Source organism: Podarcis pityusensis, assembly GCF_964106645.2.
Source record: "Podarcis pityusensis genome assembly, chromosome: 4".
NCBI lineage: Eukaryota > Metazoa > Chordata > Lepidosauria > Squamata > Lacertidae > Podarcis > Podarcis pityusensis.
Genome location: NC_138027.1, coordinates 14,135,236 through 14,207,251, shown reverse-complemented (window position 1 = coordinate 14,207,251; position 72,016 = coordinate 14,135,236). Strand labels below are relative to the sequence as shown.

The 72,016-nt window shown below is 45.1% G+C and overlaps 1 protein-coding gene across 1 annotated transcript; it reads left to right on the top strand.

The window, feature by feature from the left end:
- The first annotated feature begins 12,304 nt into the window (after positions 1-12,304).
- RAB38 (RAB38, member RAS oncogene family) lies at positions 12,305-48,534 on the top strand. Its single transcript, XM_081002462.1, has 3 exons — positions 12,305-12,541; positions 27,473-27,753; positions 45,328-48,534. The coding sequence occupies exons 1-3, from the start codon at positions 12,334-12,336 to the stop codon at positions 45,478-45,480; spliced, it is 642 nt and encodes a 213-aa protein (XP_080858588.1). The 5' UTR covers positions 12,305-12,333; the 3' UTR covers positions 45,481-48,534.
- Positions 48,535-72,016: the final 23,482 nt, after the last annotated feature.

Below are 72,016 nucleotides of genomic sequence, written 5' to 3'. Positions count from 1 at the left end.
TTGCCATATAATATCTCCAAAAGCAGGCTGTAATATTTGCAAATCATTAATCAGCTTCCCTCGCCCCAGGCTCTCACACACATGCTCAGGCAATGAAATCAACATTTCATAGGAAGGAAAGCACCACATTTCTTCTTTTTAATCCCCCCGCCGTAGAGTTTTAACATCTTTGATTTAGCCTTCGAGCCAACACGCTGTAATTGTTTTCTCTCCGCAGCTGGCTGCCCTTTCTCACTATTACCGTTTGCTTTGAAATTTTTAAAAAATGAGCGTTTAAATCTCAAGGTTAGTGCATGTGCCCCGAGGAACGGAGCAAGGAATTCTAACTGATCATCTGCAAAATCCGCAACATCAGCAGCCATGTTTGGGAGACTTAGCCAAAGGAAATATCTGTGCTCTGTGTGTCTGTCGCAGCTATCAGAATTCTTATTCTTCTTGTTATTGCTGGGGGATGTGCTTTCCCCTAAACAAGCATAATCAAACTGCAAAAATGCATCAACACTGACACTTTCACAATGCGTTCTTACAAATTAGGAACGGGTACCATGTGAAACCTGTAACAGTACCAATTCTGCAGACTGAAATACTTCAGTGCGTATTTATGGGGTAAGGCGTTATATACTCAGTAACCCCTTGAACTTGACCCCATAGCAAATCAGCAACCTGGGCAGATTTCTGAGCCCAGGCGTTATATGATGGCAAGGCTTCACTCCTGTCAGCAATTCTGCTGCAGCATTCTGTACTCACTGCAGATTCTGTTTTTTTATAAAATATTTATTGAAATAAACATAGATTTAAAGAATTAAAAGAATTGAACCAGAAATTACACATAGAGAGAAAAAAAAACAGAAGCTAACAAGAAAAATACTAAAAAGGAGACCTAAAAAGGAGAATAAAAAGGGGGGAAAAGGATGATACAAAATACAAAAAACAGATAGCTAAAAAATAGGGGGGGGGGGAAATATTTTAAAAAAGAAAAAGTCCATTTTTCAATGTCTTTAGGCTCATTTACTTATTTCCTTGACCTCCTCACACCTCCCCTTTTTGTATTCCCATTTACAAAATCCTTTCAGCAAATCCTTACCCTCTTTCATTTATCTTTACTCTGTATCTTAACCTATTATAACTATATATTTTCATCCATATAACTACCAATATTTACATATTCTTATTAACCTTATTACCAAAACCACTTATTTTCAGTCCAACATCATTTTAACATTCATTAATTTTACAGTATTTCTGCAAATAGTCTTTAAACTTCTTCCAATCTTCTACCACCGACTCTTCTCCCTGGTCTCGGATTCTGCCAGTCATTTCCGCCAATTCCATATAGTCCATCACCTTCATCTGCCATTCTTCCAGAGTGGGTAAATCTTGTGTCTTCCAATACTTTGCAATAAGTATTCTTGCTGCTGTTGTAGCATACATAAAAAAAGTTCTATCCTTCTTTGGCACCAATTGGCCGACTATACCCAAGAGGAAGGCCTCTGGTTTCTTCAGGAAGGTAAATTTAAATACCTTTTTCATTTCATTATAGATCATCTCCCAGAACGCCTTGATCTTTGGGCACGTCCACCAAAGGTGAAAGAATGTACCTTCAGTTTCTTTACATTTCCAACATTTATTATTGGGCAAATGATAGATTTTTGCAAGCTTGACTGGTGTCATGTACCACCTATAAATCATTTTCATAATATTCTCTTTTAAGGCATTACATGCCGTAAATTTTATACCTGTGGTCCACAACTGTTCCCAGTCAGCAAACATGATGTTATGTCCAACGTCCTGTGCCCATTTAATCATAGCAGATTTAACCGTCTCGTCCTGAGTGTTCCATTTTAACAGCAAGTTATACATTCTTGAAAGTATCTTTGTTTTAGGATCTAACAGTTCTGTTTCCAACTTTGATTTTTCCACCTGGAAGCCAATTTTTTTGTCTAAATTATAAGCCTCTCTTATTTGATAATAGTGAAGCCAGTCTCGCAATTTATCTTTTAGTTTCTCAAAACTCTGCAGTTTCAATTTGTCTCCTTCCTGCTCCAAAATTTCCCAATATTTCGGCCACTTGGCCTCCATATTGAGCTTTTTCAGGGCCTTTGCCTCCATCGGTGACAACCACCTTGGGGTTTTGTTTTCAAGTAAGTCTTTATATCTTGTCCAGACATTAAACAATGCTTTCCTGACAATATGGTTTTTAAATGCTTTATGTGCTTTGACCTTGTCGTACCACAAGTATGCATGCCATCCAAAAACATTATTAAATCCTTCTAAATCCAAAATGTCTGTGTTCTCAAGAAGCAGCCAGTCTTTCAACCAACAGAAAGCTGCTGATTCATAATAAAGTTTGAAATCTGGCAGGGCAAATCCCGCTCTTTCTTTTTCATCAGTTAATATTTTAAATTTTATTCTGGGCTTCTTGCCCTGCCAGACAAATCTAGAAATGTCTCTCTGCCACTTCTTGAAACAATCCATTTTGTCTAGAATTTGTAATGATTGAAACAAAAACAGCATTCTCGGCAATACATTCATCTTTATAGCAGCAATTCGACCCAACAAGGAAAGCTTCAGATTTGACCATATTTCTAAATCCTTTTTCACATCCGACCAACATTTTTCATAATTGTCTTTGAATAAGTTCCCATTTTTAGCTGTCATATTAATCCCCAAGTATTTCACCTTTTTAACCACTGTTAAACCTGTCTCATTCTGAAACCTCTCTTTCTCAATAATTGTTAAGTTTTTCTCAAGGACTTTAGTTTTTAACTTATTCAACTTAAATCCTGCCACATGACCAAATTCTTGGATCAGTTCTAATACTCTTTTAGTACTAGATTCTGGCTCCTGTAACGTCAATACTAAATCATCTGCAAAAGCTTTCAATTTGTACTGTTTGGCTCCGACTTGTATACCTTTGATCAGACGGTCCCTTCTGATCATATTTAGCAGAACCTCCAGGACCGAAATAAAAAGTAATGGGGAAATTGGGCAGCCTTGTCGTGTTCCTTTCTCTATCTTGAATTCCTCTGTCACCACATTGTTAACTATTAGTTTAGCCTTTTGTTCTGAATAAATTGCACTTATACCATTTTCAAACTCTTGACCGACCCCCATCCCCTGAAGATTTTTCTTCATAAAGCTCCAAGAAATATTATCAAAGGCTTTCTCGGCATCCACAAAGATTAAAACTGCTTTGGTATTAATGTCCTCTTGCAACTTCTCCAAAATGTTAATTATATTCCTCGTATTGTCAGACAAGTGTCTGCCTGGGAGAAAGCCAGCTTGGTCCTTATGTATCTCTTCCCCTAATACTTTTTTTAGCCTTTTAGCCAAAATGTCAGCAAATATTTTGTAATCCACATTTAACAGGGATATGGGTCGGTAATTCTTAAGTTGTGTCTTTTCAGACTCAGTTTTTGGTATAAGTGTAATATATGCTTCTTTCCACGACTCTGGCACTTTTCCCCCCTCCAAAATTTCATTGCAAACCTCCTTTAATGGTTGAATTATCGAGTCCTTCAAAGTTCTATAGTATTTTGAGGTTAAACCATCCGGCCCTGGAGATTTTCCCAACTGCATATTCTGAATGGCACCTTCTACCTCCTGTTCCGTAATTTTGTAATTCAACATTGTCTTATTTTCTTGAGAGATTTTTTGCAATCCATTTGTTTTCAAAAACTGGTCTATATCAAACTCTTTCTGAGGCCCTTGTGTATATAACTGTTTAAAGTACCTCTGGAAACATTTTCTAATTTCCACTGGATTCTGGATGTTCTTTCCATCCACCTCCAAATTAGCAATAGTGTTTAGCTTTTGTCTTTTTTTCATCTGCCAAGCTAACAGTTTCCCACATTTATTAGCCGATTCAAAAGTCCTTTGTCTCATTTGTTTAATTTTCCATTAAGTTTCCTGATTCATCATCTTCATATATTGCACTTGATGTAACTTTATTTCTCTCAGAATCTCTTGTGAATTTGGTTTCACTCTCAGTTTCTTCTCGCCCTCTTTTATTTTTTTCCAAAAAATTTTCTTTTTTCTCATTTTGAGCTCTCTTCTTTAATGAATTCTGTTGAATCAGGAACCCCCTCATAACTGCTTTGCTTGCGTCCCAGATTACTCTTTTTTCAACGGTAGTGTTCAAGTTTATCTCAAAATAGTCTCTCAGGGTTTTTTGGGCCTTCTTGGTAACCTCTTGATCTCTAAACAAGGTGTCATTCATCCTCCATCTGAAGGAACCGGTTGGTGTTAGTTTCATCTCCATTTTCACGGCATTATGGTCGGAGCACGTCTTAGGGCAGATCTCTACTTTTCGAGTCTTAGGTGCCAGTCCTCTAGTTATCCAGATTTGGTCAATTCTTGTCCACGTCTTTTGGGCTTCAGAAAAGAAGGTTCCCTCTCTACCCAAGGGATTCCTAATTCTCCAAAGGTCAATCAAATCCATATTGTCAGTCAATTCAAAAAAAGTTTTTGGTAGTCTACCATCTTTAGTAACTACCTGTCTCTGCGACTTATCCATGTTTGTGGATACCACACCATTCATATCTCCCATCAAAATAATGTTACAGTCCATATAGTCCAGCAAAGTCTCATGCAACTTCTTATAGAATTCAGATTTCCCCTCATTCGGTGCATATACTCCTACTATCAGAAATTTTTCTCCTTGTGTTTGAATTTCAATTGCTACAAATCTTCCTTGGTCATCTTTAAAAACAAATTTCGGTGATAGGCTCTCTTTTGCATAAATAACTACTCCTCGCTTTTTAACCTTATCCGATGAAATAAATTCTTGGCCCAGTCTCTTATTAATCAATATTTTCCTGTGTAGCCTTATCACGTGTGTTTCCTGTAGGCAAATCAAGTCCAATTGTTCCTTTTTAATAAATAAAAAACTTTCTTCCTTTTCTCCGGGGAATTAAGTCCGTGAATATTCCAGCTTAATAGTTGCAGAGACATGGTGTATTTAAATTATTTTTCCTCCAGCTGCTCCCAATAACTCCTCTTGTTCTGACGGTGGTATCACTTTCTGTAACTTGTCCAGTCCCGAAGGTGGTGGTACTTTGTCTAATGTTCCTGGTCTTAAGGCTCTTGGCTCTTCTTCCACTCCTTTTTGCAGGTCTTCTTCGTAATCTCTCAGAAATTTTTCTTTCTCCTCCACTGATCTTATTTTAAACTTTTTACCTTTAAAGGTAAAAGATAGGCCTTGGGGGAATTCCCACCTAAAGATGGTTCTATTACCTTTCAACAGGGCCACCAAATCTCCGTAGTTAGACCTAAGGTCCAAAAGATATTTCGGAATATCCTTAAATATCTCCACTCTTGATTCTTGTATTTTCAAAGTATTCTGGTAGTGCAGGTTCAATATTTTATCTCTCTCCTCTTTTGATCGAAGGGTGATCAAACAGTCTCTCACCCTGTTCTTTCTCCCTCCTCTTCCAAGTCTGAAAGCATTTACTATCTTAAAATCTTGCTTATCATCCAGTTTCCAAAAGTCTGCAAATTCCTGTGTTAGAAAATCACTTAAGTTGTCTTTCTCAAGTTCAGGTACCGCCCTAATCCTCAGATTGGTCTGTTTTTCCTTCAATTCAATCATAGACAAAAGTGACTGGTGGGCCCCAAGCTGTAACTGGTGGTCTCCAAGCTGTTTACATATCGGTGTTATCTTTTCCTCCGCAGCCACTGCTTTTTCTTTTGCTTCCTCAGCTGTCTTTTGATTTAATGCAGATTCTTGCAGCAATTTTTCAATAGATTCTGTATTTGAATTTACCTTCTGCCCCAAATTGTTAATGCTTATAGTGTTCTGATCAATTTTATTTGTCGCTTCAGTAACTTGTTTACTTAATTTATCTAAGGTTTCATAAATTTTACTTAAAACTGAAGTAAATCCTTCTTCCGATGTCATACCTTTTACCCCCGCTTGTGCCGGGTCTTCCCCTTGTGGTACAGGAGGGCCAGATGCAGATGCTCTGCGCTGTTGCAATGCTGCGCTGGTCTGTTGGAGTCTAACCTTGCCCGATCTTGTTGTCTTTTCCTCCATAACACCTTATCTATGAGTCAAGGTCACTCCCACGATCAAGCTTGTTTTGCAGTGGAAAATTCCCTAGCTAGTTAAAAGTGGAAAATTCCCCAACCAATTGTAACAATTTCAGTGAGCCTCTAGGGGGACACAGTAACAGTCAGTAATAATGCAATAAAGTATCTTCCCAGCTCTTCAGGAGTCCCCCTACAGCAAAGTTAATAACAGTTTCAAGTCCAAAGTATCTCACATGCAGAGTTAGCTGTCAAAGAATTACATTGTCCATAAATAGTGCGGCTCTCAAAGTGACAGTTCTATTAGTCTTGGCAATCCGCTCCCAAGGATTGAGTGGTGGTTTTATATCCCTTTTTTGTCCTTCTTTTCCTTCCTCTTTTATTTTTTAACAGGCAGAAAATACTTTCCCTTCTTCCCTCCCCTCTCGATTCAGGGAGGGAGTTCTTTTTATTTGACGTTTGGGCTTGAATCTTTTAACGCACCTCTCCCGGTCTTAGCTTAGTCAGTCTTTGCTTTGATCTATATACAAAACGGAAGGTGGACTTCCTGTTTACACCTTACCGCTTTGGTGCCAAATTAAATCTTCTTTTTCCTTTAACTTCCAATCTTAAAGCTTGACCTACTCACGGGTTGTTGTTTAATAGCCGAATTGTCACAGGAAAAAAGGTCAGTGCTCTCCGGCAACAGCTGCTCGGCTTCACTCCACGGAAGTAGCGATCGACTCTCAGCACCACGTCAAACCCCCGTTTCGCTCCGGAGCCCCTCGCAGGGTTCCCTTGCAAATTGGGGGCAGGCTGAAGGTGCCCGCCGAGTCCCACGGTCACAGGCTTCACCCGCCTGTGGTTTTCGATGGGGTCCCCGCTTCGCCATAGTGGCAAGACCCGATTTCCAAGGAGCTATTCCCTCAAGACTAGAGGGAATCCGCCATTGCCGATGGCGCCGCCTCCGGAAGTCTCCACTGCAGATTCTGGATCAAGTGCAAGGGATGCCCCACATAGAGCACATTGCAGTAATCCAGCCCTGAAGTAGCCAATGCATGAAATACTGTGGCTGAGCTTTCCTGGGCCAGAAATGGTTTATTAAAGATGATATTGGCAGGTTTGGGTGTTAACCAACTCAGCCACACGGTGAGACCTCTGCCTAATCCAAGTTTCCTCAACCTCAGCCCTCCAGATGTTTTTGGCCTACAACTCCCATGATCCCTAGCTAGCAGGACCAGTGGTCAGGGATGATGGAAATTGTAGTCTCAAAACACCTGGAGGGCCAAGGTTGAGGAAGCCTGGTCTAACCTAATGAAGCCATCCAAGGAATATCCTAATTTAGGAAAATCTAATCCTAAACCTTTGCTGCTTTGAGGCTATACCCATTCCTGAGGAATAAGCCTCAGGAATAAACCCGCTGCCTTGTGGGACATCTTTGGGAGAAGAAAAGGAAAGGAGTAAACCCTACACAATTCAAGAGTGGAGTCCCTTAGATAGATGCCAACAGCAACAACAACATATCATGTTTGCCCAAAGGTGGAAACAAGAATGCGACCCAAAATAAAGAGGACTGGCAGCAAAAGTTACTGGAGTATGCAGAAATGATGGTGCTGTGGTCTAAACCACAGAGCCTAGGGCTTGCCGATCAGAAGATCGGTGGTTCGAATCCCCACGACAGGGTGAGCTCCCGCTGTTCGGTCCCAGCTCCTGCCAACCTAGCAGTTCGAAAGTATGTCAAAGTGCAAGTAGATAAATAGGTACCGCTCCGGCGGAAAGGTAAATGGTGTTTCCGTGCGCTGCTCTGGTTTGCCAGAAGCAGCTTAGTCATGCTGGCCACATGACCCGGAAGCTGTCTGCAGAAAACCCCGTTTCCCTCGGCCTATAGAGCGAGATGAGCACCACAACCCCAGAGTCGTCCATAACTGGACCTAACGGTCAGGGGTCCCTTTACCTTTACCTTACCAGAAGATTAAGAAATCAAGAAGATAGAATAAACACATGCAGATGATGAAATTAAAATTTTTAGTGCAAGAGATTAATTATACAGTGGTACCTCGGGTTACATACGCTTCAGGTTACATGCGCTTCAGGTTACAGACTCCGCTAACCCAGAAATATTACCTCGGGTTAAGAACTTTGCTTCAGGATGAGAACAGAAATCGTGTTCTGGCAGCGCGGCAGCAGCAGGAGGCCCCATTAGCTAAAGTGGTGCTTCAGGTTAAGAACAGTTTCAGGTTAAGAACAGGCCTCTGGAACAAATTAAGTACGTAACCAGAGGTACCACTGTATCTGGGTTTTAATGATGGAGATGCAGGAAAAAGAAGAGACAACCTGTGTAACTGCAGAAAGGGGAGAAGGGAAGTCGATAATATATTCAAATGTCTTAAAAGATTATCTGATATGTTCTGTAAAATGAGAAAATATGAAAATAAAATTTATTTTAACAAATAGAATCATAGAGCTGGAAGGAACCCTGAGGATCATCTAGTCCAACCCCCTGCGATGCAGGAATATGCAGCTGTTCCCTATGGGGATCTAACAAGCAACCTTGGCCTTATCAGCAGCACACTGAGCTACCCAGACAATTTGACAAAGCTGAATTGTATGCATCCCCACCTACAGGCTGCAGACACACCATGCGTTTAAAGCTCGTGGCTCAAATGAATCCTGGGAACTCTAGTTTATGTGGGAAAGTTCAGGGATTCAGGAGAGGATATATTGTCTGATAATACCCTTTCCAACTTGTGTTAACAAGTTTACAATTTAGCAGAGTAACGTTCCCCTTTTTAAACTTGCAGCGGATGCATTTGCTCAGGCTCGCTAAAGCTTCTATAATAACTGTTCTGGTATGTTCTCCTTATTCCCTCATAAAAGATAAGACACAACACAGTCATCTACAAAAGTATAAAAAGATTTACTCACATATCATTCTGTTCACAATAGGATCCCAGAAGGCAGACTTAGCTTAGAAAAGTATCATATACCTGGAATCTATCTCATAAGGAGATAGTCCCTTTGTCCTCTCTTGGCTGGAAGCCAGGAGGGCATCTTTGGCTAAGCAGATGTTGCTTCTTTGATGCATGTAGTCAAAAAAAAGAGAGAGATGGCTGCCCTGCCCTGTGCTTTTGTCGTTACCTGCACAGGTGAGGCCACACCCACCTCTAGTCACATGCAGAGGAAGTCTTTCCAAGTCCAGAAGGAAACAGGAAGTTTACCTGCTGGCTGGACAAACATTCCTCCCCATGTGTAAACATGTTCACTCTAGGAATGTTGTACTTGACTGCTCTTGTGTTTCACATCCCACAGTTTACCCTCACATCAAGACAATTCTCAGCACACCTAACAAACTACAGTTCCCACCATTCTTTGGGGAAAGTCAAGTGCTTTAGAAGTATGGTATGTGTACAGCCACAGTCTTCAAATCCACTGGGAAGTCTGAAGAAGAATCACATTCATGTCTGAGGGTTACAACAGCAGCCTAAGGCTTGCTTGAACAAAACCGGATGAGAGGCTGGCCACATCAACCCTGAAAAGGCATATGACAAGGGAACCCATTATGTGCAAAGTCCATTTATTGTATAACTAAATAAGTCCCAGTGCTTTTTCAAAACTCACCAGCTTGTGTGTGTGTGTGTGTGTGTGTTTTCCCCTTCTCCAGAAAATGAACTATGAAGCAGGATAGAATTAAACTGCTATAGTCCAACGTAATCCTCTTTCCATGCAAAGACAGGCCACCGCAAGTTGGTAAAAGCAACAACCCACTGACTTCTGATTGACTTTCTTTGTGCTTTGATGATTTTGTTTCCTTGCTTGCTTTTTGTTTTAAGAATTTTTTTAAAAAATCAGTGAAATGATTAATAAAAATATAACTCTCAAGGCAAGGGCATAGATTTTTCCAGCACCAACTCCCGAAGTAGACTAATTGCCTCTTGGGATTGTGCAAGAGACCTGTTGTATATTTATTTATGCAAATTCTTTGTCTCTCAGCCAATCAGTAAAGTGGGTCTTTAGTGAGTCAAGAACCATCACGCTACAGGCAGACAAGTTTGATGACTCAACAGTCCTTTCACCCCAGGAATGTTTTGATTGAAATAAGATGAAGCCTAACCCAAACGGATTGATTAAATCTATCTTGCCGCAGAGAGATAATGCACTTGTTTGGTTTGTTTCAGGTTGCTGAGTTGCGTTGAGCTTAATAAGTGCCATGTGCAAAGGGGTCTTGAGTGACAACACACACTCACCGGCCTTGCTTGTATGTATATGACAGAATCAAATGTAGACTCAATGGGACTTTCTCCTATGCTAGAAAACTGGCACTTGATTGTGTGTTTATTACAACTACTATTACTATCACTTGCAACAATATTCACTACAAAAGAAAATGCCTCTTTGTTTCCAGAAGAGAGAGAGAGAGAGAGATCTTCCGTATCACAGATCTTCCAAATGTGCAAAAACTAAACAGTAAAACAGATTTATTCTGCACACCTAACAGAAGATACAATCGTTAGCCATTAAAAAGGGAGCCAGTTCACTAGTATATATTTCTACTGGGTACTAAGCTTTACCTAATGCTGAGAACTGGATCTGTGATAAGCAGGCTCATTTCATTAATAAAATTAACTTCCATTGTTTAGAGAGCCATTTATATTTCGAAAGACTTGATTGCATAGGGGTGGGGGTGCTGGAAGAGGGCGGGGAGCCTTGCTAAGAGGTTCCATGCCAGCACTTGCCATTTTTCAGGGACGAAAAAAGTACATTGTCGGATCTAATGGCAATTGAATATTTACCATGTAGGGAATACAGCTTTGGCTAAATTGCTATGTCCTCAACTGTGTGTAAGAAAACAGAGCGTGGTACGAATACGAGGCCAGCAGCTTCTAAATATGTCCTCTTGTAAAAAGAGAACCACAACTGAATTTTCAAGTAAATCTCCATTACGAGTTTGTTCGTATCTCCCCACCTAATCAATCTTGCAGGGGGGTTGTGAGAGGTTGTCTGCCCTTTGCAGTGCGATCCTCTGGGAGTTTGCAAGGAAACTCAATGGTATAGTAGTACCTCAGGTTAAGTATTTAATTCATTCCGGAGGTCCGTACTTAACCTGAAACTGTTCTTAACCTGAAGCACTACTTTAGCTAATGGGGCCTCCTGCTGCCGCTGCGCTGCCGGAGCACGATTTCTGTTCTCATCCTGAAGCAAAGTTCTTAACCTGAAGCACTATTTCTGGGTTAGCGGAGTCTGTAACCTGAAGCATATGTAACCTGAAGCGTATGTAACCTGAGGTACCACTGTACATCACCGGATTTGCCTGCAGAAGGTTCACAGAACTACAGTCTCCAGAGTGGCTTAACAGTGCCTCTTCACAGTAAACCACAAAGGATGTACAAAGTTGCAGACTTTTTAATTTTAGAGAAAAGGCGTCATGATATATAAACGTAACATTCGGCACAGCATGGGGAAAGTGGATAGAGAAGAGTTTTTCTCCCTCTCTCACAGCTCTAGAACTTGCAGACATCCAGTGAAAGTGAATCTTGAAAGATTCGGGGCAGATAAAAGCGGGCCCGTAGTGCAGTGTGTAGTTAAAACAATGGAACTCACTGCCACAGGATTGGCAGTGATGGCCACTAGCCTAAAAGAGAATTAGACAAATTAAGGGAGGAGAAAGCTATCCATGCCATAAGAGCCAACTCCTAGGGGCTGAGATCCCTTTGCCCCCCCCCCCCAATAAAATATTTGAGCGCTCCACCAGTTGATAGGCATTGCCATTCAAATGGTGTGCATGGACAGCATCATGCAAAGCGAGGCTTCCCTGCCCCCTCCCCCCCAAATATTTTATTCAAGTTGGCTTAGCACCCCTGATCGCAGGCAGCAACGCTTATGAACAGCAGTTTCTGGAAACCACAGAGCTCCTGCGCTCAGCTCCTGCTGGTAGGCTTCCCAGAAGAGGCTGGACGAGATCGAGATGGGCTGATCCAGCAGGGCTCGTCTTACGTCCTTAAGGCAGTTTTCCCAGGCTGCTGCGTCTGATCCGCACGAAGCGTAAAAAAAGTCGCGCCAAACTTTGCCAAAACCTCTCGCCGCTGTTCCCTCGGTTGGGGATCCTTTGAAGCCATCCCTTGCGACGACCTTGGGCCGCTCTTTCGCTCGCTTGCCAAGGGGTGTCTCCCCCACCCTCCACCCCACCCTTGCCCGCCTCTGGGCCCTCCCCCTCGGCCTGCCTTCCCCTTCTCCCCGGCGAGCTCGCGATCAGATCCTGGGACCGGCGCGCCAGGCAGCTCGTTGGGCAGCGCCTCGGCCGCGCCGTCGGAGGAGGCGGCGAGGAGGGCGATGCAGAAGCCGGCCGGCCAGAAGGAGCGCCTCTACAAGCTGCTGGTCATCGGCGACCTGGGCGTGGGCAAGACCAGCATCATCAAGCGCTACGTCCACCAGAACTTCTCGCCGCACTACCGCGCCACCATCGGCGTGGACTTCGCGCTCAAGGTGCTCACCTGGGACCCGGAGACGGTGGTGCGGCTGCAGCTGTGGGACATCGCGGGTGAGTGTGGGGGGGGGGGTGGGAGGGGGGAGCGAGGAGCAAAGGTAGGTCCGCCTTTTGACACGGGGTGGGTGCGCAGGGGGTTGGGGGTGGGAGTCAGGGGTAGAGGTAGAGATAAGTCTCTCCACTGATCCGGGCTGGGCGCGCCAGGCGCAAGAGGGGAGAGGCGAGGAGGTTGGTCTCCCCACTCTCTTGGAGTGGGTGCTCCAGGCACGGGTGTGTGGCATGCGAGTCAGGAGTAGAGATGGGTCCCTCTACTGACCCGGGTGTGTGTGTTGTGAGTCCAGTGCTTCCTTGCCTTCAGGGCCGGGCGTGGAATTGCGTGAAGTGATAATACTAGACCCGCTCAGAAGCTGCCTTCTAAACTCTCTGGTTGGAGCCTGCTAAGCCCTACTTAGAGGAGACCCATTGGGATCAATGTGCATGGCTCCACGGAAGTGCGTTGGGTCTCCAAGGGTGAGGATCCCAGCCAAAAACATGGCATGTTTACTCTGTGATCCTGTTGCCTTCAAGGAAGTAATAATAAAATTATTATTAAGTATGCTGTAGGGTTTGCAGGCTGAAAGCATTTTCCAACTCCGGTTCAGGAGCTGTGTTCCAAACTTATGGGCGTGATCCAGCTCGGTTGCATCGGTAGTCCCACAGAGTCGAGTGTGACTCACTTCACTGTGTCAGGATTTCAGCCTTCTTGCACTTCTAAGTCTTGTTTACTTTAGTTAAGAAGCTGAGCTTATGTGGTGTACTCGGTTGTAAGGCCCATGAGTTCCATGCATGTAGCATTGCTGTCTTAAAACACTTTCAAGTTCAGCACATTGAAATCAGTGGGATTTAATTTGGCTGGGTCGCCCAGTTAATTGATTAATTAATTAATTAATTAATGGAAAGAGTCTAGCCAGAGTTAAGCATTTTTAAGCCCCTGCTGGTTTTCATTGGAGAGATTTAATGCATGTAACTCCCTGCCCGGAATCCGCGAGACTTTAAAAGTGCTGTAACTGTGGGCAGTTCTATGAGACTCTGTTTTCAAATATTTATTGAATAGTTATTACAGGAGCGAAACAAAACAAAAAAACCTCGACCTTTGAAACCTCAAACCGATGTTGTTTCTTTAACCTTTATTGGCATAAGTTCAAACAATAAAGGCATACAAAGTCATCCAAATACATTAAGAATCCAAACACATAAAATATATAAAAGGCTCGGTAGCCACCGCTGAATATATCAGACAACTTTGGATTTAGCGTTAAAAATCTCGGCTAAGTATCCCGAAACAATCTTGGTAGTTTCGGGAATATCATCCCTCAACAAATATTGGGTTATAGATTCTTTATGTAACTGTTTAAATCACACACCTCCATCCAAATTTCCATTGATTTCAGTAGGAATCCAGATATCTAGATATCTCTACTCTAGGGTAAGGCCAATTGAGTTAAATGACACTTACTTCCAGATAAGTGTGTGTAACACTGCAACCTTAATAAAAAATTAAAAAATAGTCCAGTAGCACCTTAGAGACCAACTAAGTTTGTTGTCCAGTGTATCTGAAGAAATGTGTATGCACACAAAAGCTTATACCTAGAACAAACTTTAACTGCATCAGACCAACACAGCTACCTACCTGAATTGCAGCCTTAAGTATATGCATCATCTCTTCCTTTGAAATTAGGAATGCTTAATCTTGGTTGGATGTTGCCTTTAGAATGCAAACTCTTTGATGCAGAGACCTTCCTTTTGCACCCATTATTCTAGCTGTATTCATAGGTAAAGGTAAAGGGACCCCTGGCCGTTAGGTCCAGTCACAGACAACTCTGGGGTTGCGGCGCTCATCTCGCTTTACAGGCCGAGGGAGCTGGCGTACAGCTTCCGGGTCATGTGGCCAGCATGACTAAGCTGCTTCTGGCAAACCAGAGGAGTGCATGGAAATGGCATTTACCTTCCGGCCAGAGCGGTACCTATTTATCTACTTGCACTTTGACGTGCTTTCGAACTGCTAGGTTGGCAGGAGCAGGGACTGAGCAACAGGAGCTCACCCTGTTGCGGGGATTCGAACCGCCGGCCTTCTGATCGGCAAGTCCTAGGCTCAGTGGTTTAAACCACAGCACCACCCGCATCCACCCACTGTATTCATATGTCACAATAAACAATAGTTAAACATCTTACCGTGAATGCAGAGATCGCTCCCACTTCATTTCTCCCCTAGTACAAGTAGGAGCACAAACCCTAGTTTAGTGGGATTGTGGATTGCTTTACTCCAAACCATGGTCTCTTCCAGGCAACCTGATTTGCTTGTGGAGAGGTCCAAAATCAACTTTTTGCTGAGCATCCACTCTCAATTTGTTTTGGGGAAAGTTAAATGACATTACGTCGGCAAGTGTATTTCCCCGTCACTTTCCTTCTCTCAAAAATCTTGCTGTTTTTTCGGAAGCGGGTTTGTTGCACAAGAGCTCCAAACCAACTTTAATCGTGCAACCTGAGTTTGCCTGTACCTGACTGAATCCCACCTGAAAATAACAAGAGTTTGGAAGTTCCCCACAAACTGGTAAGCCAGGAACAAACCTCAGCTTCACCATGACTTCTGGGTTAGATGTAACGCTAAACCATGGTTTGTTGCTTGTACTAGAGAAGGAGCTTTTTCAAATAACAATTTACTATGGCTTTGCTGTGGCGCACAAAAACAGCCTCTCTGAAGCATGATGCACATTCTGTAAGAAGCAATGATAACAAGGAAACCAGATGCCTTTATCTGTCCCTGCAGGTGTGCCCCCAAAGGCTCCTCCATTGTCTCCCGAGACATATGGAAGCCAACCAACCAACCAACCATGGATCCAACATCTGGGGCTTCCACCGGAGGGAGAGAATAGACCATTTCAGATGGTTTCTACCTCCTATCCTGCTCCAAAGGGGTCTCCGTAGGAATCTGCAGGAGCAATTGATGAATATCACTCCCCCCTCTCCATCCACAGGAACATCCAAGTAGTGGAGACCCTCTCTAGGCAACTCTGGATGCAACCTGTTTATGTTTCTTAGATGCATGGCTAAGAAATGTCAGGTGTGCCCTGGAAAGTATAATGTGCAAATGGGGACGAACCTGTGTTTGCAGCACTTTGTGTGGCTGCAGTCCTCAACTGCTGCTCGAGACTAGAGAGTGAGTCCCACTGAATTCGACTATTGGCTCTGTCTAGGCTTGCACAGCCAGGGGGCACATTTCAAGGAATGCTGAGCTTCTGCCCAACCACCGACCCATTGATAGAGCTGAAGCATGCACAAGAGCGTAGGCTCTCTGTATGATCAGAATCTTTACAAAGTCACATGCTTTTTAGCTGCCGCCCTCATTTTGCTCCAACCACTTCTCTAGCAACCAAGGAAAAAGCACGAGTTCACGAACATTTTTATTGCAATAAAATAGCCATCGGATAAATGGATTCTTCGCCAATCATCATGTTCTAGGCCAAATCGCTGCAGTACACTGTTGCAAAAAAATAAAAACCAGTTGCCTTTGGCCCTTAAGAAGAAGAGTTTGGATTTGATATCCCACCTTTCACTCCCTTTAAGGAGTCTCAAAGCGGCTAACATTCCCCTTTCCCTTCCTCCCCCACAACAAACACTCTGTGAGGTGAGTGGGGCTGAGAGACTTCAAAGAAGTGTGACTAGCCCAAGGTCACCCAGCAGCTGCATGTGGAGGAGCGGGGAATCAAACCCGGTTCACCAGATTACGAGTCCACCGCTCTTAACCACTACACCACACTGGCTAAATATAGGAATGGTCCATGTCTGCCTCCTGAACTGGGTCTGCTGAAGCTTACCTGGATGGGCAGGATGGTGTTGAGGTTGGGGATGTACATTTGCAATGGGGGAAGTACTGGAGTGGCTCTTTGGGACAGCCCTGAACTCACCCCTGCACCAACCAGGGATGCTGCAGCAGCACCTGTGTTGAGAATCAGCTCCACAGCCCAGTCATACCTTCCACTCCCACTTACACAGGAAACTTCATGCATAAAGCGTATTACAGTGGTACCTTGGTTCTCGAACTTTAGCCGTTCCTGGAGTCCATTTGAATCCCGAAACCGTTCAAAAACCAAGGCTCGGCTTCCGATTGGCTGCAGGAGCTTCCTGCACTCAAGCAGAAGCCGTGTTGGACGTTCGGCTTCTGAAAAATGTTCGCAAACCGGGACGCTTATTTCCAGGTTTGCAGCGTCCAGGAGCCGATTTGTTTGGGAGCCAAGCTGTTCGACAAGCAAAGTACCACTGTACTTTGTAGTTTCTGCTTTTAATTTGGTGTGTTGACTTTACTTGCCACTCTTGCCAGTGTAGCCCTGTTCGTGCCTTCTACAGAATTCTTATGCTTAATTTCTTGTTTTAGGCCACCGATGCACAAGACCTCGGGGTCTGCATCGCATGTCGCAAGATATTGTAGTGCTGTGGCTCATTACAGAATTGTAATTGAAATATCTGTTTATCCGATGGTTGTTGTTTTTAAAACAATTTGTTCTACTCTTTCTCTCCCAACTGCACCCCTGGCCATTCCTTCGGGTAACCATGTCAAGAAAAATATGTTTTAGAGGCATGCATTAACTGCCTCTATGAAAACAACAACAACCTATAAACCAGTATTCCTCAGACGAGGTTTTTGCAAATAAATAAATGAAATGTAGCTACAGCTTTAATTTCTTTAAACTCTCCTCTTACTGATTCCTCCTCCCCGTCTCTCCCTAGAATTACATAAAACAAGACCAGGGAAATAAAATTCCTAACGTTCTTTTGGAATTAAAGGATTTTAGGTGCTTGTGCTGTGCGTTTGGCAGGGCCGAGACGAACAATAATTATGCAATGGTGCCATTTGCATCTCATCCCTTTGACACTGTGCACACATACCTGGCTTGTTAAACTGTCTCTATACCTCTAGAATCCTGCACTAGCGCTAAGTTTTTAGCATTCTTATACATTGCACTGGTGGCTACTGTGGAACTCCTTCCCACGTTCCTGGGTTCCTCAGTGAAATCTCCGGCTACGTAGGAGGAGTTCGCCTAGTTGCCTATTCCTATTCTGCTGTTGCCCCGCCCATGGAAATTACTCATGTGGGGAGGAGCCACACTGTTGTCTGTTCTAATGGAGGCCGGTATGCAGGGAGATGTGGGAGACCAACAGTTTGTTGTTGTTGTTGTTTAGTCATTTAGTCGTGTCCGTCTCTTCCTGACCCCATGGAGCAGAGCACACCAGGCACTCCTGTCTTCCACTGCCTCCCGCAGTTTGGTCAAACTCATGCTGGTAGCTTTGAGAACACTGTCCAACCATCTCGTCCTCTGTCGTCCCCTTCTCCTTGTGCCCTCCATCTTTCCCAACATCAGGGTCTTTTCCAGGGAGTCTTCTGTTCTCATGAGGTGGCCAAAGTATTGGAGTCTCAGCTTCAGGATCTGTCCTTCCAGTGAGCACTCAGGGCTGATTTCCTTCAGAATGGATCGGTTTGATCTTCTTGCAGTCCATGAGACCAACAGTAGGCGGAGCCAAAGCCAGTGTCCTATTTTCCCATGCAGACCAGGCTTCTTTGGACTCCACCTGACCATCTTGGGCTCCTCTCTTGCAATCGGGCAGAAAGAAAGAGCCCAACTGCACCGTCAGCTCCCATGCCACCAACATAACAGAAAATGGGCGTCTTATCTCTGCATGCAAAAGTGCAGGATAGTAGCTCGTATTTGCACTTGCTTATGGTGTTTGGAAATCGTAACTTGTAAGACGAGCCTGCTGGATCAGGCCCGTGGCCCTTCTAGTCCAGCATCCTCTTCTTGTGGAGGCCAACCAGATGCCCGCGGGAAACCCACAAGCAGGACCTGAACGCAAACTCACTTTCCCCTCTTGAGGTTTCCAGAAAGTGGTATTCAGAAGCAAAGCTGCTTTCGTCCATGGAGGCAGAACATAGTCATCATGGCTACTAGCGACCATTGACAGACTTACTCTCCATGAGTTTGTCTTAAAACCATCTAAGTTGGCGGAGATCACTTGTCTCCTGTGGGAGCAAGTTCCCTAGTTTAGCTATGTGCTGCATGAAGTATATTCCTTCATTTGAACCTTCCAGCATTCAGCTTCATTGTATGTCAATGATGATGATGGTGATGGTGATGATGATGTTAATAATAATAATAATAATAATAATAATAATTTATACCCCACCCATCTGACTGGGTTTCCCCAGCCACTCTGACGGCTCCCAGCAGAATATTAAAAACAGAATAAAACATCAAACATTAAAAACTTCCCTAAACAGGGCTGCCTTCAGATGTCTTCTAAAAGTCAGATACAGTGCTACCTCGGGTTACATACGCTTCAGGTTACAGACTCCGCTAACCCAGAAATATTACCTCGGGTTGAGAACAGAAATCGTGCTCCAGTGGCGCAGCGGAAGCAGGAGGCCCGATTAGCTAAAGTGGTGCTTCAGGTTAAGAACAGTTTCAGGTTAAGAATGGACCTCCGGAACGAATTAAGTACTTAACCAGAGGTACCACTGTAGTTGTTTATTTCCTTGACATCTGATGGGAGGGCGTTCCACAGGGCGGGTGCCACCACCAAGAAGGCCCTCTGCCTGGTTTCCTGTAACTTGGCTTCTTGCAGTAAGGGAACTGCCAGAAGGCCCTCAGAGCTGGACCTCAGTGTCCGGGCTGAACAATGGGGGTGGAGACGCTCCTTCAGGTATACAGGACCAAGGCCGTTTAGGGCTGTAAAGGTCAGCACCAACACTTTGAATTGTGCTCGGAGACGTACTGGGAGTTCTAGTGTTAGCATGATTACTATTATTAGGGAGAATTGTAGCAAATGTTAACAACCTGAATGCATTAGAATAGCAGTGATATTAAAATGCTCTCTTTTATAAGTTGGATAATATCTAAAGAGAGAGCATCATAGACACATAGGAAGCTGCCTTACACTGAATCAGACCATTTTATCCAGCTCAATATAATCTACACTGACCTACAGCAGCTCAGAGGGTTGAAAATGGGGCCTTTTGAATCAAAACAGATGTTCTACCACTGAGCTAAGGCCCTTTCCCCATGATTTTACAATCCTTCCAATTTGTGCAAGGAAGACTAGTACAACAAATCATGTGCTGGAAGATCATATGATGTAGCTTTCAGGCAGATCGCTAAAGATTTGGAAGTAATTCTAAAAAATGCTCTGGGTTTTAATGAGCTGCACAACCTTTGAATTATGCCACAGGGCAGAAAGAATTACTGCACTGTATTTGCAAGAGCAGAGTTTTGCTAAACTAGGAGTGGGCAATGTTTTTGGCCACATGCAGAGGTGAGTGGTTGTTAGGGATTGCACACTCATGCGCACACACACACACACACACACACACACACAATGTATGAACCCTTCCCTTCTCTGTCTCTCTCTCTCTCTCATGCACAAACCACTTATGATTTGTGGAAATCATACTTTGTTATTACACCAGAGCTGGCCAACCACAGCTTACTGTTTCTGATATAATAACAAACTATGTTTTCCCACAAAAACAGAAGTAATGCCGAATATAGAAAACGAGAAGGGACAGAGATGGGAAGAGAGAGTACAAATACACAAGTCTTCTTTGCATAAGACTTAATGGACTTCACATTACAGGTGAGCTATGTTTGGACATGGAACACCGTGGTTGGTTTTCTGAAGTATGGTAAGCACAGACCATGGTTTGACGTGATATCTGAATTGACTTGAGTCACTGTCTCACACCAAGATCTCATTTAGTATTATTTGGCTGGTTTGCATGTGGTTCTAAACCATGGTTAGCATGGTTCTAAACCGTGGTTAGCACCATGTGGATGAACCTCATCGAAGTATCAGAGTTACACACTCCTCTATCCTCCTTCAAGCTGTGTGGGACAATGACCTCTGCTGAGCTTACTTACAAAGGATGCTGGCTGTGAATACGGGCTTAAATCAAGCAATGGTTCGTTGCTTAACAAGCCAACTTCAAACCATGGGTTATGAAGCTGGCTAGTTTAAGTAGCCATTGTTTCTTGCAAACCAGGATTAATCATTCTCAAGGAATGCTTAAAAGTAAACTTGCCAGAGTCTTGTCCTAGTTGGCTTTCTAGTCAGGCTTTCTAATGCTTGTTTACAAAATGCTGAACCAGTTCATTAATTTTTTGGCTACTAACTGACTCAAATACAGTATATACATTCCTTTTGTAGGGCTATAAGCTTTAATCAGTACAGTACAAACGTTAAATTTAGCTAATTGGTCAGTCATCTAAATAATTGGTTAGGTCGGACAATCCAATTTTTGGTCATTATTTGGGGTGGTTGCTGCGGGAAGTTGAGGTTAATTTGGTTCTGCTGTAATAGAAAACAGAAAAGAGAATATCAAAGATGTCCTTTGCATCTAAGGGATCGCTTTTGTTAATTAAATTGCAGCTTATCTTAATCTTGCGTTGATATCTCAAAAGGCAACTCTATTAAGATTCCAGTACTATGGAAATGAATTTACATTGAATTGATTCAGTAGTTGATTAATTGGTTAAAAGACCATAGGGAAGAGATTTTCAACCGCAATCACACGGGATGTGGGATGGGTATTAACAGTTTAGCCATCCCACTAGCTCAGGTTGAGTGAGAATACTTGGTATTAGCATGCACAATCTAAATACTAGTGTGTATGTTAATGACAAGTCTCTCTCTTTTTCATCTTCCTCTTCTAAGCATTTTAATCTCTGTGCCTCACATGGAAGCCAGCCTCTGTAATGAATGGATGGGTTCATTTTCCATGCCTGCCAGTTTCCCCTTCAAAAACAGAAGCCTTTGGGAACCCAGAGATACTCTTCAAGGGCTTAGAAAGACTGTAAGGAAAATATGAGTATTATCATGCATTAGTGTGGAGAGCATTAGAGTGTACCTTTTCTGGAGCGCAAACAGGGGTTGCATGCAAAAGTGAGATAGTCATGGCGCTTTCTTGGTCACAGTCCCCTGACAGAGGCCTCTTTTTGTAAAATGGGGGAGGGGTTTTCTTCCTAACCTCTCGCAACTGGGAACATGCTGTGGTTCATGAACAATGCCCTCAGCGTCCAAGCACCAGAGGTTGTGTTGTGACACGTGGATAGCCATCCACTGGGAAGTTCACAGGTTATCTGTTTTGTTTTATTTATTTAGGCACTTAAACACTGCCTTTTCAAAGCAAAAAAAAAGAAAAGTCTCCGCAAAGCACCTCACAGTATTAAATGGGAATAAAATGCAGTTTTTAAACAGTAAAAAATTAATATGGCCAACAATTAGGGTAGTAAGAATGGGACGCGGATGGCGCTGTGGTCTAAACCACTGAGGCTTTTGGGCTTGCCAATTGGAAGGTCAGCAGTTCGAATCCCCACAATGGGGTGAGCTCCCGTTGCTCTGTCCTAGCTCCTGCCAACCTAGCAGTTCGAAAGCACACCAGTGCAAGTAGATAAATAGGTACCGCTGCGGCAGGAAGGTAAACGGTGTTTCTGTGCGCTCTGGCTTCCATCATGGTGTTTTGTTGCACCAGAAGCGGTTTAGTCATGCTGGCCACATGACCTGGAAAGCTGTCTGTGGACAAATGCCAGCTCCCTCGGCCTGAAAGTGAGATGAGCGCCACAACCCCATAGTCGCCTTTGATTGGACTTAACCATCCAGGGCTCCTTTACCTTTTTACCTTAGGGTAGTAATATACCGTATTTTTCGCTCTATAAGACGCACCAGACCACAAGACGCACCTAGTTTTTGGAGGAGGAAAACAAGAAAAAAATATTCTGAATCTCAGAAGCCAGAACAGCAAGAAGGATCGCTACACTGTGAAAGCAGCAATCCCTCTTGCTGTTCTGGCTTCTGGGATAGCTGCGCAGCCTGCATTCACTCCATAAGACGCACACACATTTCCCCTTACTTTTTAGGAGGGAAAAAGTGAGTCTTATAGAGCAAAAAATACGGTATTTAACAGACATGGCTTCCCTCCAAGATTCTTGGGAGCTGTAGTTTGCAAAGGGTGCTGCGAACTAGAGCTCTGTGAGGGGCAGCACCCTTAACAAATTACAGCTTCTGGGATTCTTTGGGGGAAGACTACCATGTTTGATAACAAACTAGGTGAGAGTGTTTAAAATCTATGGCATGGATGTTGCCCCATTGCTTTCCGTGGATATGGGTATTGCCTAGTAACAACCCCTGAAAATAAGTTTCTGAATCTCCTTGGCACATACAAGAAGTGCAAAACTACCTCACTTCACATCAAGGGGCTTACTCTGGAAGACTTTCCCTGGTTTTGTTAGTGGAAGGGTGGAACTATTTTGATCCTCCACTACAGGCATCCGAAATCTCTTGAGATTGCCATGCCCCCCCCCTCAAAAGGCTGAGCTAGCCGTGACAGGGGGAAACCTATGTGAAGAATCAGTTCAATTCATCCATCACTTTGTTGCAGCGTGCCAGGTGTGGAGAAGTTAAGGATAACAGAATCATAGAATTGAAGAGTTGAAAGGGACCCCAAGGCACATCTAGTCCAGCCCCTTCAATGCAGGAATCTCAACGAAAGCATCCATGAGGGATGGCCGTCCAATTTCTGCTGAAAAACCTCCAGTGTAGGAGAGTCCAACACCTCCTGAGGGAGTCTGTTCCCTCAGAAAGTTCTTCCTGATGTTGAGTCAGAATTTCCTGTCTTGAAACTTGAAGTCATTGGTTCAGGTCCTACCTTCTGGAGCAGGAGAAAACAAGCTTGCTCCATCTTCCATGTGGCACCCTAGGAAGATAAATGGTAAGGCTTCACTGAAAGTTCACATGGTCTTTATTTCAACCGTTCAAAGGGCATAGGGGGTAGAAGAAGAGTTTGGATTTGATATCCCGCTTTATCACTACCCGAAGGAGTCTCAAAGCGGCTAACATTCTCCTTTCCCTTCCTCCCCCACAACAAACACTCTGTGAAGTGAGTGGGGCTGAGAGACTTCAAAGAAGTGTGACTGGCCCAAGGTCACCCAGCAGCTGCATGTGGAGGAGCGGAGACGCGAACCCGGTTCCCCAGATTACGAGTCCACCGCTCTTAACCACTACACCACACTGGCTCTCATTCAAAGATGCCTCTGAAAAGGGCAGAGGGGAACATGATGGTGGTGGGGTATTGGGTTTCATGAACTAAACGAGATACAGTGGACACTCGGGTCGTGAACGTGATCCATGCGGGAGGCACGTTCGCAACCCGCAGCATTCGCAACCCGCAGCGTCGCATGTGCGCGATTTAGTGCTTTTGCGCATGCGCGAGCACCCAAACCCGGAAGTAACCCGTTCTGGTACTTCCGGGTTCGGTGCAGTGCACAACCCGAAAACGTGCAACCTGAAGCATCTGTAACCCGAGGAATGACTATATCTTCTTTTCGGTTCACAGGTGCTTAAAAATCCCACGCTCACTCACAGTAGACTGGGGCTGTTTGTGGGCAGACTTGCAGCCCAGAAGCACTTTCCAGATTGAACACATGGCACTATGTAGAGGCCTGTCCACTCTGTTCTGTCCCCTTCCATATAAAAGAGGCACGGGTGTGGGGAGTCCACTTTTAAAGGGAATGAAATTTTTGAAGAAAAAATTGGGGTGAGGTTCAGCACAGAACTAGTATATAGAGTCTTCACCCATTTCCTTTTGCAATTCCTCTCTGCTAGAATTTAGATCGTGTGTGTGTGTGTGTGTGTGTGTGTGTGTGTGTGACTGGCAGACCTCTGACCTCTTGGGCCAAAAGGGAAAGGCTAGATTTATTTGAACTTTTTCACTCCTAAGAATCCTTCAGCCCTCTTCATTTCCCTGCAGAGGTCTTGCAAAATTCACTGTGCGAAATTCTCTTGCTGTAAGCTACTGCTCTGAAAATTAATTGAATTTTTTAGAAGGAGGTATGCTGGCATACAAGGGAAGCTTCTCAGGGAAGGGGTGGTTGAACAACACATGATATAGCCACTCATCTGATTAGGCTGTGGAGAAAGATCATAAGGCATCTTATGCAGGAAATGGTCCAAAAGAGTTGTGTGCATTTTTGTGTGCGTGCGTGACCTTCGCTTCTCCCCCAAAAGATCATGCTTCGAGTTTAGCGTCATCAATGGATAGCAGTGTTAAATAAGAGAGAAAGAATCAAAGACAGAAATTCACTTTTGGATTTTCTGAATCATGTGAATGAATTTGTGCCCTCCTTTTTTAAAAAAGAAAGAAACGTTAGCCTATTGAACAATAGCTCAGTGTTGCAAACCTGTGATATTGTCTGTGTCATAAATGGGACAGCTCGTGGCTGTGTGCTTTTGGCCATTGTGCATTTGGAAGAAGAAGAAGAAGAAACACATGATGTGTGTGGGGGGGAGCAGAGGAATTGGGGTGGTGGATCTGGACTCTGAAAGTTGCGACCTTCCAACCCATCTTCCTCTTAAGAGCTCAGGCTGGTCTGCTGCTTGACTTCAGAGATGGAAGCAGGAGTTTTCAAGCTGTGTTCCAATGGAATCTTGGGGTTCTTTGGGAGATTTCTGGAAAAGGATACCCATAATGGCAAATGAGCCTCTTTCTCAGAGCAAGAAAATGTTTCAGAATCTGGAGAACAGATTTCAGAACTTTTGGGGGGAGGCGTGTTTCCCAATAAATTTTTATTATTTTCCTTACACATTTTTCAAACAATACATGGATCAACATATCAACCTTTTTGCTCTGCCGAGCTTACAACTTCCCTCCTTCCCTTCAGCTACTAGTCCCTAGGTCTAGTCGTGACCAACTCTGGGGTTGCGGCGCTCATCTCGCTTTATTGGCCGAGGGAGCTGGCGTACAGCTTCCGGGTCATGTGGCCAGCATGACAAAGCTGCTTCTGGCAAACTAGAGCAGCACAGAGAAACACCGTTTACCTTCCCGCTGGAGTGGTACCTATTTATCTACTTGCACTTTGATGTGCTTTTGAACTGCTAGGTTGGCAGGAGCAGGAACTGAGCAACATGAGCTCACCTCATCGCGGGGATTCAAACCGCCAACCTTCTGATCAGCAAGCCCTAGGCTCTGTGGTTTAACCCACAGCGCCACCTTCAGCTGGTATATCCCATATCAAATCCAATCGCGCATTCTAGCTCTTCACAACTTATCTACATTGTAGGAGTTACTTCAGTCCTGCTAGTGTTTTTAAATTTTTATAGTTATCATTTAAATATACAATAAATTTACTCCAGTCTTTCTGGAATTTCTGATCGTCCTGGTCTCAAATCCTGCAAGCCAGTTTGGCCAAGTCAGCAAAATCCATCATCTTCACCTGCCACTCCGCAATAGTAGGAATTTCTTGTGTTTTCCATTTTTGGGCCAACAAAGTCCTCACGATTTCAGAACTTTACTGAATCTGTGCCTAATGTTTACATCTATCTTTGTCTTGACCAAGATCACATACCATGCTTGGGGCTGAGCAGGAGATGAGCCTTTGCTTTCAGTATATGAAAGCAACTGCTCTCAGGGGAGGATGCTGTAAGTGGAGCGGACTGCAAATAAACAGCTCAGCCTCATCTCAGTAGCTGCATCACAGCACATACCCTGTCCAATATCAGGTATTATTATTTTTGTCTGTTTCCATAATAAAAAGCATTGGTTAATTTTCTCAGTGTCTCAATGCATCTAGCAGTGCTTCTCCAAACTACTGTGTTGACGGGCTTGCTTGCATTCTTTTTAAAAAAGGGGGGTGGGAATCAACCAACAGAATTGATTTTCAGATGAGTTTTGCCAAGTAATAGCTTTTTGAACGATCTGTTGTAGAGTGAATATCTGTTCGCAGCCTGATCTGCTTGGGCGAGCTAACCTGGCCTATTTTCTGTATATTGGATAAGGCCATCTGTATTTTTGTTGGGTTTCTTCAGTGCTTTCTCTGTCATCTCCCATCACATGTCCCATATTCCTGCCGCCAATATTCCATTACTAAATCATGACAGTGGAGTGACCAAAATTCCATCTCCAGGACTCAGGCTCTATAATAGAGTGGTTTAACAACCAATATCTTTTCCCAGGGAACTCTGGGAATTTTAGCTCTGTGAGGAAAAAAGGGGGTCTCCGAACCACCCTCAGAACCCTTGACAAACTGCAATCCAAGATTTTTTGGGGGAAGACCTGGCTATTTAAAGTGGTATGATACTGATTTTAATGTATATACAGTGGTACCTCGGGTTAAGAACTTAATTCATTCTGGAGGTCTATTCTTAACTTGAAACTGTTCTTAACCTGAGGTACCACTTTAGCTAACGGGGCCTCCAGCTGCCGCCGCGCGCCGCCGCAAAATTTCTGTTCTCATCCTGAAGCAAAGTTCTTAACCCGAGGTACTATTTCTGGGTTAGCGGAGTCTGTAACCTGAAGCCTTTGTAACCCGAGGTACCACTGTACCGCAAATGAGATTCATGTCTGAATAGGCTTGCCTGAACAAAAAAGGTTTTCAGCGAGTGATGGAAAAAACACTGTGCTGTCAATCGGCACCAGCTTACAAGGGCAATTTGGGAGTGGTGATGTCTGTGAGCATCACACTTCCCTCTTTAAGACGGGGAGAAGCTTCCTAGGCTTTGGGAAGGAGGCACCAAGGGAAAATTTAGATGACCAGCCTAGCCTCCCTAATCCACTGACTGCACACCACTGTTGCCAGTTCCACAGATCGAAGCAGTCAAATACTTATCATCCCTGGTTATCGGCTGTCCTGGGCCATTTCCTCATTTCACTGTAGGATTCTTGCAATTACAGCATCTCTGATGAATGACCAACCAGCTTCCTTTTAAATACATCCAGTGAGCTTAGCACCTCCCAAAGCAGTCTGGCCAGATGAGCCTGGGATGAGATTCATCTAGGCAATGCTTATATTCTCAGGCATCCAGCCTGAATCCAGGAAACAAGCTAATCAAAAGATTCCCCCCATCTGTTCAGTATTGATCTTCCTTTGTGTGCATTCACTTAACGGTGTGTGCTTTTGTCGTCTGTAGGTCAGGAAAGGTTTGGGAACATGACGCGAGTCTATTACCGAGAAGCTATGGGAGCGTTTATCGTCTTTGATGTGACAAGGCCCGCAACCTTTGAAGCGGTCACCAAATGGAAAGAGGATTTGGACACTAAGCTGAGTCTCCCCAATGGCAAACCGGTGCCGGCAGTTCTCTTGGCAAACAAATGCGACCAGGGCAAAGAGTTGCTGGTGAACAACGGCATCAAGATGGAGCAGTTCTGCAAAGAGAATGGCTTTGTGGGATGGTTCGAAACGTCAGCAAAGGTAACTTGTCCTTGCGATGTTTAAGGGGTCTGCACATGTTGTAAGATTGAAGTCAGGGTAGCAAAATCACAGCTAAGAAGCTCAAATCATATATATGACCGACACCCTTCTTTGGAAATTAAAATATTCACAGTCACATGCTTATCCAAGCATGGGCTTGCAATCTCTTCCTCTAACTTCCAAACAACTGTATTTTCTTCTCTTTCCAGAGCTCAGCACTTTCAGCCTTCTGTATCTCAGTTAGGCCATGCCTTGCAGCTCCTGTGAGAGATTTCCACTTTTATCTTCTCCTGCAGCTTTGCTCTCTTTCAAGCAGAGAAGAACTACAACACTCTATCCAACTTAGCAGTGTTCACAGTGGATTCTAAAACACAGTCACCTTGCCTCACGTAAAATGGAGTCTCTTCCCATGTGACCAGCATTAGCCAATCCCATGAGAACTACTAGAGAACTCTCTGGAATTCCGCTACCAACCAATCAAATTTAAACACATGCATATACAAGCATTTACAATTTATGTGAATTAGATTACTATATTGTGATAGCTTCTGCTACTCAGCTGTGAATTCCAGTCTACTGTGGTAGTGATGGGGTCCCTTCCCACAAATCACAGTGGTTCTCAGGGGCTGTGGGAGTTGTATGCAATATATATATATATATATATATATATATATATATATATATACCGTATTTTTCGCTCTATAACACGCAACAGACCATAACACGCACGTAGTTTTTAGAGGAGGAAAACAAGAAAAAAAAATATTCTAAACGAAATAGTGGATATATGATTTTTGTGGTTCATGCTGTGGCCACAGACATGTGATCTGACAGTGAGTTTGGAGTAGCCCAATTTTGTAACCACGGAGGAGGGAAGGAAGGGGAACCATGGATCCTCTGCTCACGACTGCAGCAGATTCCCCCCGCCACCCGCAGGCATTCGCTCCATAACACGCACAGACATTTCCCCTTACTTTCTAGGAGGAAAAAAGTGAGTGTTATGGTGCAAAAAATACGGTATATATATATATATATATATATATATATATATATATATATATATATGGAAATCAAGTGCATGGCACATGGAGCCCAATAGGTGACTTGTTCCATACCCTGAGCCACCATTTTATAAGTGGCTCCACCATCCCCAGGCAACATTTTGCAGCTGACTCCAGCTGTTGGAGCTCAAGAGTTCTAGTAAAAAGCAAAGTAGACTTGAAAGCCTGAAGTCTGCTCATACCTGCTTTTTGTAGGTTGCTAAGGGTGGCAGAAGAGGATATACTGTTTATTAATATCCTTCCTAACTTGTGCTAGCAAGTTCCTTTACTTAGCAGAGTTACATTCCCTTTTTTTACATGCACAGCAGATAGCTGGTTGCAAGCTCGTGTGAGCTTCTCACTATTATACAATTCAGTCTGTCTCAGATTGAATTGTACATTCCTGGTAAGTTCCCTTTAATCCCTCTTAAAAGAATAAAGACACCACAATCTTATTCAAAGTCAATAAAAGAAGTTTACTTACATCGGTTCACAGTTGGATTCCTGAAGGCAGACTTAGTTACAAATATGTACATGTGGATCTACCCCATATGGGGGAATAATCCTAGTGCTTCTGCTAGCTGAGAACTAGCAGAGCAGTCCTAGCTAAAAGCTGGTCAAACGAAGAAGGAAGTAAAAAAGAGAGGGGGTTGCTGCGTGACTCATCCTTTTGTTACCTGGACAGGTTAGGTCACACCCACCTTCTATCACATGCAAAAGAAGGATGCTCCAGCCAAGAGGAACAGGAAGTTTTGACTGGCTGGACCAAACATTCCCTCGCATGTCTTCTCTAGCATTCCAAGGAATGTTGTACTTGACTGCCTGTTATGGATCACATCCAACACTTTTGACCATGCTCTGTATACATGAAATGCAGGATCAGGGAAAAGACCCAACCAGAGGCTTATGGGAAGCTCACAGGCAATAGCAATCTCCCCTCTTGTATTCCCTATGCTGCCTCCAATATTGCGGGTACTATTACACAGACAGGGACGCGGGTGGCGCTGTGGGTTAAAACACAGAGCCTAGGACTTGCCGATCAGAAGGTCAGCAGTTCGAATCCCCGTGATGGGGTTAGCTCCCGTTGCTCAGTCCCTGCTCCTGCCAACCTAGCAGTTCAAAAGCACGTCAAAGTGCAAGTAGATAAATAGGTACTGCTCCGGCGGGAAGGTAAACAGCGTTTCCGTGCGCTGCTCTGGTTCGCCAGAAGCGACTTAGTCATGCTGGCCACATGACCCGGAAGCTGTACGCCGGCTCCCTCGGCCAATAAAGCGAGATGAGCGCCACAACCCCAGAGTCGGCCACGACTGGACCTAATGGTCAGGGGTCCCTTTACCTTTACCTTATTACACAGACATCATCACTAGAAGCCACTGATATCCTCCATGAATTTGGTGTCCATCACTGCATCCTTTTTCAACCTGTTGACGGGTTTGCTTATTTTCCCCTTCCACTCCATGAATTGCCATTCCTTGTGATAAACTCAGCAGTTAGCATTTCCTTGTTACCCCTTTGGATACACAGCAGCGAGAGCAAGGAACATAGTGACTTTCAGTAATTGCTTTCCCCAATGTAGGAAGATCCGGCTGCTGAGAACTGAAAATGTATTACAAATGGAGCCAAATTAGTTAGTAAGTTCAGTAGGAGAGAGTGTGTGAGTGTAGAAGTGCCTCCAGACTCGACCAGAATGAGCTTGCAAATTAACTACATCCATTTTTTTAAAAAAAAAAAAAAATCTAATTATTTCAAGCTCTTAAATAACTCTATCGGGCCTCCAGTGTGCTTTGGCCGACGGCAAAGTGAAACCACCCACTACGGAGTTGAGAAAAATCAAGTTTTCATTTATTTTATGGAGGAAAGGTTTCCCCCCCATAATTCAGTTTCTCCAACACAGCCAGCAACTGTCCCAGTTATGCAGCAGATTCAAGACATACCCATTGCAGGGGGCTGGACTAGATGCCCTTTGGGTTGCTTCCAACTCTTAAGATTCTATGATTCTACCAAAGGAAGTACTTGGTCACAGGATGGCAACATTTCTCTCACTCACGAGGTCTAGCAGTCGGTGATGCCTCCGAGAATAAACGGCTTTTCTTTATAGAACTCATAAATATAACATGTGGAATTCATTTGCCAAAAAAAAATGTGTTGGCTGCTGCTGACTCCAAAAGCTTTTCAGAAAGGATCTGGCATCTTTGGGGGAAACAAATTTATCAATGGGCAGCAGCTATGGCTGCTGAGAATTGACCATCGAAGTTCAATGGCATTGACTTCATTCATTTGAAGCCTGGACATGACTGGGGCTTTTGGCTGCACATGCAGCCCCCGTCACATCAATGAGCAAACAGAGTAGTTCCATTGACCATCGTTTCCTGTTTCCTCTGAACCTGGTAGCTATTGTTTCCAGCTTCAGAAGAGGCCAGAATAACAAAACATGTTTTAGTATGCAAAAGGAAAGGCTGTAAGTCAATCTTGTAACCTATGTTGCTTTGAAGTTGGCTTAATATTCTGGCTTGTTCCAAATCTGTTGACCATAGTTTCCTAGTTTGGGCAAACTATACTTTCGGGAACTATAACTAGTGGAAGACTTCGTGCTTCGTTTCTCAGCTCTCACAAAGCTAGAGGTGCAGGAACTGCATGCAGTACCAAAAACTTGCTCGTCTCTCAACTGCAATGAGTACTGCAATGCACTCTACGTGGGGCTACCTTTAAAGGTGACCCGGAAACTACAACTAATCCAGAATGCGGCAGCTAGACTGGTGACTGGGAGCGGCCACCAAGACCACATAACACCGGTCTTGAAAGACCTACATTGGCTCCCAGTACGTTTCTGAGCACAATTCAAAGTGTTGGTGCTGACCTTTAAAGCCCTAAATGGCCTCGGCCCAGTATACCTGGAGGAGCGTCTCCACCCCTATCACTCAGCCCTGAGGTCCAGCTCCGAGGGCCTTCTGGTGGTTCCCTCCCTGTGACAAGTGAGGTTACAGGGAACCAGGCAGAGGGCCTTCTCGGTAGTGGCACCCACCCTGCGGAAGGCCCACCCATCAGATGTCAAGGAAATAAACAACTGTCTGACTTTTAGAAGACATCTGAAGGCAGCCCTCTTTAGGGAAGTTTTTAATGTTTGATGTTTTTGTGTGTTTTTAGTCTTCTCTTGGGAGCCTTCCAGAGTGGCTGGGGAGACCAAGCCAGAAGGGCGGGATTTAAATAATAAATTATTATTATTATTATTATTATTAAACAGAGGTATGCTTCTCTCAACTGGTCCATTGGGTTGGATCCGAAGCTCCCCCCCCCCCCCGCTATGAATCTGTCAGAGGGAGGCTTTTACCATCACAGCCTTCTTGTGAGTTTTCCTTGGTCTCTACGGCATGTTTGATTCTTTCAAATCACCTTGGTTGAAGCCTGTGGTGCAAAAATTAGCTCAGTAGGTCTGTCACCCTCTTACCTGTGAACTGTGGGGTCCGAAGGGTGTCAAATCAATTGCTGAACAGGGGCGTTAGGATATCGATTTCCAAGAGCATCAAGGAATTCTGTGAGAACCCCTCAGTCGCTGGTACCGTGCCCCTTCTATAAAGATGGAAAGCCAGACTTGGGAAAGTTAACTATCCCTAAATATAGGAAGTTTCCTTCTCTTTGACAAGGTTTAACGTTCTAATTTGTTAGATGGCAGATACCACAAAACCCCAAAGAACCAAAGATGCTGCCTTTTTAAAAATGTTGCAGTTGAGTCTATCTTTCATCCCCCCTCCTTTTTTCTTTTTTTTTACTATGGTTTTTATCAAGAGGCTAGGAAAGACCTAATATATCCCATTAATTCCTTCCTGGCTTCTCTTTTGAGTGTCTTACGATCAGTCTGCTTCAAGGCTCCAGTAAGTCGATCACAGATGGCAAAGTTTTTGAATGTGGCTGTTTTCATTAGAGCATTTCCGATCGCCGTACACACAGAGAGACTCACACTCCTTAGCGTTGTTATAACTCTGTGTTTTATTTGAGCTGCATTAATGTGCATTTCTCTTTACGTTATTTATTGCTAATTGTTGTGTTATAGTTGTTGGGTTTGGAACTTAACAGGTTAAGTTGTTCCCATGATGCCTCAACATTCTGACGTCAGCTTTAGAAGCTGGGAGGAGTTACGTTCTGTTCCCCTCTGGTCTCTGAGGGAAGAGGTCGCAGTTTTGTCATGGCTGCGGTGAGCCCAGGGATTTCCTGGGGAATGTCGGAATAAAGGACTGAAATGGACAAACCTGGTCTCTGTGTGTGTTTGTCTGAAGCTAAGTGAAGCTACGTGACAGTTTTCACCGCTGTGTTCAACTCTGCTGAGGCGTGACTGGAGAGCTACTGGAGACGGAGCTGAGTGGCGCAGCTCGGAGGAAGCGCGCCGGGCATAAAGAGCTAATTGTGGATCGTAAATCAATTAGCGGGGGTCACGCCAAACCAATAAATCAATTCCACAGGTTATGGACCCTTAATCACCGATCGTAAAACTGTCACAGGAACGCTTTGAAGTGCCGGAATGCGTTTGAAGTTGCGGCAGGAGGTGGTGAGATTTTTGCCTGTTGCTAGGAGGCAAAGGAGTAGCTGCGGAACTAAGAGAGCAGCTGAAAGACACAAAGTGGTTGCCTGTGCTGAGAGCTGAGTGCTGGGAGCTGAGGGCAGCAGGAAATCGTTTCTCCACGGATGGGTGCCGGAAGAGCTTGTAATCTGTGAGTACAGCTTGGGGCCCCTTGGGAGAACGGAAGACAATGGCAGGCAGCCAGGTCTTGGAGGACATTGCGTTTGAAATGCTCACTCTAAGAAGTTGAGCAAGGGCTGTCTGGGAATGTGCTGCTGCGTTTGCTGTGAAGCTTCAGCAGGAGGCCAGAGCCCTGGAGAAGTATTGAGAAAAGCCTAGAGATGGCTGGTGCCCCTGTTCCTGATGCTTTAGCCTCAAGGAGTGCTAGTGAGCAGATCGGGGGGGCGAAGGATTCCAAAGGCAAGTGTAAAGGCTTGTCCACTGTGCGTGCTGGAGTGGAATGTCAACAAAGCAGGTTCCCAGAAAGCCGCAGTGGGAGCCAGGCCAGAGGGGGCGGAGCTGGCGAGGGGTGCTTTTCCGGAAGAAGGAGAAGGAGGCCAGCTGGGAGGAGCCCCGGGCAGTGTTTTTCCACTGGAGTTCGTTGTTGCTATGTGTGCAATTTGACGCGACGCTTGCTACGTGTGCCCATGGAGAGCGGCGACAGCTGGGCAGGAAGGTCCCAAGGTCAACCAGCTGAGTTCTCATGGGAACCAGTCTCGGAGAGGAGGCCAGCGTGGGAACGCAAGGGAAAGACGTGGTTCAGACGCTGGGGAGGGTTGTTTTCTTATCACTGCTTCTATGGCAACTGTGAAGAACAACTCCAGCCAGGACACGGTGACACGCTGGGTTTTGAATACTGCTGTTGGTCAGCACCTGCTAAGCGAGCCTGCTGGCAAAATGCGGAACTGCAGGGCTGTTTCAACAGGAACAACTGTGATGTTAGCAGACGGAATGAGAAAGTCGGTTTCTGCTGTGGCTAACATGTCTTTTTCTCCTTTACAGGAGGAACAAGTGGCCAACGTGAAAAGGGGGCAGAACAATCTCTTTGTTCTGGAGTCACCTCTGGAGGGTGGTGGGAATGCTGGAAAAGCACAGGCGCAGTGTGCTAAGGTTCCCAGTCATGTGCAAAAGCTGCACAGGTGCACAAAAGGGTACAAACTCCGGAAATGTGGGAGGTCCCTAGGGTGCAGGGCATGCAAAGGTGCAAAGGTACATGGTTTTCCCGGGTTTGGGAGGGTAGCCAAAGAGCCCTTTGAGCTCTTTGAGGCAGGTGGTCCAAAGGTTCAGGAAATGATCTTCTGTGGATATGATCCTGCAACCAATGGGTGGAAGTTTGCATACCCAGAGGGTGATCAAACCAAGCTGCTGGTCAGTAAGCAGGCTGAGTTCTGTGAACAGGATGGGTGTTCAAGACTCAGGGATGGTCCTGATTTTCTCTCAGAATGTCTGTCTGATTCTGAGGAGGAAAGGGAGCCAGAGGCTGATCCCGGTGATAGGGACCAGGTCCAGGATCAGGGTTCAGAACCCGGTGATGGGGACCAGGTCCAGGATCAGGGTTCAGGGCAGGTCTGGGCATCTCCAAAGGTTGTGAAAGGAGTGTCCAGGTGTGAGGCTTCATCTCCGGTTAGCGTAATGGAGAAAGCTCACAAACAGGGTGTCAAGTCAGAGGGGGAAGGATCTGACGGAGAAGACACAACTGCTGGCCCAAATGGGTCAGTAGGGTATCAGGTCACAAGTGCGTGGAAAAGTGTCGCACAGTGTGATTCTGGGAGTGTTGAAGGGGTTCAACAGGTGCCTGGGAAAGATGCCGGGAAGGGGCACAAGGCAAAGGGAAAGGTGTTGAACTCAAAAAGGTCTTGTCAGAATGGTTCGGCAAGAGGGGGTGTTGGGTTTGGAACTTAACAGGTTAAGTTGTTCCCATGATGCCTCAACATTCTGACGTCAGCTTTAGAAGCTGGGAGGAGCTGGGAGGAGTTACGTTCTGTTCCCCTCTGGTCTCTGAGGGAAGAGGTCGCAGTTTTGTCATGGCTGCGGTGAGCCCAGGGATTTCCTGGGGAATGTCGGAATAAAGGACTGAAATGGACAAACCTGGTCTCTGTGTGTGTTTGTCTGAAGCTAAGTGAAGCTACGTGACAGTTTTCACCGCTGTGTTCAACTCTGCTGAGGCGTGACTGGAGAGCTACTGGAGACGGAGCTGAGTGGCGCAGCTCGGAGGAAGCGCGCCGGGCATAAAGAGCTAATTGTGGATCGTAAATCAATTAGCGGGGGTCACGCCAAACCAATAAATCAATTCCACAATAGTTGTCCACAGACTGCAAATAAAGAAAGTCAGTTAGTTCTGAGAAGTGGTGGCCTGGTTTCTCCATTCCTAAAGCTGATGTTGGCTCTTTGAGCGAAATAAAGCCGGCACTTTTACTGTTCCAGTCTTTTTCCCCTCCCCTGTGCTAATTGACATGGGCGAGGCAGGCGGGCAGAGAGAAAGGATTCAACATCCCCTCCCCTCTTCAAAGCATGGCTCTACATGGCTTTAATCAGCAAAATGAAAACAGGGGGATCCTAATCATGGATCTCCTGCACAGCGTCTTCATCAGCCTAAAAAAAGCAGAATTTTTTTTCCCCTTGCATAATTAGCTCTCTGGAGATTTAGGGGAATCTGCATGCAGTTGCTATAGATTTTGGAAGGAATGCCACATCTTGGCAGGGAGAGCTCAGACATAAATCTGTAAGCTTAACCTTAGCTGTTGTGTAGCAGGCCCTGCGATAAGCTGAGTCCAAAACATGAGCTGTTCTAGTAATTATTGCTAACGTCTTGCGCATGGCGCACAGCCAATGCCATGCTCTGCCTTGATTTGTTTCTCCGTTTTTGTTGCCGTTCATGCAACAAAATGAAAGGGCTTGTAGATCAGTGGTAGTTCATCGGCTTTGTGTACAAAAGGTCCCTGGTTCAATCCCTAACAGAATCTCTAGATGGGATTGGGAGAGGCTCCCTTCTGAAAATCTTTCAGAGCCTCTGCCTGTCAGTGTAGGCAATGCTGAGTTAGGTGGACCAATGTAAAAGGCAGATTCCTAAACAGTGGTTCCTCAGGTTACAAACGCTTCGGGTTTTGCATTTTCAGGTTGCGGACTACAGGAAACCCGAAAGTACCAGAAAGGGTTACTTCCGGGTTCCGCCAATCGCACATGCACAGAAACGCTAAATCATGTTTTGCGCATGCACAGAAGCATCAAATCGCGTCACATGTGCGCAGGCGTGGTGCTGCAGGTTACGAATGCTGTGGGTTGTGGACGTGCCTCAGTCACGGATTACATCTGCAACCCGAGGCTCCACTGTACTCCTCTTTAAGGCTGTAGGTTGCTATCTTTCTATATAATAAAAATGTAAGGCAGTCACACTGCAGCACCCTCTGGAGGATATACCGTGCTGCATCACAGTCCTGGATCTGCATGAAATTGGGGTGCGGGAGGGGATTGAAAGGGAAGAGCAGGTTTTTAAATGGCAGTTTTGAACAACAGGAGAAGTTTGGAAAATGCAGGGATGGTGGAATTCAGGGGAACCCTGAGGATATGTGAGGGGGATGAAGAAATTGTGAGGATGTGGGTTGCTTGAGGGAGCTGTTGAGGATATGTGAGTCTTAATGAGGGGTAAAGGGCAGGATGGAGGGCTGGCAAGGTTGTGACACAAGGAGGGGTAGGTGCCCTTCGTGTATACAGGTGTGTATGTGAGATAGAAAGTTTTGGGTATTATGCAGGTACTATCTTAGTTTTCTGCCTTGCCCCATCCCTAAGGGCAGGGGTGGATAGGAACCATTTTTAAAAAAGAAGAACACAGGAATGTCAGCAAGATAAGATAGCCACTTAAAATATATATAGGTGAAATCTGCCATTTTGTTTTGTTTACTTAAAAATGTTTTATTGGAGATACATGAGCATTGCACACCCTGAAATGATCTTGATCCACTGTATGTTTTCTAAGCAAGTGTGCCCCAAATACTCAACAAACACTTTCTCCCTGCAGCCCCCACACCCTAAATCTGCTCTGAGAGTTGGGGACCCTCTGGATCAGCTTTAGGTGGTAGGGGCTGCAGTCGGGGGGGCATCCCATTGGTTTGAGCAGGAGTCTGTTTGTAACGTGGGTGGCGCTGTGGTCTAAACCACAGAACCTAGGACTTGCCAATCAGAAGGTTGGCGGTTCGAATCCCCGCGACAGGGTGAGCTCCCGTTGCTCGGTCCCTGCTCCTGCCAACCTAGCAGTTCAAAAGCACGTCAAAGTGCAAGTAGATAAATAGGTACCGCTCCGGCGGGAAGGTAAACGGTGTTTCCGTGCGCTGCTCTGGTTCGCCAGAAGTGGCTTAGTCATGCTGGCCACATGACCCGGAAGCTGTCTGTGGACAAATGCTGGCTCCCTTGGCCAGTAAAGCGAGATGAGCACCACAACCCCAGAGTCGTCCACGACTGGACCTAGTGGTCAGGGGTCCCTTTACCTTTACCTGTTTGTAAAGTTCTTTGTGTCCCTCAGTGAGTACGGTACCCTTCATCAGTGGAGCATGTGGCTTAATCTTAGGACTGTGGGTTCAAGATCCACATTGGGCAATAGATTCCTGCATTGCAAGGGGGTTGGACTAGATAACCCTCGTGGTCCTTTCCATCTCTCCAATTCTATGATTCTATGAACAGGCAAAGAAGTATTTTCAGGGGTGTGTATGTGAGATGCAGAATAGAAGTGTTGTAAGTACACAAGATTTGTGCCAGCCTTAGTGAACCTGATGATCCCCAGCTGTTTGGGGCTACAACTCCCGCCAGTGCCGGCTGGGACTGATGGGAATTGTAGTCCAAGACAGCTGGAGGACACCAGGTTGACACAGACTGATCTATGCCTATTTTTAGCTCTGAGGTTTTGGAGGGCAAACACTGAGCTGCATCTCTGAGAAGGAAATGGACCTGAATCCTGGTCTCCCCGCTCCAAACCCAGCATGTTTGCCACTGCACTGCACTATTCCCCCTGCATGAGCATTTCCACTTTGCTCTGCTGACATTTTCTAAAGAAGCCGTTATAAGATAGCCAGAACTACCGCATAGAGATGAGATAAGTATTAGGTCGGTACTCAGGAAGTAATGGGCTTCCTTTGCAGTTCTGCTTCGCTTCCATTGTGACACGTGGAAGCTACTTCATTAGAACATGAGAAGAGTCTTCCGGTTCAGACCAAAGTCCCATTTACTCCAGCAGTTTGTTCTCCCAGTGGCCAACCAGAAGCCTATGGAAAGCCCTCAAACAGGGTCTGAGCACCGGTGGGCAAGAGGGTTATAACCAGAGCCTGAAAACACTTTGTAAAATTAATTGCAAATATATTAGCAGAAAACCAGCTGAATGCATCTCGCTGACGATAGCTTCTGTTTGTTTTGGCCAGTGTGCTCCTGGGGTCTTACACTGGACCCAGAGCCATTGGAGGTATCCTCTTCCAATAATGGTCTGTTATCAGGGCTAGATTTAGGTTTGATGAGACCCTAAGCTGCTGAAACTAATGGGGCCCTTTATATGTCCAGCTGTCCTTTGTCAACAACAAATTCTCACTGTTTTTTGTGTTGAACATATGCCATATGGTAACTTATGGACCTAATAGGTATCTAAAGCCATTTGCACATAACAAAATATGTATTTTATGTAGGCACCCTATATATAGAAATGAGCAAACCAGTGATATTTTAGGGAGCAGGCTAGCAGGCGGGGCCCATTACTTACATCATAGGAGCCTACACAACACAAAACACTGTTGCTGTATGTAGGTTTTATTTTAATTCTTTTTTATCTTATATTTTGGAAATGTACACCCAGGGGTTTTTTTTTCCTTTAATTTTTTTGGGGGGGCCCCCAAGAGAGTGGGGCCCTAAGCTAAAGTTTGTTTAGCTTATACGTAAATCCAACACTGTCTTTTATGTCCCTGCTAGGCCAAGGCCTGGTGACCATGGCAACCGTTTATCTATCCTTCGCCTCATTTCAGAATCCAGAGGTCCAGATTGAGAAACATCTCTGTTCTTCTCATTGCAACAGGATACAAGCTGTTAATGAGTCGCAGTTGTTCTGAACTAAAGATTCTTTTCATTTTCCTAGCTCAGAAAGCCCCTTCTTCAGCATCGCTGGATAGGGATGGGTGAATCTGTCAATGTTGGTTTCTCAAATTTTCCCCCTATCTTAAATTCATATATATATATATATATATATATATATATAATTGGTTTTACATAAATTTATACATTTTAACTTTAACCATTTCAAAACATTAAAATAAAAAAGTTCTTTCGAACCTTTGGACCTCCTCCCCTCCCTCCATTGTTTCCATTTCCAAAGAAAATATTTTTGTTCTTTTTCTGCATCTTTTACCTTTATCTATCTGTTATATATTCATAGTTTCCAAAGTTCATTTCACATTACAAGTGTCATTGTATCCCTGCCAATGATTTTAACTGTTTACACTGGTCTTTTAAATACTATAAAAAAATTATTCCAGTCTTTTGGAAATACTTGATCTTCCTGGTTTCTGATCTGGTTTTTCCCCAATCTTAAATTCAGATCCCTCACATTTTTGCATCAATTTGCATTTTTTTTAAGTTCTCATGAAAATTGACCATCATTTTAGTGTGAATTTCTCCTAACGTTCACATTTTTTTCAAAGCATTTTCCCCTACTACAAGTTTATATCTATACATGCATTTTTATGCACACACAAAAATGTGTATTTTTCTACACACCTCTTGAGTGGAGTTCTGTGTTGCAAAATTCAGGGAAGTACGAATTCTGAAAGATCCCTGTGTTTCAGTTCGTGCATTGTTTTGGAGAGTGGAAATTATGTAGGTTTTCCTTTAAATGCAAACTGAATTGAATTTCTTTCCCTTCCCTGTTTCCAGAAACCTCCCCCTCACCCCCCCCCCCCAAAAAATAAAAGCAGTCCAATCGGATTTCTCTTTATACTGGAGGAATCCCAGATAAGCTTCCAGTGAACCCCAAGAATTCCCTACAGTTTGCATTGCTCTGCGTCAGGGTGACATGAAGGCCTTAGCAGAATTTAAAGTGGGTGGCAGAGAAAATGGGGAAAACCCACTGCTGGCTTCAACTCTGCTCATGTGCAGCCCCTGACAGATTTACCTTCCTCCAGGAGAGTCTGTCCTTGACAGGGGGGAAAAAATTATTCCTCACCCTCTGCTTTTCCATTGTACAGATGTCAGTAGCTGGAGCTACCAAGGACAGGACTGCAAATGTAAATAGTCACTGTGATTAAGTGATTAGGTTGCTGGCCTTCTGAACTGGCCTTTGACAGAACACACCCAAAGGTGGGGGGACGAATCTTTGCAAAGTCCCCCTCCCTCCGCTTCCTTGGTGCCTGTTGAACAGAAGGCAAGGACCTGGAGCAATCTCTGTTAACGGAGGGTGGGAATTAAAAGTGTTTATTTGTTCTCTCCATTTGCATCCAAACCCTTCAGACAGAACGCTTCCAAGGGCAGCTGACACAGCAGCAATCGATAAAACAATCAGCGTTACAGAATGCAATAAAACTCAAGTTACAGCATGAATCTTAATGAAAATGAGGGCGATGAAAATGATCCATTCGAGACAGGGAGGTTTTTAAATCGGCGGGGGCATCCTTAACCAAAAATATTAACTGTGTAGGTACCAGATAAGCCATTTTTTGTTGGGGGGGGAGAGCATTCAGCATTCACCAGTGTCACCCAACACACTTTATTTAATGAATTAACCCTTTATTGAATTAACCCTTAAGTAAGAAACTGAATGATCTCTGCTGTTGCACTTCCAGTATACAGTTTCCCCTGGGTTTCAAAGGACACACAATTCCACCTTCCCATAAACTGCTTGACTGTGTAAATTCTAGACACAGCTTTACATCCCTAGACCATAAGAATCATCAATCCTAAGAGATTTACATGGCCAATCATAAACCATTTCATTTGGAAGTGGGAAGCAGCCCATGAAAACTAAAACTAATAAAGGCACATTATGTCAGCAAAGAAAGCAAGGCACCCAGATGTGACAGGATTTATTTCAGGTATTAGAAATGAAAGCTCTAGGCATTAATGTTGTGTGTTTGTTTTACAGCTGTATGAAAAATGCAAAAATTATACTGGTGACGAATTCTGAACTGCAGCCTGAAATTGCTTGAAGGCCTATTCAGTAAAGTGTCATATTTTCTCTTCAGGTTAATGTTACGATGCTCAATAACGATAAACCTGGAAGTTTTGAGCATTGTGGTGTGTGTCCTAGTAACAGAACAGAAATCCCAAAATTGTGTGCCTAAATGTGCCATGGGTGGGACATGTACCATTGAAACTATTCTAGTAGTATGTTTTTCTGCAGAATTTGTATTCCATTTCCAAAAACGCATGATAAATTGATATGGTACCTTGGTTGTTGAACGTAATCCATTCCGGAAGACCGTTCAACTTCTGGAATGTTCAACAACCGAGGCGCAATGGGTGGCCAGCAATTTCGATGGAGAAACATGCCTTGGAAGCCGTTCAACTTCCGAGGCCTGTTCAAAAATGGAAGCGTTCAATTTCGGGTTTTCAGTGTCCAGGTTCTGAATTGTTCAGCTTCTGAGATGCTCGAAAACTGAGGTTCCACTGTACCAATCAAATTGGGTCGTGTTCGGTTTTCTATTTATGGGTCATATTACTTTCACATGGTCCGCCAAAGAATGTGTGAGCTTTCCATCTGCTTGGCTGCTGTGAGAAAAGGATACTAGGCTAGATGGGGCTTTGGTCTGACCTACCTGGGTTGTTCCTAGGTTCTTAAGTGTGAGCTTCTGAATAGGGTTGACTATGTTGTATGGTGCTACTTTGACCGGGGTAGGGGGCGTCTCCTGAAATGAGGCTGAGGAATCTTGCACCAGTGATGCTTCACTTGTTTAAGGTTCCTCCACCCAGTTTTCAGAGAGCAGAGGAAATATCAGTTGCTCAAGTTGCCTTCAGCTCAAAGCATTCTACAACACCTCGACAGTCACTTATGGTCAACCAAAGGAATTTGCAGGTCTGTTCAGAATGTTGTATGATAGACTCAAGTCCTTTGAGGTTGGTGCCTGCTCTCCATCCGTCGCCACCGTGTAAGCTGTTAAATTTCACAGTGAGGTGCAAGCGATCAAGAGCCAATATCTGGCTGGGTCCACCACACACAAGCATCTCTGAATGCAGCCATGCAATTAATTACCCTGGGATAAATATTATAGACTCACAGAATTGTAGAGTTGGAAGGGACTCCAAGGGTCATCTAGTCCAACCTCCTGAGGTACAGTAAACATTTGCCTAATGTGGAGCTCAAACCCACAACCAAAGAGTCTCATGCTCCACCGACTGAGCTATCTCAGATGGGTGGGAGATTTGCTTCTATTCACTGAGCAGCCCCAACTTGGATTGGGCACATTTAGAAAGGGGTGTCCACATTTTCTCCAGCTTTTGAGAGCCAGTGTGGTGTAGTGGTTAAGAGCGGTAGTCTCGTAATCTGGGGAACCGGGTTCACGTCTCCGCTCCTCCACATGCAGCTGCTGGGTGACCTTGGGCTAGTCACACTTCTTTGAAGTCTCTCAGCCCCACTAACCTCACAGAGTGTTTGTTGTGGGGGAGGAAGGAAAAGGAGATTGTTAGCTGCTTTGAGACTCCTGAAGGGGAGTGAAAGGCGGGATATCAAATCCAAACTCTTCTTCTTTCCTGGTGGTGAGGAATTTCATGGGTCCATTCTGAAAGCAGAGCCCATACTGTCCAACCCTTTCAGATAAAAAACCGAGATGTGCATCTTCCGGGATGCTCTTCTGGGCAAGTCACATGACCCACACAATGATCTTGCCCACAAAAAACACTTTTTTGGGGTGCAATCTCACATGACACCCCAAAATGCATTTTTTTGGCACTGTGCAAGCTCACAGCCCCAAATAAAGCATTTTTCTTGGGGTGAGAGCGAGAGTGCACACTCAAAATGGCTGCTGCGATCTTGCATGAAAAAATGGGATGTCCCATTTTCCCCCAATCACTGGGTGGGTATGACATGCCTGTTCAGGATTCTTAAATCCAACCCAGAGTTCATTTGTTCACTTCAATTGCCTTTGCTATATTCAGACTCCAGTCTGTGCCACTTTCCTCCTTTTGTATGTTTGCATTTCAGATATTTATACCTTGCCTGTCATGCTAAACCTTCACAAGGACAGACAAGCAATGCATCAGGTATATAACAGGATTAAAAACAGGCCAATAAATGTCAAAACAACCCAAAACAGCAGCAGCAAAAACGTTAGACCCAGCGTGAAAGCTACAAAATCCGATGAGGTAGTACGCAAAATGGATCACCAATAAAGGGGGGGTGCACACTTCCTGGAAGACAGCTAGCAAGACATCAGTCTGATGATTATGGGGGGCCAGAGGACAGGACCTTGGAGGTCAATCGAAGGCTTGGAAAGCTTTGCATGTGTGTAGTGTCATTGCTTTCATTATTGTGGCATGTATGTTTGTGTTTTTACATCGTTAACTGCCCTGTGGTCTTCAGATGAAAGGTGGTATAGAAATTTAATAATAGGTGGTGGCCCTTAAAATAACAAGGTCCCAAACTGTTCAAACCTTACCTATTAAAGCCAGCACTTTCAGCTGGATCCGTCAATACGCACTCAATGCTACTGGCAGAGAATTGGTGATAGGAAAGTCCCTCAATGAGCATCCAGACAGACCTCCTGGATAGCTCAGTGGCATAGCCCACAAAGACTTTCAGAGACCTATAAGAATTATGTTTATTTGAGAATCCATCAAAAGTGCATATTTTGTGACTTTCAGAGATTTAGAAGACTTCTGTTTATTTGGTTTTGCAGAGTGCATATTTCATATATTTCATATTGTACAATGTTCTGTATAGATTACCGTATTTTTTTGCTCCGTAAGACTCACCTGACCATAAGACGCACCTAGTTTTTAGAGGAGGTAAACAAGAAAAAAAATATTCTGAACGAAACAGTGGATGTATGATTTTTGTGGTTCATGCTGTACAGACATGATATGTGATTCGACAGTGAGTTTGGGGTAGCCCAATGCAAAACTCCTGAGGATCCATGTGGATCGGTGCTTTGTAACCACGTTTTTGCGCCATTGCAGCCCCACAAAACAGTAGATGCATGGGGTTTTTTGGTGCAGGCTGTAGCCCTGGACATGCTATGTGATCTGATGGAGAATTTGGGGTGACCCAATGCAAAAATCCTGAGGATTCCTGTGCTTTTACCTCCCCCCTCCCAGGCAGCCTCCTTTATCTCTAGAGTCCCTTATCTCCCTCCTGATCGCTTGCCGATCAGCTGCTCAGTGGCTTTGTTTCAACACCCCCTTCCCTCTTGTTTGCCTTAGCGTCTTTTCCTTAGCTAAAGCAGTTTTTTGCTCCTCCTTTTCTTCTAATTTCTCTCCTCATTGCTTTAATCTTCTTGTCTCCGCTCCTTGCACGTTCGCTGTCTTTACCTCCCCCCTCCCAGGCAGCCTCCTTTATCTCTAGAGTCCCTTACCTCCCCTCCCGATCGCTTGCTGATCAGCTGCTCAGAGGCTTTGTTTCAACACCCCCTTCCCTCTTTCTAAAAAAAGGAGCATGATCTGCTTTTTGCCCCTGGGCAATTTGGCTCCAGGGACCACGCATTCGCTCCATAAGACGCACACACATTCCCCCTTACTTTTTAGGAGGAAAAAAGTATGTCTTATGGAGCAAAAAATACGGTATATAAAGAGTTTATATTGATATCGCATTGTTGTACTTGGTCATCGTGTTGCCTTTAGATACAGTGGCAGAGCAGCTGCCTTGCGGGCAGAAGGCTCCTGGTTCAATCCCGGATGGTATTTCCAGGAAGGGATGGGAAAGACTCCTGCCTGAAATCATATCCAGCTGCTGCCAGTCAGTGTGGACAATACTGAACTGGGTAGACCCAAGATCTAACTTGTGCTTCTTCTTTTTTCCTTCACCTACAGGAAAACATAAACATTGACGAAGCTTCCAAGTGCTTGGTGAAACACATCATTGCTAGCGAGAGCGACCCAGTGCAGCCCGTCGAACCCGATGTCGTCAAACCGCACTTGAATTCCTCCAAGCTCGTCAGCTGCTCAGCTTGCTTTAAGTCCTAAGTAACTTCCAAGCTGTTTGTGGACACTGGAACTGAGCAAATAACTCACGAGAGGAAAGCTTCTCCACATAGCCCAGCCTTTGCTAGTCCAGAACATGAAACCAAGATCAGGAAATTCGCAACCTTCCCAAACACGCGGTTGAAAAAATATATATATATCAAAGTTGTTGCTTTAAATTTTTTGGATGGTTTGCCTTGTAGGGTCCCCCACAAATGTTTGATATTCACAGTCTGGGCTATATCTCTGAATCATCACCGCTCAGCCAAGGTGCTCTCTTTAAGAAGGCTGAGATATTACATTCAATGCTTCTTTTGTGAATACCTGCTTGAGGGAGACTCTAAAATTTGCTTTCTGGGGATACATCACAGTTACAAGCATACCCACAAAAAGCAAAATTATTTTTTAAAAGAGTTGAATTTCCACGGCTGTTTTGCGAGAATATATGATGGGGTTAAATGCAATATTTCTTCTAGGGATTTTTAGTGGGCGGGGGGTGGAATATATATATTTTGCTCTGCAGCTCTGCAGCCCAGTGACATGAGCTCTAGATTCTGGCAGTATTTCCTACTGCTCAGATGAGTCATTTGGGAATCAGAAGTCTGCCTTGGGGACAAGCAGATGTTTTCATTCCTGTTCTGAGGGTTGGCTCTGCTGCACGACCTACTCTGCCTGCCTCCTGCTTTAACCAAGAGAGTGAGAAAAATTAATTCCAAGTGTGTCTTATGCTGCAGTTTTTCATTCATGCCCTTTCCCCCTTTCAGGTTTCTTCTGGGCACAAAAATAAACCATAGGAATGTACAATCCGTCTTGCATCAAACCAGACACCAGCCTTTTATCTCTTCAAGTGGCCAATCAGATAACTCAGGGAATCTCACAAGCAGAACATGAGGACGCTTGTCCTTCTCCTGCTACTATTCCCCATGACTGGCATCTAGAGATATGTTGTCCCTAATCCTGGAGGTTCCATGCAGCCACCATAACTAGCAGCCACTGACAGCTTTGCTCTCCATGAATTTATATGCACTCGTGCATATTGGTAATCTATAAAGTGAGGGAAACCCCCTAGAGTTGGGTCCACAACTCTAGTCATTCCTAGACTCAGGGGCGGAGCAAGGTGGGTGCGTTGGGGGTGGAGCGCCCTGGGAGTCATCTCCTAGGGGGGTGACATTTGGCGCCACAGCCATCCGTAATTCTTGCCTACCTTGAGCCGTCGTGGGAAGGGCGGTAGCTGCAGTGCTTTGCAGGCATCCTTCTCCCCTTTCCCCTTCGTTTTGACAGTTCTGCTGTAGGAGGCAGGCAGGCAGGCAGGGAGAGGATGGGAAGGAGGCAGGTGAGCAAACCAGCAGAGGAAACCCCCCCCCCCAAAAAAAAGTTCAAGAACTTTGGCCAATCCTTCCCTTAAAAAAGCTCAACAGCTCCTGGCAATGACAATTGGTAGATCACAGCCAGTCTTCTTATACTGTGAGTAGATCACAGTCTCTTGGGAGTCCAACTAGATTTCAGGGGGAGTGGGGAGAGAAGATTTTTTTTTGCACCGGGTACCACCTGACATTGTTATGCCACTGCCTAGGCTTAAGTCCCATTGATTTCAATGGATCTGCTCAGAGCATCACAAAGTCTGCATCCAACATAGTGGCAAACTGAAAAAGTGGCAAACTGAACATAGTGCATCCACTATGGCAAACTGAAAATAATCTGAAAAAGTCCTGACTTTTTAAAGAAATTGGAAGATGGCAGATCACTTGTACAAGAGTCCCACTCCTCCAACGAAATCAGGTCATTTGTCGCCTCCCCGAATCTGAAAAGAAATTTTGCAAACTCGCATTGAGCCTTTCACAGCTGTTGCAGAGATTAATAGTATGGCATGCCCGTGCTTGCTCACAGGTGACTGAAAGTTATTACACAATGGTGTGAAAAGCTACACCTTCTGCACAACAATTAGAGGATGGTGAGTTCTACCGTCTCCTTGCTTGCATGCAGCTCAAAACCAGATGCACGGGCCCCGCATTAGGGAACCTATAGCTCTCCAGATGTGGCTGGCTTGTGTATCCATTAGCTCTGACCATTGGGGTTGATGGGACTTGGGAGTCCCAAGAATATCTAGAGCAGGTGTAGGGAATCTGTGCCACTCCTACTCCCGAACTACAACTCCCAACATAACCGGCCAGCATAACCAATGGTCAGGGATGGGGAAAGTTGTAGTTCAACAACAGCTGGAGAGCTACAGATTCGCTGCCCCCGATTTAGAGGGTCACAGGTCCTTTTCCATGGACTAAATGACCTATAAAGCACTCTCCAACACTTAGGATCCTCTGGTTTTGTTTCTTTGGAATTTCAGCCCCGCTGATTTTAGCAGAATTTGCTCCCAAGCCAGGGTGCCTATCAGCTGGATAGCTCAGCTGGTGATCAGTTGCCTGGATAAATTTCATTTAAAATTGCAACCTTAATGTAGTACATCTCGACTGACTTTTCATCCTTCAGGATTCTCATGGCACCTGTGACATAGGCTTCAGCTGTCCCTGCCTTCCTGAGAGTAAGCCTCATTGGACTCCATGAGAACTTCTGAGTAGACACATACGCTGCCAACTAGTCACAGGCACCACAGATCTATATAAATGGCTACTTGGGAGTAAGCCCCATTGAGTTTAATGGGAATTATTCCCATGAAAGTGTATAGCAGGGACAAGGCACCTTATGTGGTTTGACTCCAACTCCCATAATATCCCTGACCGGGATATAATGTTGGCTGAGGCTGATGGGAGTTGGAGTCCATCTGCACACAGGGAGCCTTAATGTTGTCAACCAGGGATGATCACACTTGGCTACCTCAACAAGGGCATGCAGAAATCCAGGTGTTTTATTCCCGCCCCTTAAAATGTGCTACACATCTTAAGAACAAGAGTGATGTATCCACTGAGATTTCAACAGAAGAGCTGTACTGCTACTAGAACGTGATCACAAGCCTTAAGATGCAGTTCTTGAAATGAAATGCTACACTTTCTACAGAGGAGGGAAAACTTTTTGTTCCAAAGAAATAAAGAATCCATCCCCCGATTGTGGTGCTTTTTGTTTGCAATGCCAGGTGGATATACAGAGTCCAAAAATGTGTGTATAGCAAGAATAGAGACTCTGTGTCCCTCCTGACCATTGGACATGCTGGCTGGGGTTGCAGGGAATTTGAGTCCGACAACATTGGGATGGGCCACAGGTATTTATATCCATCTTTGATTAAAAGAGGGGAGTGTGAGATTTGCATGCACAAAACCCCTCTGCTTGAACCCTTCACTCCGAAATGGACCTATAGACCCTGGGGCGAGAGCTCTATCCTGAAGAAGGGTATTGTGGAAATGTTAAGGATAGTAAGAAAGGATATATTGCATAAGTATTATCCTTCCTTCACTCACGCTAGTGAGTGATGTAGCAGAGCAGATTCCCCTTAATATAGCAGGAAGCTAGTTTGCATTTTTACTTGGATCTCTTTCGTTAAGTAATCCAATCTGGCTTGCCTTGATGGATTATTCCTGGTGTCCCCTTTCATCCCTCTCAAAAGAATAAAAACACAAGTTTTTCCTTAAAAGTAACAAGAAGTTTACTCACACTTCAGTTCACGATTTGATCTCTGAAATGCAGGCTTTACTTAGTAGTTACATAACAATCTGTGAGTTCATCTCACATAGAGATTGAGCTCATGTGCTGCTGGCTGAGAGCCAGCACACAGCAAAATTACATTAAGAGAACAAAATGGCTGCAGGAGAACAGCGTGGCAGCAAGAGAGCAGCAAGCAAGAGATGGAGAGCAAGAGGGAGAAAATAGCTGTATGACTCGCCTCTTTTATGGAGTCAGCCAGGGCCACGCCCATCTCCCAGGTCACATGCAGGGGGAGGACGCTCCAGACCAGTGGAACAGGAAGTTACACTGACTGGCGAAACATCCCCTGTGCCTGTGCCCACTCTAGGAAAATAAGGAATGTTGCATTTGACTGTTCCAATGGATTACATCCCACAGGTAACTCTAGCAAAGTGCATGGATAATATTTTAACAAGGCATCATCTCTTCACCAAGACCCCCACCCGAAAAAAGGAACAAAGGTGGCTGTCCTTGATATAAAAGGATAGCTGGAGTTTAGGGTCCCCCCCCCCCTTGTTGGCAATCCGATTTGCATGTTATTAGAAAAATCTCCATGATTCAGGCAGAAGGGGCTCCTGTTGGAACCCTGGAGAGATATTGCCATGGTCAGATAGACAATACTGAGCTAGGCTGGCCAGTTTTCTGATCCCTTACCATGCAGCTTCCTATGTATGCCCCCACTCATAGCTTGCTGGAAAAGAAAATTATTAAGAACAAAATCTTGGAGATTTTGACATGGCATGCAAGTAAGGTTACCAACAGGCCAAGAAGGGGGGAACACATTCTAGTCTGCTCTTGTGCCTTTAGCAATGTGTTTATATATGTAAGGTAAAGGTAAAGGGGACCCCTGACCATTAGGCCCAGTCGTGGCCGACTCTGGGGTTGCGGCGCTCATCTCGCTTTATTGGCCAAGGGAGCCGGTGTACAGCGCACGGAAACACTGTTTACCTTCCCGCCAGAGCGGCACCTGTTTATCTACTTGCACTTTGACGTGCTTTCGAACTGCTAGCTTGGCAGGAGCAGGGATCGAACAACGGGAGCTCACCCCGTCGTGGGGATTTGAACTGCCAACCTTCTGATCGGCAAGCCCTAGACTCTGTGGTTTAGCCCACAGTGCCACCCGCATCCTGGTGTTTATATATGTAGAAATCAGCAATTGATCACTAAACAGAGCTAAACCCAACATTTGTTGATCTATGATGATGATGATGATGATGTTTATACTGCCCTTCATCCACAGATCTTGATGTGCTTTACAACATAAAATTACAATATAAAAACCACAGGATACGTAGTAAAAATAATAGCAACAAGCAACCAATAATCCACTCTCCCACAACACATTTAAAAGAGCAGCAGATGTCAATCAACTAAAGGCCTGGTTGAAAATGAGTGTCTTCACCTGGTACCTAAAGGTGTATAATGAAGGTACCAGGTGAACCTCCCTGGGGAGAGCATTCCACAAATGGGAAGCCCCTGCAAAAAAAGGCCTGTTCTCGTGTTGCCACCCTCCGGACCTTTGGTGGAAGAGGTACATGAAGAATGGTCTCAGATGATGAACTCAGGGTCCAGGTAGGTATTGCAGTAGTGCCCATGACTTACTTAGGTCCATTCATTTCAAAGGGTGAAGTAAAATTCAGTGGGCTACAACCCAGTGCTTCCAATTTAACTCAGCGGGCTCAGGAATGTAGGAGCAAGTGATTCACAGCAACTGGAATTCAGAGACATTGTCTCTGACAATGGAGGTAGAACACAGTCATTTGTGGCCATGCTCCCTGGGGCTGGTGGGAGTTGGAAGTCCAAGAGCATTTAGAAATAACATAAGAAGAGCCTTCAGGATCAAGCCAATGGCCCATCTAGTCCAGCACCCTCTTCTCACAGTGACCAGCCAGATGCCTGCAGGGAAACCAGCAAGCAAGACTCAAACACAAGAGCACTCTTTCCTCCTGTGGCTTCCAGGAATCAGTGGTCAGAAGCCCCCTCCGTGCTGGCCCTAAATAGGGCAGACCCCCTGCTCTCGCGGGGGCTGAAACCAGCCCCCGCTCACGTGGGGGGTGGGCGTGAAGCCCGCAACCCCACCTCCTGGGCAGGCCGGAAGTGGCTTTGTCGCCGAGCATGGAGGCAGAGCCTAGCCTTTGAAGCTGGCAGCCATTGAAAGCCCTCTCTCCTCCATTAATTTGTCTAATCCTCTTTTAAAGCTTGGACTGCTGCAATGCACTCTACGTGGGGCTACCTTTGAAGGTGACCCGGAAACTGCAATTAATCCAGAATGCGGCAGCTAGACTGGTGACTGGGAGTGGCCACCAGAACCATATAACACAGATCCTAAAGGATCTTCACTGGCTCCCAGCACGTTTCTGAGCACAATTTAAAGTGTTGGTGCTGACCTTTAAAGCCCTAAATGGCCTCGGTGCTGTATACCTGGAGGAGCGTCTCCACCCCCATCGTTCAGCCCAGACACTGAGGTCCACTTCCGAAGGCCTTCTGGCGATTCCCTCATTGCGAGAAGCAAAGCTACAGGGAACCAGGCAGAGGGCCTTCTCGGTAGTGGTGCCTGCCCTGTGGAACACCCTCCCATCAGATGTCAAAGAGATAAACAACTACCTGACATTTAGAAGACATCTGAAGGCAGCCCTCTTTAGGGAAGTTTTTAATATTTAACGCTGTATTGTTTTTAACACTCGATTGGAAGCCGCCCAGAGTGGCTGGGGAAACTCAGCCAGATGGGCGGGTATAAATAAATTGTTGCTGTTGTTGTTGTTGTTGCTGCTGTTGCTGTTGTTGTTATCCTGGTTGGTGGCCATTACCCCTTCCTGTGGAAGTGAGTTCCACAGTTTAACAATGTGCTGTGTGAAGGCCACAGGTTCTCCCTCCTTGGTGTAGACCAAACTGAGATGGATGGATCAGTGATCTGGTTTGCTATGAGGTCACTTCCTATGCCCCAAATCTGAACTTCCTCCACCTTTAAGTATTTTCTCAGCAGTAGCATCCCAAAGCATTGCAAGACCAGGAGCAAGGCTGCCTAGGCAGATAGACTGCATGCGGTTGCATCACCATAAGACCATGCAAGGTACGTTCCTTGCTTTGCCATACATGATAAGATTGCTGCAAACAGCTGTAATTTGAATCCCCCTTGGAGACATGTAGAAATTGGAAGCTTTCGAGATGTTGTTTTATCTTTCTTTCACTGTGATGGATTGTAGCACTGCTTGAATGCAGCTGTTGTGTGTGGTTTTCTTGCTTGCTTGCTTGCTTGCTTGCTTGCTTGCTTGCTTGCTTTCCTCACTTTAACAGCCTTGCCGGTTTTCATACAGCTTAAGTGATCGCTAATTGGAAGTGAGCTAGCAATAAAGCGAATGCACAAAAGGCACCTGGGTAGTTAGTTAGCAGCCGTTGTGTTGTGAGATCATTTGGAGATCCCTGAATGAATGCTCCGTAATTCAGAATTAAGGCTTTTTGCAGCACGATCGTGAACTTTCCAAACGAAGATTGAATTGCTGCTGTGAAGTATGAACGTGGCTGGGAAGGTCTCCGCTATCATTCTTCCGTACTCTTATGTCACATCTTAGATATCTACTCTATATATGTGCTATTATGAGTTTGAGTCTTTCCATGTTCATGTTTGTGGGATGTGATCCATGGGAGGCAGTCAAGTACCAGATTCCTTGTAATGATAGAGAAGACATGTGGGAGAATGTTTGGTCCAGCCAGTCAAAACTTCCTCTTCCTCCTGGCTGGAGCATCCTTTCTTTGCATGTGACTAAAGGTGGGTGTGACCTTACCTGTCCAGGTAACAAAAGGACAAGTCACACAGCACACCTACCTCTTTTTGACTTCCTTCTTTGTTTGACCAGCTTTTTTAGCTAGGACTGCTCTGCTAGCTCCTAGGTAGCAGAAGCACTGGGATCATTCCCCCATATGGGGGAACATATCTGTAACTAAGTCTGCCTTCAGGAATCCAACTGTGAACTGATGTGAGTAAACTTCTTTTATTGGCTTTGAATAAAATTGTCGTGTCTTTATTCTTTTAAGAGGGATTGAAGGGAATTTACCAGGAATGTACAATTCAATCTGAGACAGACTGAATTGTATAATAGTGAGAGGCTTACACGAGCCTGCAACCAGCTATCTGCTGTTCATGTAAGAAAGGGGAATGGAACTCTGATACATAAAGGAACTTGCTAACGCAAGTTAGGAAGGGTATTAATAAACAATATATCCTCTCCTGCCACGCTGAACATTCCCACAATGTTGATGCAGCAAAAACTACCACCCACATACACAAGCGAAGGACTGAGTCACTGGCAAATTCTGGTTTAGCCAGAGAAAGAGTGTATTAGACACTTACTGAAAACTTACCTTTTGGGGAGAACTTATGAGGAACGCTTGAGGGAGTTGAGTATGTTTAGCCTGGAGAAAAGGAGACAGAGAGGAGGGATGATAGCCATCTTCAAATATCTCAAGGGCTGTCACATGAAAGTCTCTGGCTAAACATTAGGAAGAACTTTCTGACAGTAAGAGCTGTTTGACAGAGGAACAGACTGCCTCAAAGGTAATGGACGTTCCTTCATTGCTTGTTTTCAAGAGAGGCTGGATGACAGTCCATGAAGGATTCTTTAGCTGTGATTTCTGCTTTGCAGGGAGTTGGACTAGATGACTCTTGGGGTCCCTTCAGAAGAAGAAGAAGAAGAAGAATCTGCTTTTCTCCAGATATTAATAATAATAAATAGGTGTTCACAGACCTTCCTAGTGTCTGTTTTCCAGGGACAGCCCCGGATTTATAGAAGTTGTCCCAGTTTCTGATTTGATCCTGGAATGTCCCACTTTTCCTTAGGATGACCCTATCTTCATCGGAGGGTTTGGTAGGGCGCCCCTATTTTCATCCGAGAAATGTTGGAGGGTGTGGTGTTCTGGGGCGTTGCAGGTGAAAGACATACACACTCCTTGGGCCAAACCTTTTTTTAAACAAACAACAAAAATTCTAATTTAACTACATGTCAGAAATTACGAAGCCATTCTAGCTGTAGCTCGACTGTCAAAAGATTTCCACTTAGCAGCAACCAATATCGGCACCCCACTAGTGTGACATATTACCAATTAACAGAATATTAAATCTATCTACGAGTTCATTCATTTATCCCAACAACTAACAGAATTGACTCTGGTTGCAGAGGGAACTCCCATCAAGCCGCACACATTTTACATGCCCAAAAACATTTATCAAAAGCTCTTGATTTTAGAACAATCCCCACCATATGCCAGTAATCTACTTTATCCCTCCTTCATCTCCAGGGCTGCTTAGGTGATACATCAGTTTAACTTGCCTGGCAGCAAGTACTACTAGGATAATGAACGGTAATTATTTCCTCTAATAGTTCTGTAAGCTGCAGTGGCCAGAATCACTGGGAAGATAAATTCCCACTGATTACTAATTAATTGTAAGGGATCTGTGATCCTCCAGATATTACTGGACTACAACTCCCATCATCCCTGATCATCCGCCATGCTGGTTAGGACTAATGGGAACTGGATTCCACCAGCAGCTAGCAAGCCAACAGGATTTTCCCAGTGTTGCCATCCACTGATTTTCCATCAGTTGATCCAAGTCTAATAAAAAATTATGTACTTTTGGCCATAAAACAAATGGTTTCCCCCAAAGACTACAGGATAATCTCCATTTTTCTGTTTACCGACGTTTTCCAAAAACATATTTATCTGCAAATATTGGCACCAATATCTTGATATTTCATCATTTTTTCCCATGTGACTTTAATATAGGGAAATGGAATCTAGCTCATTACTGTTTACACTGACTGGTCAGTTTTACTGGTTCTACCTAGGTGTGCCATAGATTAAACTGCAGTAGTGGCTGGTGCCCATTGGAGCTGGTAGGACAGAAGGCAAGGAGGTCAATAGGAGGTTAAGACTGTTGGGAAAAAGCACCAAGGCAAAAGCCAGCTCCAGATGGCTGGAATGCAAAACAGGATGTTGTGGTTTACAGATGTACTGTTGGAGAAAAGGTGGAGCCTATTCTCTGTACTGAGCACCGGATGTTAGCTCAGTGTGTCATCTGACCTGTGCTGGAAGTACAGGGGAGGAGTTGTGACTCTTCTGATGGGGACTGAAGGGTGCAGACGCATTTCTATGTACTGTTGAGTGACAGGAATAAAACATGTAGAAAGGACTCCTGTCTGTCTCATTTCTCCTCCCTGGGAGAATGCAGGGAGGGAGGGAGACGCAGAGAAGCAGAGGGTGTGTTCTTCTCACGACTAATGAGAAGAATCGCCGGGTTTGTTTACCTAGCCTGCCGGGGTCGCAGACGGACGGTAAACACGGTATCTCGCTCAATTGCCTCGGGGGAGGCCAGGTACCTCTGCCTGTGAGCTGAAGATACTGACATATGGCAGCCTTCGGATGGTTTCGATCCATCGGACATCTGCATGAGAGACTGGTGGATTGTCCTCCTCTGCTCCAAGGAGGAAGAGAAGCGTCTGAAAGAAGCCAGAGGCTCACCAGACAGCTGGTGGAAAGAAGAGGTGTTTTCCAGAGCAACAAAGTTCAAGGTATGCTGCTGCATTTCGGGCTAAAAGTGTGAACGCAGATTGATTGATTCTCTGGTTCACGGGGGAGCTGCGTCTTGGAAAAATACAGCTCCGGGAGAAGAGGCCTGCATTCCACAAATTCTTGTGGTTAAGATAAGATGTCCTATTGAAATGCATTGTTGCTAAGTAACGGAAAGTTGGAAAGTTACTGGCAAAGGGGCTGGACTGTGAGTGTAAGCCTGGGAAAGCGAAACAAAACCAGAGAGTGTTTTGGCTACAAGTTCACGTGCCCTTGGAAGGGACTTTTCATAGCAGCCAGAGTTTAGCTGCCAGGTGCAAAAGACCGTAAACAACTTGCAGTTTGCTGCGTGAGAAAAGAAAAAAAACAACTGATGGATTTTACAGTTTGTTTGTCAGTGTGAGCTGGAGGCTTGGCTTCAAGATGGATGCCAAGAAAGGGGGAGGTTTGCCTTACCCACCTCCCTTATCCAATGACAATTATTCATCTTGGTCTGTAAAGATGAAGGCCCTGCTGCAGAATCAGAGGCTTTTTGATGTAATTGAAAACCCCATCCCTACAGCACCAACCAGAGGTTGGGAGTCACAGAATGTAAGGGCCAGGACTGCTATAATTCTGTGTGTCTCAGATGATCAGTTGGTGCATGTTCAGCATTTAGAAAATGCGAAAGAGGTTTGGGACACGCTGCGTACAACGCATCAGAGAGATGCTGGTTCTTCAGCGTTGCTGTATTTTGAGAAATTGACCAATCTGAGACTTGCGCCTGATGGAGATGTTCAAGCGCACCTGACAGAAATGAAGTTTCTGCGTCAACAGATGGTGGAACGCAATTTCCGTCTTCAGGAGGAAGTGTTTTGCTTCATGATGATAAACAGCCTTAGCCGCACCTACAAGGTTGTTGCCAGTCAGCTTGGTTCCCTACCGGCCGCGCAGCTGACCGCGGAGAGAGTTTGTGCTGTGGTCCTGAATGAACACGACAGACTTGCTGCACTGGAAGTGAAAGACAGGGGGAGGGAAGAACAGAGTTCTAATTCCCCCACTGCTGATGCTACTAGGGAGCATGGTGTAGCATTGAGTGCTGTCCGATGCTACGATTGTGGACAGACTGGGCATCTACAGCGAAACTGTAAGAAGCCGCGCCAGTCAAGAAGAGCAAAGAGCAGCTCTACGAAGCCTGAGGCGTCAGGCAAAAGCCGTTCCAAGTGCCAGGTGAAACCTGCAAAGGCTATGATGGCGAAAGGAACCACGCCAGATGTTGGGAACTCGTTCATAATTGACACGGGCTCAACGGTTCATATGTGCCCGCACAGACAACTGTTTACGACGTTGAAGAAGCAAAGCTTCGCTGTGAAACAGGCCAACGGTCAAGAGTTGGAAGCAACAGGAATTGGGACTGTGTATCTTGAGGGTCTGAACTTGACTATAAGTGATGTTTACCTGGTTCCAGAACTGAGATTTAATCTGCTGAGTGTGTCGCAGATTGCAAAGAAAGGACTGAAACTGTCCTATGATGCTAAAAGCTGCAAGATCTACAAAGATGGAGAACTGTTTCTTACTGCCAAAGAGAAAGATGGACTGTATTTGTTGACTTTTGATCAAAGTGATTACATGAAATGTAATTCTTCTGTTTCTAACGAAATCTCTCTTGCAGGTGTGACCAGTGTGAGCACCAGGAAGGTGACCAAGACCAAGAAGGTCGACAGAGCATTTCAGCGGGTGTATGCTGATGTGATTGGTCCTCTAGAACCATCTAGAGGCAGTGCAAAGTATTACCTTTTGTGTGTGGATTGTTTCACTAATTATTCTTGGGTTTATATGATGGAGAAACCGCAAGAAACTTTAGAAAAGTTTCAGGAGTTTTGTGACAAGGTTAAAAGTATGCATGATGCTAACATTGATTGTCTTTTCACAGATGATAATGATGATGATTTTTCTGATGTCACAGATTACAGTGGTACTGACGATGACAGTGATAGCTCAGAGAGTTCAGTTGTAACAGTCATTGAGAGGAAATCTCACACAATGGATAGACCTTCACAGGTGAAGGAAGAACCACTGATTGCTACTGGTTCTCAACAGAGTCCAAAGGTTGAACCAGTGAGCACAGAGGATCAGAACCTCATACGCAGGTCTGAGAGAGTTACAAAGGGTGTACCACCAAAGAGGTACTCAAAAGAGTTTGCTAACTTAGCTGTTGCATGTGTTGCTATTGTTAACAACTCAAAGCAGGTTGAAGCAGTGTCTAAGTCAGAGGCAAAGACACAACAGAGGGTAGCTAGCCAAGGTAATGCAGAAGCACTCATTCCTTGGAAGCCAGACAACCAGAGAGGTACACTGGTGAAACCAGTGGTGGGGAGTTCCAAGGGTGGAACTGAAACAACAGGGGACTGTTATATGTATAACAACTGTTTGTTCTCTTCTCTGGATAATGTTTTGCCAATTGATGCTTTTGGGGGAGGATGTTGGGAAAAAGCACCAAGGCAAAAGCCAGCTCCAGATGGCTGGAATGCAAAACAGGATGTTGTGGTTTACAGATGTACTGTTGGAGAAAAGGTGGAGCCTATTCTCTGTACTGAGCACCGGATGTTAGCTCAGTGTGTCATCTGACCTGTGCTGGAAGTACAGGGGAGGAGTTGTGACTCTTCTGATGGGGACTGAAGGGTGCAGACGCATTTCTATGTACTGTTGAGTGACAGGAATAAAACATGTAGAAAGGACTCCTGTCTGTCTCATTTCTCCTCCCTGGGAGAATGCAGGGAGGGAGAGAGACGCAGAGAAGCAGAGGGTGTGTTCTTCTTACGACTAATGAGAAGAATCGCCGGGTTTGTTTACCTAGCCTGCCGGGGTCGCAGACGGACGGTAAACACGGTATCTCGCTCAATTGCCTCGGGGGAGGCCAGGTACCTCTGCCTGTGAGCTGAAGATACTGACAAAGTCTGAGTCAGTGACTTACTTTGTCCCCCATCCTTTTCCCTGCCAAATTGAGCGCCAAATTGAGAATGAAGAGGGAAGAAGCAGGAAGTCAAGACCACCCTCTGGACTGGTTGTAAGCAGTGTTAGAAACTCAGATTTATAAGGTAAAAGGTAAAGGTACCCCTGCCCATCAGGGCCAGTCGTGACCGACTCTAGGGTTGCGCGCTCATCTCGCTCAAGAGGCCGGGAGCTGGCGCTGTCCGAAGACACTTCCGGGTCACGTGGCCAGCGTGAATAAGCTGCATCTGGCGAGCCAGCACGAGCGCCGCACACGGAAACGCCGTTTACCTTCCCGCTATAAAGCGGTCCCTATTTATCTTCTTGCACTTAGGGGTGCTTTCGAACTGCTAGGTAGGCAGGAGCTGGGACCAAATGACAGGAGCTCACCCCGCCGCGGGGATTCGAACCACCGACCTTTCGATCCGCAGGTCCTAGGCTCTGTGGTTTAACCCACAGCGCCACCCGCGTCCCCTCAGATTTATAAACTAGGTGCCAAATGGCCCTTTAAACCAGGGTTTCAGTCGCCAAAACGGAATGTCTAGTTGCAAGCTAGCTCACAAGTCTTGGTTTTCTCAAATGATGGACTGACTGTGATTGATTCTCAGTTAAGCATCTGGCCAGTTCAGGTGACAACCTTGAGCTAGGTTAAGAGCTTTGAGAACTTAAAGAAGAAAAGTCACTTGATCCAGGGACAGTCCACATATAGACTGGCCTATTCCAGGCATAGGCAAACTCAGCCCTCCAGATGTTTCGGGACTACAACTCCCACCATCCCTAGCTAACAGGACCAGTGGTCAGGGATGATGGGAGTTGTAGTCCCAAAACATCTGGAGGGCCGAGTTTGCCTATGCCTGGCCTATTCCCACCTCTTTTTCTGAACGGTGACTGCTCCTGCTCAGGCTTCACAGAAAAAGCATTTTGGTTCCAGAAATTCATTCTGATTTTGCAGATAAAATAGAACGGATAGAATTCCACAGGATGGGGTGCTAGTGTGTGAAAATGGCCCAGATCCAATGATCCCCATATGGTGGCGATGTCAGGTGCCATCTTGGCATCCAGGCGTCTTCACTTGGCTACAAGTGGTTGAAAGTCAGGTGCAAAATAAGCCTGGCTTATCTCAAACACTGGTTGCAAGTAAGAAGTCTGGAAGGCACAGAGGAAATCAAGCCCAAAGTTGGAGGGGCAATGCCTCATTTGCCCTAATGGACTAGTCTCCCCTGTTAAACCAGGAATCTCCTGTGTGCTTAAAGAAGATATAAGACATCATCACACAACCAAGGATCATAGAACGATAATAAAGGTAAAGGGACCCCTGACTATTAGGTCCAGTCATGGCCGACTCTGGGGTTGCGGCGCTCATCTTGCTTTATTGGCCAAGGGAGCCAGCGTACAGCTTCCGGGTCATGTGGCCAGCACGACTAAGCCGTTTCTGGCGAACCAGAGCAGCGCACGGAAACACTGTTTACCTTCTCGCCGGAGCGGTACCTATTTATCTACTTGCACTTTTTGGGGTGCTTTCGAACTGCTAGGTTGGCAGGAGCAGGGACTGAGCAACGGGAGCTCACCCCGTCGTGGGGATTCAAACTGCCGACCTTCTGATCGGCAAGTCCCAGGCTCTGTGGTTTAACCCACAGCGCCACCTGCGTCCCCATAGAAAGCTCTTTAAATAAACAATTACAACCAGGGAAAGATGCATATGTCGGGCAGGCAGGCTGTCTTGTTGGTTGGGGAGATTTTTATTTATTTATTTTAGTAGGGAATGGTGCAGCAGCGAGAGAAGGAAGGAGCCGGGCTTGGCAGAGGATGAAAAGGAACCTGATTTGGAAGAAAAGAACGGCGTCAATTTAAAACGTGGAAGAAAGATTGCACTGCAGAATCATAAGGGAAATGGAGAGACTGCCGGAGCGCTTGCCAAGCACGGCATAAAGACATATAACTGTACAATAGGAGAAGCAAATTACTGCAGATAAGTGGTATTTATGAGACGACAAACTGGTAGCATGATCCAAATTCCATTCAAGTAATGGGCTTCTCAGAGACCGCTTCCTGAAAACCATGAATGGATTTTCAAGGACAAACCAACAGCACTGAAAGTTATGCATCTGGGGAGAGGGGTGTGTGTGTGTCTGTGTGAACAGCCCTCAACATGCTTCCTTGGAAATAGACATGGGTAGTCTGGATCTTACTGACTGCCCAGGCTGAACCCAAAGAGTATTGGGTAATGAGCCCCAATATTTCCCCAACAACATTTACTCGTTGTCACCCTTTTGGTCTCTAAAGAAGTACATGCTCGCAGCAGGAATTTTATAACTGAGGATCCTGTTTAATAGGAAAATAAAGTTGTGACCTTTTATGCCAGTTTTTCTCTCTCCCTTCTTTGCCCTGTCATGCGAGGGAAACAATAAATAAATAAATAGGGATAATTAATGGCTTGAGAATTCTGCCATTCTACTATTTTACATTCTACCATTTTAGGATTTTGCCACTTATTCATCTGTTGTTGTTGTTGTTGTTGTTTGTTTGTTATATTATATCCCACCTTGTCTCCAAAGAGTTCAAGGTGGGGGGACATGATGTGGCCCCCATTTTATCCTCACAACAACCCTGCGAAGTAGGTTAGGTAAAGAGACAGTGATTGGCTCAAGGTCACCCTGTAAGCCACGGGTAGGCAAACTAAGACCCGGGGGCTGGATCTGGCCCAATCGCCTTCTAAATCCGGCCTGTGGACGGTCTGGGAATCAGCGTGTTTTTACATGAGTAGAATGTGTCCTTTTATTTAAAATGCATCTCTGGGTTATTGCATAGCTGTCAACTTTTCCCTTTTCTTGCGAGGAATCCTATTCAGAATAAGGGAATTTCCCTTAAAAAGGGGAAACGTTGACAGCTATGGTTATTTGTGGGGCCTGCCTGGTGCTTTTACATGAGTAGAATGTGTGCTTTTATTTAAAATGCATCTCTGGGTTATTTGTGGGGCATAGGAATTCGTTCATTATTATTTTTCAAAATATAGTCCGGCCCTCCACAAGGTCTGAGGGACAGTGGACAGGCCCCCTGCTGAAAAAGTTTGCTGACCCCTGCTGTAAGCTTTCTGGCTGAGTAGGGATTTGAACCTGGTTTCTCAGGTCCTAGGCTGATGCCTAGGAAGGAAATCAGCCCTGAGTACTCACTGGAAGGACAGATCCTGAAGCTGAGGCTCCAATACTTTGGCCACCTCATGAGAAGAGAAGACTCCCTGGAAAAGACCCTGATGTTGGGAAAGATGGAGGGCACAAGGAGAAGGGGGCAACAGAGGACAAGATGGTTGGACAGTGTTCTCAAAGCTACCAGCATGAGTTTGACCAAACTGCGGGAGGCAGTGGAAGACAGGAGTGCCTGGTGTGCTCTGGTCCATGGGGTCACGAAGAGTTGGACACGACTAAACGACTAAACAACAACAAGGCTCTTAACCACCATCCCACATTCCAGCCTCCCCACCTCCACCCACTGCAGCAAGGGCCTCGGCAACCAAACCTGAGGTACGATGTTAAAGAGTATTTCTAAAAGCATTGCATTAAATATTTACAAAACTATTTACCTCGGCAAGAGAAGGAGAGATGGAGACTGACAGGATAATCCTGAGAAATTGAACTTTATCCTTAAAGGGTATATTGACTACCCTCTCTTCATAAACCTTTTGTACCACAGGTAGGCAGTTTATGACCGTATCATAGGATGTATTGATCTGTGTATGACAGTCAGATGAAACCCACTTCCACAGATTGCATGCAGAACACTCTGCTATGGATCCCAATATTGTCGACCATCAGGTATTTGACATCGACTATGTGGAAGTCAGTATCAATATTTGATTCGTCTGTTTTTGATATTCAGTATTTGGCTCTGTGGTTATTTGTTTCATTTATTTGTGCTCGGATTTTCTATGAATAAAAAATATATTCAAGGAGGCGAACAAAATAAACAGTAACAGAACGGTTATCAAAACGACAACCCATAAAACAAAAAAAAGTAAAAATAAATAAAATGACAGCAGTGGTAGAAACCGTCGCTAAATGCCTCATCATCCAATTAGTGGCATGCATGAGCGGATGAACCAGAGTGAAATTGACAGTGAAATTGGGAGAAAAATGAAGTCTTAATAGTCCATCTGTATGAAAACCTTGCAACCTACCATCTTAAAGTAAGAAAGCTGCAAGGATCTCACATTGCAAAATAAGAAGATGCCAGATATTAAGTCAGACTATTGGTCTATCCTATTGTCCACAATGACATACTGCTCAACCATCCCAATTTGAGCAGGACATCCCAGAATTCTAGAAGCTATCCTGGCTTCTGATTGGATCCTGGAATGTCCTGTCTGGTGTGAGCCAGCTGTCTTGCGCCAGAGTGCCAGACCAAAAGACATTCTTTCTTTTTCTTTTTTTGGTATTGCACTCTTGGGCGAGGCAACTAGCTCAGAACCATAAAACCAGCATCCTGATTTTGATCAGTGGGCTGTTGAAGGGTAGGCACTGGCTGGTGACAGCTATCCAGAGTTTCAGCTAGGGGACATTCCCAGTCCCACCAGGACGTGCAAGGGATCTCTGTTGCACCCAACAGATGGTCTGTTAGTTAGATCAATCAGGGTTCCTCCTGTGTTCTGGTTGCTTCACCTCAGAAAGGATATGGTAGCAGGGGCATAGGAAGGGGATGCGGGGGGTGCCCTTCGCCCCGGGTATCATCCCTGAGGAGGTGACAAAATGGCACACCACGGGGGGCAGCACTTACCGCCGAGCCTGGCCTGCACCACGCCCGAGCCACATGTCTCTCCTAGGAGTGATGCAGTAGCTTGGTGCCCTGCGCTGCCCAAAACAGCAGCATGGGGCTTGCGTCTGCCAGGTGGGCTCTGTGGGCAGCTTGCTGCCGCGCCCCCCTGGGTGGATTGCTGCAGTGCCCCTGTGGGTGGATCGCCCCACCCCAGCCACTCTGGGTGCCGGAGCAGCTAGCTACGCCCCTGTATGGTAGAATTGGAAAGGGTTCGAGAAAAGGTGAGTCAGGAGATGGAAGGAAGAAATAATCCCAACCAGAAAAGAATGGCAAACCAAGTTGATGGATTATGCTGCAATTACAAAATTAACTGGGAAGCTCAGAAATCAAGAGGACAAGAACTTTAAAAAAGAATGAGAAAAGATTATTATCTATTTACGAGACCATTGTAAGCAGGTTAAAACATTAGGAGGATTTTAACCACACTTGTAAAGTAACGGAAAGTATGGATAATTTGGAAGGACAAAAATTTGGACAAGCATTGATATGCAGTCGTAGATATTATCATTAGGACCCATGGAAGGAATGGGGTGGGGGGAGTCAGGAGATTCAGAGCAATCTCGATATCTGGATCTTGAATTGTTTTTTGTTGTATATTTAAATTTTTTAAAATCAAATTAAAAAATTATTTAAAAAGAATAAGAAAAGGTGAGTCAGAGGTGAAATGACAGAAGTTTTTGAAATTATGCATGCCATGGAGAAAGTAGGTAGAGAAAAGCTTTCCTCCCTCTCTTGGGGGCATCCAATGAAGCACTAATAAATACAAACGTTTCTTCACACAGCACATAGTTTAACAATGGAACTTGCTCCCACAAGGAGGCCATGATGCCTTTGAAAGATGATGAGACAAATTAATAGAATTGTAGAGCTGGAAGGGAACCGGAGGATCATCTCGCCCAAACCCTGCCATGCAGGAACATGCCGCTGCCCCATACAAGGATCGAACCTGCAACCTTGGCATTATCAGCACCACACTCTAACCAACGGAGCTATCCAGGCTGAGGCTATCAACAGCTACTAGGCCTGATGGCTGTGCTCCAGCTCCACTGTCAGAGGCAGTATGCTTCTGAATACCAGTTGCTGGAAACTGCAGGAGAAGAGAGTGTTGTTGCAGTCATGTCCTGCCTGTTGCTTCCCTACAGGGATGTGGCTGGTCATTGTGAGAACAGGATGTTGGACTAGATCAGGCATAGGCAAACTCCAGATGTTTTGGGACTACAACTCCCATCATCCCTAGCTAACAGGACCAGTGGTCAGGGATGGTGGGAATTGTAGTCCCAAAACATGTGGAGGGCCAAGTTTGTCTATGCCTGGACTAAATGATCCAGGCTTGATCCAGAAGGCTCTTCTTATGTTCTTATGAAGGAAGATGCAAGACGACTTTAACGTGGCATTTGCCTTGAAGATGGAGATATTGAAATGACAGGTTACTGCTAACACAGTAACTCAAGTTCTACATTTCTAGTTCTTTTGTAAAAATACACACACACAATCCATCACAACCACAGCATTCCTTTAAAGGAAAGGATGAGGACACAGAAGACGGGAAATCCTCTGCAATGAATTAGCTGGAGTGAGACCTCTGGAAAATTGCCCTTTGAGGGGTTTTTTTTTGGGGGGAGGCCTATTTTGAAGAATGCAGATAATGAAGGAGAAGACGCCACCCATCACGCTTTGAGCAAGAAAAACTTGGGGAAGTAATTAGTGCAGCAAATGCTCTAATGAGAAGCCTTGTAAAAGGGTTCCCTCTAGGTTGCTCGCTGCGATGGCGCTGTGGAATTAAAGCCATTATGTTTCAAACGCAACTTGTTAAACCACTTAACGCTATCAGCAGTTTTGTGTTTGTGTGTGCACAAAACAGTGCCAAGACACTCTTGCAAACATCGCTCTCACCTTATTCAGTGAAGAATCCATTAAATTTTACAACAGGTGAGACAGTAGGGTCGCCCAAGTGTAAAAATCTATTGCTGTGCAGAATCTCTTGCTCCTTTCTCACTGGAGGATACACAGAGCTGTTGTAGTGTTTGAAAAAGCTCATTTGGTGGCTAGTTTAATTTGGTTCTCAAGATACCACTTTTCTTAAGAGGTTTCCTCTCACAGTGGCCCATTTTGAAGAAGCAATGGGTAGTATCCAGTTAAGGATTTCCACCTAAAACAATGAAATTTAACTCTTCCCCCCTCATTCCTCCCCTTGCACATTATACACCCTACCCAAACTGGTCCAGAGGGTTGGGTGGGAAACCCAGAACAGATTTAGGGAGCGCACAGTGGGAGGAGGGGGTGGCTTGCTGGGCAGGCAAAAATCCTTGCATTGATGGTAAGGTAAAAAGGTAAAGGACCCCTGGATGGTTAAGTCTAGTCAAAGGCGACTAGGGGGTGTGGCACTCATCTCAGTTTTCAGGCTGAGCAAACCGGTGTTTGTCCACAGACAGCTTTCCAGGTCATGTGGCCAGCATAACTAAACCGCTTCTGGCGCAACAGAACACCATGACGGAAACCAGAGCACACGGAAACGCTGTTTACCTTCCTGCCACAGCAGCACCTATTTATCTCCTTGCACTGGTATGTTTTCACACTGCTAGGTTGGCAAGAGCTGGGACAGAGCAACAGCAGCTTACTCCATTGCACAGATTCGAACCACCAACTTTCTGATGGGCAAGCCCAAGAGGCTCAGTGGTTTGAACCACACTGCCACCTGCTTCTTGCGACATCTGATACATCCCAATGACCCTGTGATCTTGTCTACATATGGAGCGCTTGTTGACAGCGGTGGAGTTTTAAAAAATGTACATAAAAATATACGTTTTTTTAATTACGGTTATTATTTGTAGTATTTTACTTAAATCTGATCCTAGATGTAAACAGGAACATAGGAAACCGCCTTATATTGAGTCGGATCAATGGTCCACCTAACTCCATATTGCATACACTCTGGCAGGCAAGTGGCTCTCCAGGGTTTCAGAAAGGCCCAACCTGGAGATGCTGGGAATTGAACCTGGAACATTCAACATGCAAGGTAGATGCTCTACCACTGAGCTACAGCCCTTCGCTTCCCAGTAGGATGGCAGACCCTCTGCTCTTGGTGAGGGCACTTCTTGGTGAGAGCAAGAAGAAGGCTGTAGGGTAACCAACCCCATGTAACCGGCAAACTTGAGTCTAATTAATGCATGAAGGGGTTAAAGCCATAGAGTAAACTGTCCTGTCAGGCTTAGCTTATGCCACTTCCCCTCACCTTGAGAGGTAATGGGCCGCCAAGCCTTTTGTTTCCTCAGTCTATATGCGAATTCAGTGTTCCAGCTCAGCCACATGGCTTGAGGATCCCTCGAGTTGAGGGTTCCCTATTGCTTGTATGCTCTTGTATCTTCTCCCTCTTGCAACTGAAGGGGGAAAGCATTATTCTGTCTAGATCTGGTCTCCATTTGTAACTCACTGTGATGTTTTGTTTTGATTTTTTAAAATTAAAAAGAAAAGCTGTATCACATTAAATTGGAAGAATGCTTTCTAAAGAAATTAATATTTGTTTTGGTGGCTGAAGCTTTAGCGGAACTGATTGTCTGAAGGCGATTAACATGTGGTTCTAATTTGACGAAGGTTTTCCCAAAGGGCTAGTATGCTAAAACAAATCAGATGTGTTGCATTGATTAATGCAGCTGTTTTGTCAATATAACCCAACCATTTGTCAATTAAATCAAATAATTGGGCCAACTGACGTAGTTACCAGATGTACAGAGAGCACAGAGAACAATGGAGGGGACGCTGGAGGTGGGGGAGCAGTGGCGTGATAGGATGGGACAATGGGAGTGCCTTTTCCTGGTGCAACCTGGACAGGTGTGTAATATTCTATAATTCGTTTATATTCTGCCTTTCATCAAGCAAAGCCCCCAAGGTGTCTCACACAGGGTTATCTCAGATACTAAAATCCAAACAGTACAATAAAATGCGACTTAGAAAAAGTGGTGACAAAGCAATACACTAAGGCAAAAAACAAAAAAAACAAAAACCAATGCCAAAAGAGAACAGGTGTCAGGCAGCAGAGGAACCAACCCCCACAGCAGGTTGTCAGGAATAGACAAGACAGGGGAAAGTTCTTACCAACTGTGTTTTATTCAATAGGTGAAAACTCAGATACCCATTTGCATCAAGGGGCACCAAGAGGCTTCATTGACCTAAATGAAGCTTCCTTCTGAATTGACAGATATAGAATGGTGCAGTTAACACGGGCAAATTCCTTCTGGCAGAACTCAAAACTGAAAGCCTGATATTTGCTTTGGGTGAGGCAGTGCCAGATTTACGTATAAGCTAAACAAGCTACAGCTTAGGGCCCCACTCTCTTGGGGGCCCCAAAAAAATTAAAGGGGAAAAAACTTGATGTACATTTCCAAAATATAAGATAAAAAACAAATAAAATAAAACCTTCATACAGCAACAGCGTTTTGTTTTGTATGGGCTCCTATGATGTAAGTAATGGGCCCCGCCTGCTAGCCTGCTCCCTAAAATATCACTGGTTTGCTCATTTGTATATATAGGGTGCCTACATTCTGCATGGACGGGTTGCATGGCAACATGTGCAAATGGCTTGAGATATCTATTAGGTCCATAAATTACCATTTAGCATATATTCAACACCAAAAACAGCAACAATTTGTTGTTGACAAATGACAGCTGGACATATAAAGGGCCCCATTATCTTCAGTAGCTTAGGGCCTCATCAAACCTAAATCTTGCCCTGGGGGGGGGGATGAAATTGTTGCCCCAAAGAAGGGCTTTTTGGGGACAAGAGCGCATGAGATTTCAGCACCTAAAATGGCCACTGAGATCTTGTGGGGGAAAAGATGTGAGCTCCCATTTATTCTGGGACACTTGGAAGATATGCCCTTTCATTTTTATTTTTATTTTAAAGGCACATGGCATTATGCATGTCTGCTTTTCCACATCTGAACAACAACATTCGTTTCACTCCTAATTACAGAAGATTTGAAGACTGGGGACAGTAGAGATGGTTTAGGGACCACCACCACCCCCCCCCCCGGTTATTTATTTACCCCTATTTTGTCCTGGTAAATGCTGCCCTGCACCAGTTGCCATTCAGTCTGCTCTGAATTCGATTCCACTGGGAGCAATCCTTGCCCAAGGCTAACCTGAAGAACTCTGCACAAAGCTCCAGCAAATTATGATTTGGATCCTTGGCAGAAATCTGCCGCTAAAAATAGGTGCTGCCTGAAAACAACCCGCTAATAAAAAGCCAGCGTGATGCCCGTGGCTCAAAAGAATGAGCTGCAAATGTGAGATGGTAACAAATAGAACTTCATCCACCCCTGAACATCAGGGGGCAGTTAAAGGTAAAGGGACCCCTGACCATTAGGTCCAGTCGTGACCGACTCTGGGGTTGTGGTGCTCATCTCGCTTTACTGGCCGAGGGAGCCGGCGTACAGCTTCCCGGTCATGTGGCCAGCATGACTACGCCACTTCTGGCGAACCAGAGCAGCGCACGGAAACGCCGTTTACCTTCCCGCCGGAGCGGTACCTATTTATCTTCTTGCACTGGCATTCTTTTGAACTTCTAGGTTGGCAGGAGCTAGGACAAAGCAACAGGAGCTCACCCCATCATGGGGATTTGAACCGCCGACCTTCTGATCGGCAATTCCTAGGCTCTGTGGTTTAACCCACAGGGCCACCCACGTCCCTTCAGGGGGAAGTTAGTGCTTCTCAAATGCAGCAGTGTTCTTTATGGGAAGGCCCATTTGCAGGGAAGGCAGAGAATCTGAACATAACCGGGTTGTGGATAGCTGTGGCTGACAGCTTTGGAAGAGATGCACCAGTACACAGACAAATGAACAGGGACTCAAAGGGGCTTAGCTTAGTGGTAGAGCTCTGCACGCAGAAGGACCCAGGGCTGGAAAAGAGCCTCTTCTCTGAAACCCTGGAGAGCCACTGCCAATGAGTGTAGAGAATACTGACCTAGGTGGACCCAGTGGCCTGACTCAGTATAAGGCAGATTCCTGTGTTCCAGTGTGAGCTGCAACAGGAGGTCTCTTTGTCAGGGAGGAGAGGAAACTCTTGTGCAAGATGCCACTTAAAAGTATAAAATGAATGACGGAACCGATACATGGTGTTGTGAGTTTGGAGAGGGGGTTAGGCTGCATGCCTGAGACCCTCCTAATTCCTGGATCCACCGAGGAATCAATTGCTGAAATAGCCAGGCAATTTTCCTGGTCATAGCCCCTAAGCAGTGGCGTAGCGTGGGTTGCCAGGGCCCGGGGCAGCACAGAGGTGGGAGGGAAGGAAATGGACAGAATACACATGCACATTCAATTGCCTAGTGGCGTCTGTGTTACCCAGGAGATCACAATCACTGAGATAAGAAGTGTGGTTCCGTTGTCTGGAGAAGTCGCTTCCTGGTTCGCATGGAGTAGCTGTTTTGAATGCAGCGTGGCAATGGAAGCACATGGCTGTATTGAGACAGGGGGTGCAAAATTTCAACACCTGGTGCTAACAATTTTGCGCCCAGGGCAACCACCCCTGTGGCTCCCCCCAGGCTACAACACTGTCCCTAAGCATGGGTTGTTAAAGTAACAAAGGAAGTGGCTCTGTGCAGCATTGGATTTAGAGGGGTGTGCGTGGTTCCCCTGGAATCTAGCACCACTCGGAGATTGGGGTGGCCTGAAAGAATATATATAGTTTAATTATGGACATTTTTTAATGCTTTGATGGGATTGCTTTATTGTATATTTTAAATATTATGGACATCGTAGTTTATTTTATACTTGTAAACTGCTTAGAAGCCATTTTGGCATGTAAGCAGGAAATAAATTTAATAATAATAATAATAATAATAATAATAATAATAAATGTATCTCATGCACACAACATTCATGTTCAAGTTCAAGGATTCAAGCCAGGTATTGCGATTCAAGTCTTATCCATCCCTTCTCACATGGTCTTCCATAGCATCTTCTTTTTATATATTAACACCCCAATCTTACCCATTTTGACTCAGAAAGAAATTCCACACAGGCCACGCACCACACGCCATTCCTTTCAAGTGTGTTTAAGGTGCATGGCTTCCTCCAAAGAATCCTGGGAACTGTACTTTATCCCTCCTCAAGCTACAATTCCCTGCAACCTTAATGAACCAAAGTTCCTAGGATTCTTTGGGAGAAGTCATGTGTTTGGAATGTGCTTGGAATGCATGGTGTATGCACAGCCATGAAAAGTTCTCCCCAAGAAGTATGCAACCTGATTCCTTCTGCATGTTTATTTGGAGGTCAGTCCCACTATTCTACTGCTCCCAGTACGTTTCCGAGCACAACTCAAAGTGTTGGTGCTGACCTTTAAAGCCCTAAACGGCCTTGGTCCTGTATACCTGAAGGAGCGTCTCCACCCCCATCGTTCAGCCCAGACACTGAGATCCATCGCCGAGGGCCTTCTGGCGGTTCCCTCATTCCAAGAAGTGAGGTTACAGGGAACCAGACAGAGGGCCTTCTCGGTAGTGGCGCCCGCCCTGTGGAACACCCTCCCTTCAGATGTGAAGGAAATAAGCAGCTATCCTATCTTTAAAAGACATCTGAAGGCAGCCCTGTTTAGGGAAGCTTTTAATATTTAACGCTGTACTGTTTTTAACACTTGATTGGGAGCCGCCCAGAGTGGCTGGGGAGACTCAGCCAGATGGGTGGGGTAGAAATAATAAATTATTACTATATACTTATATAATTATATACTATAATTATATAAGTTGGTCGAAGGTCAGCAAACTTTTTCAGCAGGGGGCTGGTCCACTGTCCCTCAGACTTTGTAGGGGGCCGGACTATATTGGGGGGGGGTGAACGAATTTCTGCACCCCACAAATAACCCAGAGATGCATTTTAAATAAAAGTACACATTCTACTCATGTAAAAACACGCTGATTCCCGGACCGTCCGCGGGCCGGATTTAGAAGGCGATTGGGCCGGATCCAGCCCCCAGGCCTTAGTTTGCCTACCCATGCCTTAGGTCAATAAACACCATATACAGGGGTTGGTTTTGCTCTCTGCATTTTTCTTGAAGCTGTTGAGCGGTGAATATCATGTCCACTGTCCCCCTAGAAGGTCTAAAACCATTTTGGGATTCAGGAAGGGTAGCCTCGGATATTGTTAAGAGGTGGTTTGCTAAGATCATTGCAAAAATTTTGCTGGCCGCAGCTAATAAAGAAAATGCTCCAGTTGGAAAACAGCCTTTACCAAAAGTGTCATGTGATTTGAAGACGCTCGAACTCAGGACAAAAGGGAGAAGCGTACTAAGAGGAAGGCATGCTTGACAAACCCTCACCAGGATCAACTCCCGCCCAGAAACCAATGTCCCCACTGTGGAAGGACGTGTGGATCCAGAATTGGCCTCCACAGTCACTTACGGACTCACTGTTAAAACCATGTTCATGGAAGACAATCTTACTCGGCTACGAGTGATCGCTAAAAAAGAAGAAGACTAAGTTGGTCTTTCTCAGAGATAAGTATGCATAATTTGCAGCCTTGCAAGTATATCACTATTGCTTCAGTGTGTCTGTCCCTCAAAAGATTCTTCTCTAGTGAGTGAGTAT

What these genes read in the sequence shown, in the direction of transcription:
- RAB38 (XM_081002462.1), top strand. Translation starts at nt 12,334, where the DNA reads ATGCAGAAGCCGGCCGGCCAGAAGGAGCGCCTCTACAAGCTGCTGGTC. An exon ending in GCAGCTGTGGGACATCGCGG is followed by an intron (nt 12,542 to 27,472) that starts GTGAGTGTGGGG and finishes TGTCGTCTGTAG; the next exon opens with GTCAGGAAAGGTTTGGGAAC. An exon ending in GGTTCGAAACGTCAGCAAAG is followed by an intron (nt 27,754 to 45,327) that starts GTAACTTGTCCT and finishes CTTCACCTACAG; the next exon opens with GAAAACATAAACATTGACGA.